Genomic DNA, 72,089 nt, shown 5'->3' with positions numbered 1-72,089 from the left:
TAGAACATTAACATTGTTTAAATTGCTAAACTTGTTATATATGCTTGGAATTATATTTATACTTTTGCTTGAAAAACTAACGCATATTTTCAGGGGGAGTTTAAGTATTAATGCAGGTTTCAAGTTCTATCAAGTATTTGTCATCATCAAAAAGGGGGAGATTGTTGAACCCAAGGTTTCAAGTTTCATGTGATTATAAATCTACACATGGATTTTGATGATAACAAATGAATTCAAAGAATAAAGAAGTCTCAAGCTCAAGTTGTCTACACAATAAAGTCAAACACATTAAGGAAACAAGTATGAGAAAGAAGGGAACAAGTTCACATTAAAATTATAGAGTAATGTTGTAAATCTCTTCAAAATTCGAAATTAGGATTAATGCTCAAAATTAATATTTTATCATAAAGTATTAAAATACATTTTCCACATGTGCATGAATATTTTTGAAAATTAAATTTGAAAATTTTGAATGATGATTGATTGTCATCTTTTGCATGTGCATGCCTTGATTAAAAGGTTGAACTTTGAAAATATTAAACATGATTGATTGTCATCTTTCACATGTGCATGTTTTATTTGAATATTTTCAAAAGTGATTGATATTTTTTTTTGGATTTATACAAAAGGTAGATGATTTTATTTGAAAATTTTGAAAAGTAAAGTGTGATCATTTTGTCATATGCAAAAAGTAAAAGATTAGGTTTGAAATATTTGAAAAGTAAAGTGTGCTCCTTTTGTCATATGTCAAAAGTAAAAGATTAGGTTTGAAGATTTTGAAAAAAATAAATGATGTTGTCTTTGACAATTGAAAAAGAAGAACCTTTTATTTGAATTTTTTGAAAAAGTGAATGATATTATCTTTGACATGTGAATCTTTTTAAATTTGAATATGAAGTCTCATATGCCTATAAATAGATCATTTGAGAGATTCATATTCACGACACCAAGAGCATACAACATTCATTCAAAGCTTTCATTCTCTCTTCTCTAAGCATTGAGCCTTAATCCTTGTTCATTGTGAGAGATATAGTTTGCGCTGTATTGTTCTTATTTCACTCATTGAGGAGTGTTTTCTGATAACCTACTCACTATTATCAGAAAAAGGGTGTGTATAACCCTTGTGTGTGTAGAAAGTATTCTACACGGGAACTAGTTGAATCACCACGTGTAAGGTGATTGCAAGTGTAAAGGGTGTTCTACACGGATCCTTTGTAGCGGTGTTGTTCAAAGGTGTAATAGGTTTCTATCTCCACCTGAAGGAGGTTGAATAGTGAATTTGGGAATCCTCAAGGGGTAGCTTGAGGCGAGGACGTAGGCAATGGGGCCGAACCTCGTTAACATACTGAGTTTGCCTCTCTCTTACCCTTACTCTTTATATTTATTGTTATTTAATATTTTGTTTATATTTTATATTATATATTTGATTTATAATTGTTATTTTTTTAATACAACTCAATTCACCCCCCTCCTGTGTTAGTCATCTGGGCAACACCACTTATGCCAGATCAAGATGTTGGAGGAGGGGTGTTCTGACTTGTCTACCATTGTGGATGATTGCGGGGTTTAGTTGCGGCTCAGGTTTGCGAGGAAGAGACGCTGGCCGACCTAGCTGCCGCCCGTGAGAGGATTGCTGGTCCAAAGATGTTTATCTGGAATCTGCATAGCGACCTGTCATAGGTTCAAGAGATGGCCACGCGATCAATTAAATAGCTGGGAAAGGCTCTTTCTATCTGCGACAAGGTGTGGTCTCACAGGTACCTAGAGGTCTTGGACAGGATGCGTGACTACGTCATTCTCAACCCTCAATGTAGTTCCAAGGTGTTGGAGGTGCATCTACGGGCTCTAGACTTCAGGACCCTCAAGCCTAATGCCCCCGCCCTTAATCATGCTGGTGAGCTGGGACGGGAGGCGATCCCTGATGCATTCTAGCAGGAAGATGATGACCCCAGCGACTTCCTCCCAACGAGCACTTCTGTGGCTGGCACAGGGGAGGAGACTGTGAAGATCCCCCTGTTAGCTCCAGACGAGAGTAGAACCTTGCCGAGATGGATCTTCTGATCGCGGAAAGGCTTAGAGCTTCCCAGTCTTGATCCTCCTCGACGGTCATAGTTCTTCTTTCCTCGTGTACTTTCTTGGGCTGTGTCAGTAGTAAATGCCATGTGATCCCTTTGTAAATTGTAGATTGATTAATCAATAAAGATGTATATTTCTTTCCTAACTTTCTTTCCATGCTCTGACTTATCCTCTCGCACTATTTGGCTGTCATTTACCTGTAGCGTTTTTCTTTCCGAGATAATGCTTTGAATTCCGCTCTCCTGTCATTAATGTTGGACCTGCCCTTTAGCCTTCCCTGGGGAGTGAGTTAATGGCTGGCATTTCTCATGCGGATTTTAAGGGATTTTGAATAGTCAGTCATTCATTGCTCATCCATTGGTTGTCCTGCCTTTATGGCGTGGATGTTGTTTTCCCATGAGTGCCACGAAATTTGCATTGGCAGTTTCTGTGAGATTCGCGTCTGATCTGATGGAGCCCTTCAATGTGCATATACCTTGAATCTCGAGATGTGAAACGTCATTCCCAGCCTATATATAGGTCCTCTCCCTTCCTTGCTTCCCACCAAATCTTCCTTCCTGCTTCGTCAAGCGTTCTAAAATTTTGCCTTCTCTCTTCCCCCCTTGCATTAATCCTGGTTGCTCTTAACTTCGATGGGTACCCTAGTTTAGGGTTGGCTTTACGACGCCAAATCCTGTGATGAATTCTTTTGGAGACATGCGCATGACGACCTCTTTGAGGCTCCCACGGATGCCATTCCAAAAGTTACGCTGTTCTTCATTATTGGGAGATGTTTTGAAAAGATGGCATGTCCCCAGCTTTGCAGGACAACCATTCAATGGATTTTCCTGCCTCAGAGCTCCTATTGTAGTTCATGGTTCTTCCTTACATCTCTGGTTGCCCCCGCATCTGGGATGAGTAGGGCTTCCTTCCCTAGCCGGATCAGCGAAGGGGATTTCTAGTGTCCTGGGCTTGATCAGGCCTAAAGCCTTCCTCTCCAGCCTAGGGAGGAGTAGGAGTAGGGGAAGGTCCGCGACGGTGGAGAATCTCTCCTTTAACTCGAGCTCTTTGGGGAGTCCACAGAGCTCGAGTTGACAACACCCCCTTCCCTCTTGAGGTGATTCGTCTCCTACTTTCCCTCCTTGCCTTGGTACATGTTGGATGGTGCCTCTCTAACGTTGCTATTTGAATACTGAGAGCCGACGTTCCCTTTTCTTTCTTTCTTTCTTCTTTTTTATTTTTTTATTTTTTTTATTTTCCCGGTGGTACTGTATCCCACCGGGACCGACTCAGGCTTTCGAGTTGTTCTTTCTTTTTCGTATCTCTTTGCATAGTTTCTCATTGTTGTATTGCATTCCCCTAGTTGTAATTGTCTTGGCAGTTGATGAATAAAATTTTCTTCTTTATGTCTTCTTGTTCAGTTACCTTTACTTTCGATGCTTTTACTTGCAACGCCTCCTGTTGCGTACATCTTTCATAGGTAGCTATGTACCATCCATTTTCTCGCGTCGCAGTGAGTGGATGATTATCCTACCGCTACCCCGCTAGGCATTACTGAGCTTCTGCTCTTGTTGACCCCTAAAGCTTTTTGTAGCATAATCGGCTTGCGATCCGTGAGCTTTCTCGCACCCGGGAGCATTCCTTGTAGTAGAGAATTGTCATCCTCTTAGGGGAGCATTCCTTTGGAGGAGCTTTCTCGTGCCTGGGAGCTTTACCTCGTGAGGAATATTTCCTCGGGGGAGGTTCATTTCTTCTCTCAAGGGAGCATTCCAGCAAGGTGCATGGCCTTGGGAGAGGTTCGACATTTCCTTAGGGGAGCCTTGTTTCATTGACTAAGAATTGTTGTCATCTGTAGTTTTGCGAGTTTTCTGAAAGAGATCCAGCATTTTCATTAATCTACCTCAAGTTTATATTTACAAAGTATGCAGATAAAAAGTAAAATATAAAAACAAAAATGTGAGAAAACGGGGAGGGCCCCAGTTGTCCTTTCTTCTTGGCATGCGCCCCTCCTTCTCCCTCCTAGTTGGGATAGCTTGCATCTTGATAGGAGCTTGTCACGACTTCAAGATTGGTGCATGCCCACGTGTCGCCTCCCCCGTGGTGTACTTTACCTCCTGCATATAGCATTCCCATGTCGAGATTTGCTCTCCCCAGATTTCATCAATTCCTTGAACCATAGGAAACTTGATTTTTAGGTGGTAGGTGGAGGTGATGGCTCGTAGCTGGTTGAGTGTCGGATGACCGTTGATGGCATTGTAAGAGGAATGAGCCTTTCCTACCATAAAGTTTACCATAACTGAGGCAACGTTGGGCAGATTGCCTACCAAGACTGATAGGGCGATGGTCCCCACCGGCTGGACTGTTTCTCTTAAAAAGCCTTTGAGTGGCATTGGGGTTGATTGGAGCTGAGTTACGTCTATCCCAATGAGGGTAAATACATATCAAAATAAGATGTCCGCCGATCTGCCGTTGTCGATGAGGATTCTTCTGGTAGTGAAGTTGGTGACCCGCATGGTGATCACCAATGCATCATCGTGTTGATAAAATACCCCTTGCTCGTCAGCTTCCCCGAAGAAGATTACAGGAGCAGGCTTGGTTCGGGGGAGCTTCGCAGGTTGGTAGGCGGCTGAGTAAACTTCTTAGTATCGGGCCTCTCTGGCATTAGCCTTTATTTCGAACGAGGTTGCCCCTCCACTGATGAAGCCTCCCGTGACGGTACTAATCTCCCCTACATGGGGAATCATCTAGTATGCCTGTTGAGAGAGTGGGGGCAGTTGGCATTGTGTGTCTCCTCTTCTTAGGCTCTTCTACCTCCTCTGTTGGTATTCTCCAGTGGGACTCCTTTCCCTGGAACGGTCCCTCTGCAGTTGCTCTCTCAGTTGGAAGGGTGGATACCGCGGTGGAAGGTAGCATGTTGGAGGTGATTGGCACTCCCCAGTGTGGTGAGAAGTGGTTCAATGATGGGTGCAGTAGCGACGTTCCCCCAAGGTGTGCCGCTTCTCCTCCTGTGCGACAATGAAAATCGAACGGTTGAGCCTGTGTTGAATGCCTCTTATAGCGAGCTTCTTCTTTCTTGACTCCCGTTGTTTACGTTCAATCTTCTCCCAGGTGGGGCCTTTGGTCAAGGCCTTTTCCTTCCTGTGCATTCCTTCCAACTCCTTTTACCGTGGCTCAGTTAGGGCGAGGAGGGTATCCTCTACATTGATGAAGTTATTGGCCTGGTACATGAACTCTCAAAGGGTGGTAGGGGTCTTTTTGGCTAGCTTAACCATGAACATCTTGATCTTCTGTGGTCATCCACTCCTTGTTGAACCTGGCTAGGTAAGCCTTCAGGCTCTCATCTTCCATCTGCTTTATGGTAAGGAGGTAAGCGGTCGAGCATTTCATCTTCGGCTGGGCATAAAGTGAATGAGGAACAGGTCGGCCAGCTCATCAAAGTTCTCGATGGATCCAGACACCAAGGATCCAAACCACGCTCTCGTGGGTCCCTTCAGGATCAGTGGGAAGACCCTGCATGCCACTTCTCCGAGGTACCCATGCAGCATCATGTGGGCTGTGAAGGTCTCAAAGTGCTCCACCGGGTCTCAAGTCCCGTCATATGTTTCCATGGGTGGGACTCAAAACTTTGGTGGTAGTGGGACCGCCATCACCCGCTTGCTATACGGTAGGCCTGTGCTAACCAGTAGTTGGTCTATTGAGGACAAGCTGCCCATCTTTCTCCATACTTCCTCATACTTTCCCTAGAGGTAATGCAGGTCCTATTGCATGCGTTTCCTTTCATCCTAAGCATTGTCACCCTCCTCCTCTTTTCTTGAATGGTGTTCGCTTACACTGGGCTCGTTGTGGTGTACCGAGTCACGGAAGATATCCTTAAAAGCCTAGTTTTCCTCCCTAAGGTCCTTCACCTCATTATTGAGTCTTTCAATGAGTTGCTCCATGGCGGCCAACCTTGCTTCCGTGCTGCTTGCCATACCTTCGTCTTGCTCCCGTGCCAACTGAGAACGAGTCCTTGCAGGCATATGAAGGACACGTTTGACCGTAGAATTAGTCAGATCCCATGGATGGCACCAACTGTTAACGTTGTGTTTCATACGCTCTTGGGCTGGGTTGCTCAGCCAGACCGGGTCTGCACTCGAGCCAGATTCTGAGGCAAGAGAGGGATGGCCCTGTAGTGGCACAATGAACCTTTGATGCCAAAGTTAGTATTGAGATCAAAATACTTTAAAGAAGAAGACAACAATGGAGTATATTCACAACATACTTAAGTTCAACCTCCTTATCTTGCAATTCTAGGCAACCTTTATACTTGGTTTTTTAGGTCAGGTGGGGCCATGCCCTATGTTATGGGGCAGAGGGATACCTCCCCCCGGAGTCTCCACTGCCATGCTACATTTAATGCGGCTTAGTTTTCTTGGTGTCAGTCATTTAATGTGGCATGGGTCTCTAACAAAGTTGCCTAGTGCTGTCTCTCCCCCTTTTCCCCGATCATGGTTTCCCACATTCTTCTGCAATGTCTCATCTCAATGTTGATGATTACCTCCAACTTGTACAGGGTTGGAGCCTACCTGACCCACATGGGTCTAGGACCCTCCCTAGGCTACCAAGGGGGGCGGGGGCCTTCCAGGCTCTGGCTGGCATTCCTGGAGCTCATGAGGCCTAGTGAAGTAATGGGCCTAGGGCAGTATCATGGGCTTTAGGCACTAAAGAAAATACCCCATAACAAGTGGAGTATGCAAGAATGACTGTATGTAATAGAACTCTTTTATATGTAATAACTTTCTTTCTTTATAGTGTTAGCTTTTTTTGTTTTTTTTTTTTTTTGCTTTTCCATTTTCTGATATTTATAATGGCTTTATACTCTTTTTTGTACAAACTTTAATAAGATGTTATTAAAACGTGTACATATTTTCTTTTGCCTTTACATGAGGACTCTCAAATCTTTGAATTATAAATTTTACTATGGATGTATTTTGTGGACATCAGATGCCAATGGTATCGTCGAATGACTCGAGGTGCATGACCCACTATAGTAATTAGTCAGTTATGCAATGTTGGGAGTGCACGTCCATGGCTTCAATAGTAAATAAAGTGCGAGAAATGTAAAAGAGAGATAGAGAACATATAAATTTACATAATTTGATTTCCACGGATCTTGAGAGAAAATCTATTATAATTGGGGTTTACAAGCTTTCATAGTTTATTAAGCTCAATGATACAATGAGACTGAAGGTAAGGAAGAAAAATCACTAAAACTTCTACGCTTATGCCAAATTTTTTTAGCCTCAAGGTCCACACAAAGTTGGTGCTCGATTACCGTATTATCTATAATGAGCATGTCTTCATGGTTCTAGGCAAACACATTCCAATGTTTGGTCAGGAGCTGCATCATTGCCCATCTCATGTCTAGCTCAATCTTGGTCCCTAGCCTCATGGTGTTCTTGGGGCTGTTCGGGTTCAAGGAAACTAGTTCCAATGGCTTGTTCAGCTTTGGCCACTAGAGCGTTTGCTAGTCCTTGATTTCTTCTTCACCACCAATGAAGTCTAGGGGTGGCTATGGGTTTCTACTAGAGGAAAGACCTTCAATCATTCAAACATCAGCCCCTCTAGTCTTAAGTTCTTGTAGGTAGCACTCTTGTGCCAATACTTGTTTGCCTCCAACTTCCCCTACTCTTGCCTCCGTCAGAAACTTCTTCTTCAAGGGATAGGTCAAAGTCACTGTCCTTAGGTTGTTTAGCATTAGCCACCCCAAAATGACATTGTAGGAAGATAGGGCCTTTACCACTAGGAAGTCGGTCATGGTCGTGGTGGTATCAGGGGCTTCACAAACCAGGACCGAAAAAGTTATGATGTACACTGGCTGGATTACATCCCTTGAGAACCCCCTTTAGAGGTGTTGGGGCTGGGCGTAGGCAATTTGGGTCAATCCCCATTTTTGTGAAGACATCCTAAAAGAGGATGTTGGTAGAGCTACCATTGTCTATCAAGATTCGTCGGGTTGTGTAATTGGCCATGAGCATGGTCACCACTAGCATGTCATCGAGGGGGAGAGTACCCCCTATAGTCATCCTCGTTGAATGAGATAACAGGGCATGTCGATCACCTTATCCGCTTTAACAAGTGTTTCTCCGTGGAGAACACTTCCTCGTACCTATCTTTTAAGGCATACGCCTTCCTGCTTGAGGAGGTAGGGCTGCCACCTGGCTATGCTATAGGTTTCTCCAAAAGGGCTATTGCCACATGTTAGTGTTCGATGGGGCACATCCCGATCAATTCCTTGGTTCATTCTGCAATAAACTATCCTCGGGGCTATCCTATTTGTTGTTCGAATGACTTTCCTTAGTTTGCCAAGTGCTGTGCAACCAGCCATTCCTACTCTCCACTCCTCTTTATTTCCTTGATCTTCTTGTTAAGAGTGTAGCAATCTTTGGCCTTGTGACTTTATGACTGGTGATAAGTGCAAAAGTAGCGTCCTCTCCGAGTGTAGCAGTCACATGCAGCTAGCTTGCTCTCCTCAGGGCTATTAAGGCCAGAAGAGTGTCTTTCGCATTGATGTAAATGTCCTCTTAGTCCATAAACTCTTGCAATGTCAATGTTGTTTTCTAGCCAGCTCGGTCATGAATGGGTCTTGAGGCCATATGCCTTCTAAGAGTGCTGCTAGCATGATCTTGTCATTTTAGTCATTGGTTGTCATGCGCTTTTTATTTAACTATGCTACGTACGCCTTGAGGGACTCGTCATCTCGCTGCTTGACGGTGACGGGGTATGATACGAGCCTCCTTCTTCTCCTACTATGCATAAATTTTGTCGAGAACAACCGAGCAAGTTTCCCAATTTTGTCATTCGAACCCGATGGCAAAAACCCAAACCATGCTCTTGATGCCTCCTTGAGTGTCAGTGGGAAGGCTCGACATGCCACTTCCCCACTGAATCCATGAAGGGTGATGTGCGCCTTGAAGCTTTCCAGGTGCTCGATGTTATCTTTGAACCCATCATACATCTCTATCTGCGGGACTTTAAACTTTAGTGGGAGTGGTGATGCCATCACGTCCACGTTGTAGGGCAAGTTCTTACTATTGAGCAACTAGTCAACCAATGATGATGCTCCCATTATCCTAGCCATCTCCTTGTACTTGTCCATAAGGCTATTTAGCTCGTGGTGCATCTTCAATTTATGCAAATCTTCCCTCCATATTTCTTGAAGTTGCTTCCTAGTCACAGGTAGTTTGAGAGCATGTTGCAGCCATCATGCAAAGGATATGTTAATTTATAAAGGATCCTACAAACAGTGTAACTGTTAAAGACATGTTTCATAGACCAGTAACCAAGTTCAATCACTTGCAACACAAGGAAAGTGGGGGTTTAGGGTTGATGAAACACCTTCAATGCCTAAGTTAGTCTTGTGCTCATTTGACAGAATTATACTATATGAGAGAACATATAGAGTAATTTTGACCTCGTACTTGTCCTTTATACTGACTGCTAAGGTGGTCCTCTATCTCTCGTGTCAGAGGTGCCTGTCTTTCATGCGGAACTTCATGCTATCACCTTTGATGCAGAGTGGCCTTCCTGGGTCAAATCCTTATGACAGGTTGGTGAGTGCACCCACCCTTTGCATGTTTTGTCACACACTGTTAGGGATAGAGTGCCTCATGATCGTGATCACTATCTACACTTCATGTCAATTCTCAAGGGCGGTGTGGGCCTATCATTACACTCGTGTGCAGGGAGATGCAAAAAAATGTCGGCGTCCCATCATTCCAAGTCTACTTGCTTCCCGCGTGGGCCTTAGGCCAAATTCCCCTTTCTCTCACTTGTGGGCCGACTACATTTTGGTCGCTGGGCCCCCTGAGTAAGTTACGCCCAACCTGGTAAGGGATATAAATTAGCACCATGTTCCCAATAAAGTCATTTCTTTAAATCTTGGGGAACTGGTGTGCTACTAAACTTGACTTAATAAGTTTTTTTTCTTAACAAAGCACCAGCTACAAAAGATTCCATAAATAAATAAGCCAAACTTTATTATTAAATACTTAAAATTTGAAAGAGAGTCTGCGAAAGCACTTATTTAAAATCAATAAAATCTCATGTGCTTATCAAAATAACTTATTTAACTAAAATCATAAAACTAAGCAAAACATAAACTGTCTAGGTCTTTGTCTCGCCTCCCTTGGCCTAGTTCTATCTTGCAGTCTCATCCTTATAAAGATCATCACTTTGGATGGTTAAAACATAAAAATATATAGAAATGATTCGAATACTCAATAAGCAACACATCATATAATAAACATAATAAACATAAGGTTTCTTGAAAAATATGCAGACTCATAAATACATATATTAATAACATGAATATGAACTTATCTTTCACTTGTCATAGGCTGGTACCCCTTGTTGACCACCGTGAGTTAGGATTAGCGAATCTAAGTAGATCCTAATTCTATCTGTGGTTGCAGATTGTGGAATCCATACACAAGGAAGACATACTAGGTGCAGTACTAGCATGTACAACCTAGCAATGCAATATGTCATAACATATGGTACCGTTTTCATTTTATAATATAAGTCGTTACATATTTTATCATTTATACTTCATCATAATCATACTTGCATACTTGTCATATCATAGATTTTAAATGAAATCATATTCTTTCATAAAATGTCATTATACATATTTCCTCTCATAAAATCATGATTTTTTATAAATATTTTAAAGCATAAATCTTCACATAAAACAATGACTTTTCATAAATATTTTGATGCATAATTCTTCACATAAAATCATAGATTTTCATAATTTTATCATGACTTGGGTATGTAAAAAAAAGGCTTCCAATGGAGGGCGTACATGCATAATACTTGTATAAAAGACATGTCGTTTACCTAACATACGTATAAGGGTATGATCATGTTACTTATCTCGTATCGCTAATCCAATATTTCTAAGACGCGACTAATTACCAATAAAATATGCTAACTTATGGAAATCTCTACTTTATCATGTACTTTGTAATTAAAGTCTAAAATATTAAGAAAAATCTATATTTTCTTGAAACCTAAAATTCTCGAAACTCTAAAATACTGCCACTCTCCAATTATTATGATTTTTGCATAATTTCTCCAATTATCATGTGATTGAATTAAAAAAAAATACTATCAGGCCCAAACATATGATTTATCCGATTCTCATCATCAACATGTCACTAAAAAATAATACCCCTCTCAAATAATTTATTGTCATCCAACATCCATTTTCTCTTGGTTTCTACTATAGGAACTCATCATACTAATAAATAGATCCTTTTGTCAATATTAATTGAGCAGGAGTACTCTTGTAATTTACCTCAACACACTTCATATTCCATGGTACAGGGTTTTTAGATTCTACACGAGAGGGAATAAGCTTACTCGAGGGACAGTGGCAGTGAGGCTAGGGCCGTGATATTCTAGTGTGGATGAGCAGCGACTAAAAGTGGGGGGTCGTGGTGGTGCTTTATGACGGCTCAAGACTGGGCACTAGGCACTGGTTAGAGAGAGAGAATTAGAGGAGAGAGAGAGAGAGAGAGAGAGAGAGAGAGAGAGAGAGAGAGAGAGAGAGATTTATCGTTGGGAGGAGCAGAGATAAAGATTACGAAGTGCATTGGTAACTTACAGTGTCGTTGATGGTGCTAGAGATGGAACTGGGTTGTCTCTGAAGTATGGTGGTAGTCCGAAGTGGAAAAGCCTGGGTTACGTGGTCTCCGAGTGCTTTGTTTTAGGGTGTGAAGAATAGGGCCTGTTCATATATCCATGGGTTGGGTCATAGTTGGGCTTCATCTTGGTAGTTCTCGGTGTAGCTATGCGGCAGTGGAGTGGAAAGGAGGTGGCTAAAATAGAGGCTCTCTGTGGTGGTGATGTGGGTGCGTGGATATGGTTTCCATGGTGGTTCTGTAATGAACCCATTTGTAGTGGGTGATGTGATGTAGCATTGTAATAAGGAAACTGATGAAATGTACATGAAGGATTCTATAATGAAGGAAAATAATGCACAAAATGTGTTTGATAAAATTTCTCAAGTGTCATATGTATATTGAAAAGGAAGGCTTTGAGGGCTTCCAACCTCCATTACATTAGACCAAGCTTTTATAGATTTTTCAGAATGATCTTTTCCCCTTTTGTGATTCCCCTTTTATAATGCTCATTGCCTTCCCGTAACAACCCATAACAAAATAGTGTGAAATATAAAATGACCCTGAAGGTTCCATATGAAAATAACAGACAACTAAAATGTAAAATACGAGTAAACTGTAAAACACTAATAAAACGATAGCTTTGACACTTTACAAAAACGCACAACTTTGGCTCCTCATAAAACACAGTGTCCTTGCTCCATCAAACGAAACCATCCCTCTTAAGTCTCTACGACACCGTTTCATCTTCAGCAGTTCACTTCAAACTCCTCATTTCAGCCTTTGCATATCTCCAAACTCCACCCAATTAGGTTCCTAACATTCTCCACCCCTTAGAGCACCTTGCCCACAAGGTGCTGTTATACTTCAATTCTTGCAAAGGTGAACCTGTCATCCCACATTTGCACAATTTCTTTTCCCTTTACTTTATCAAAGGCCCACAAGATTTGTTCCCCTATCAAATGGTATTCCCAAGTTTTAGCAAATATATTCCATACCATTGCAACACCAAGAACATGATCTTTTGAATCCTGATGAAGACGTAATGGGCTATCAACACTCCAGACCAATGTTCTTTAATATTGAGTTTCTTATAGCTATTATGGAAAGCCCATCTCCTGATTTTCTTTATAGACTGAGATGAAATGTATTCACCCATGCTGGCTCAAGAATCTGCAGCTACCATAATCCTTTCCTTAAAAATAAAAGCAAGTGTAGCCTTATTTTGGAATTCATAAAAGTTGAATGTGCCTGGAAGTTCAAACAATTGGGATGTGGAAAGTTCATTCCTAGCGTTGAAAAATGTAGAAGATGATTAGAGACCTCTTGTATCAAGCTTCAATGTTATTTCTTCAACTGCATAGTAGTTGTAGATATATGTCCAGTCAATAGTAACTGTTTTTGTTCGAATCGCATCTTCTAGAAGATTAGCTCCACTAAAACCTTTAAAAACAACCCAAAAAACTTTTGGATTATCCTCACAACAATAGGCCTCTCTCATTGCTATAAGAAAATTCCATAATAAAGCAAATAGGTTACTACTTCCTAGGATATCAGCTAAGATCTGAAAGATCCCAAAATTATGCTAAAAAACCTGAATAGTTTTAGCCCAGAGAAAGAACCTGTGAGTAGAGAAACCAAGATTCTTGCTCCTCTTCAAGACCTGCTCCACCCAATTTGTAGACATTTGAGTTCAAAATGTGTTGAGGGAGAATTCTAAGTTGTCATGAAGGTTCCGAGGGTAACTGAGTATTCGAGAGATCTCGTTGGCAAGGTGTGGTAATGGTTGGTCTGAGAGTTATGGATTGTGCGAAGAGAAAGGCCAGAGACATTGGTGTTGGGGTTTGTAAGGAAAGTGGAGGATAGGATACAGGGCTTTTGGTTTACAGGAGACATACCTTGTGGCCCTTTTAGATGCCTCTGTTCCGAGGTGACCATCTCGAATCCACTTCTCACACTTCACCTGACCATCAACGGTTTCTTCATCAGCCTTAGACCTCCGCCCCTCACACCTTAACACTGACAGCCACTGCCTCATGAATTTATCAGAAAGAAAGATCTTATTGTGGGAGCTCGATCTGAGACTTATGAAAAAATACCAAGTGTGAATACCAGGGTCAAAATTCCACAAACCATGGTAGGAAACATAAGTAGTTTCGGTAAAAATTCCCATATGAAGTATTCGAAGGTAACCGCCATCTCAATGAACATTACCCCTTGATTTGTAAATGCCAGTTTTGAGACGAAACTGGACAATGTTGGCTTCCCATTTAATAATTTCTTTATTAGCAATCCGTCGCGATACTCATTTTTCTGAGAGGTTAGGAATTAATTTTGGAGTTGGATTTCTAGGAACAGATGAATGAGGGATTTCCTTGGGAGTAACTTCCCTGGACACTGCCACACTCTCCTCCACCACTACTGCCTTTTCTACGCCTTCTACAGTGACTTTATCTTCATCCTTTGCTCCATTTTCTGCATGCATTACCGATTTTTGTGTCTCCACGGTTGAATCCATAGTTGCCAAATCTTCTTCGTCCTCCTAGTATTCAACAACTACTGGCTTCCATTTCCTAACCTTTAATCTCACTAATTTTTCCATAGCATCATACCGATTAGGAATATTGTTCTGGTTTACCACCCATGAAGCAGCATATCTATCAAGTCTTCAAGCTATTATTAAGGCGTTGAAGACTCTTTTCATTAGCGTCTACCCACTGCCGCAAGGCCTCTTATTACTGCTCGAAAAATAGTTCATCCTCTATGGATCGTTGGCTCTGGATACCAATTGTAATGAACCCATTTGTAATGAGTGATGTGATGTAGAGTGGTAATAAGGAAACTGATGAAATGTAAATGAAGGATTCTGTAATGAAGGAAAATAATGCACAAAATGTGTTGGATAAAATTTCTCAAGTGTTATACGTATATTGAAAAGGAAGGCTTCGAGGGCTTCCAACCTCCATTACTTCAAACCAAGCTTTTATAGATTTTTCAGAATGATCTCTTCCCCTTCTGTGATTTCCCTCTTATAATGCTCATTGCCTTCCCGTAACAACCCATAACAGAATAGTGTCAAATATAAAATGACCCAGAAGGTTCCATATGAAAATAACAGAGAACTAAAATGTAAAGTACAAGTAAACTATAAAACACTAATAAAAGGCATAGCTTTGACACTTTACAAAAAATGCACAGATTTAGCTCCTCATAAAGCGCAGTGTCCTTGCTCCATCAAATGACATCATCCCTCTTAAGTCTCTACGGCACCGTTTTGTTATGGGTTGGGAACATGCAAGGATGGACGAGATCATGGATCGAAGCCAACATGAACAAGCTAAAGTAATTAGTATTGCAAAGGAAATGATCAATGCGCAGTGATCTGTTTAAGTTTTGGTTGTTTTGAGTATAACTAATTGTGATGGTGTCGTTTAGTATAAGTAAATGTAAATAAAATGGTACCGTTTCATGGCTGTCGTTCAAGTCATTAAATGGGTGAATTGTTGATCAGTTGGTTGTAGTTTTCGTATACAATTTTTCTATAAGAGGCAACCATGAGTTGGGAAAGAGCCAACTTCGGTATTCAGTATCATTCATTTCCCTCTCTCTCTCTTTATCTCTTCTTCTCTCTCTTATTTCTCTCTCTAGTTCTTGGAGACTTCTTGGACGGTGATGTCCTCGTATTACATCCATTCTTTGTTATTGTGAAGGGGCTCATTATATTTTTGGTATCAGTAGTCAGTAATGGTAAAAGGAACAAGGTCATATGCATAGGTTCTTGATTCTGTGAATCATTTGCATGTACAGCAGGAGTGTCAGCAGAAGGATATTGAAGATACCATTTTCATTCTGGTTCAATAATAAGAAACAGCTAGGGTGGAAAGGGAGAGTTAGGATAGGAGGTTTGCGGAATTATTATAGCACATTTCGAAGATTTCTTGTAACAATTAGTCCGAGGTTAATGCACAAAATGTGAGAAATGTGCAGAATCATCTTGGTGGTGATGACGATGGCCAAGAAGGTATGAGAGAGGTTTATTGAAGAAATATAGGTGAAAGGCCCAATATGAAGGGAATAAAGTTAGATTTTCCAAGATTTGGTGAGAAAGAGCATTTGGCATGGATTTATAGAGTTAATCAGTATTTTTTGTATCATCAAGTGCCTCCTAGTCAAAGAATTTTTTTGGCTTCTTTTCATATGGATGATGTGGCTTTGGTATGGTTCCAGGATGCCAGTGAATCTGGAAATTTTCATTCGTGGGAGGAATTTACTCAGGTGTTGCAGATTAGATTTGGTTCAACTGCTTATGATGATCCTATGGAAGCATTGACATGTCTTAAACAGGTTCATTATCTTGCTTCATATAAGACTGAGTTTGAATTGCTTTCCAACCGCATTAAAGGTGTTTCTGAAAAGAATAAATTGAGCTAGTTTTTGAGTGGCTTAAAAGATGAGGTTAGGCTCCCAATAAAAATGTTGAATCCCTCTACTTTGAATTAGGCTTTTGGATTGGTAAAAATTCAAGAGGAATATGTTTGGAGTACAAAGAAGTTGTCGAGGAATAATTTTGCTAATTCACACCAGTCAAATGGTGGTGGATGTATCTTAGGGACTCCTAAGGTCCCTGCTGTTAAGATGCCTTACCAGAAAATTAATGAAACACAGATGCAAGATAGAAGGAAGAAGGGCTTGTGTTACTTCTGTGATGGGAAGTGGCAACCAGGCCATAACTGCACTAAACCTAGAGTTTATGTGATGGAAGGAATGGATATGGGATCCACTAGTGAGCCTACAAAGGAGAGAGAATTGATTCTAGAGGAGATACATGAAGAGCCTGAGTCTGTACACATAGCCTCTATCTTATTGCAAGCTATGGTGGGAACACCAAGCACAAAAACTATGAGAGTAGTAGGGCAAATTAATAAAAGGAAGGTACTCATCTTGATTGATTCTGGTAGCACCCACAATTTTATGGATACTGCAGTAGTTGGAAGGTGTGGATTCGTGGTTCAATAAGGGCAATCTATGCAGGTTAAGGTTGCTAATGGGGACATTTTGAGTAGTGGTGGCAGGACTATTACAGTGGGCATACAAATACAAGGCAAGGGATTTGTTGCTGAATTTTTTACTTTGACTTTAGGAGGGTGTGATATGGTGTTGGGGGTTAGTTGGCTTTCATCACTTGGGCCTATACTTTGGGACTTTGCAGACCTACAAATGCAGTTTGATTATAAAGGGAAGAAGGTTTCTCTCAAAGGCCTTACATCACCTGCTTCTACCTTGATAGATGACAAAGAAATTTCCATGATTTCTAAAGTGGGTTCCAAAGATGTATGGTTACAGCTTATGTCGATGGAGCCTGTGAAGAATCAGGACAATTCTCCTCCATAAATTATTCAATTTTTGCAGAAGTTTGGGAAGGTTTTTGATGAACCTACCACCTTGCCTCCTCATAGAGCTCTAGATCACCAGATACTTCTTAAGAAGGATTCTGTACCTATGAGTGTCAGACCATATAGGTACCCTTATTTTCAGAAAATAGAAATAGAAAAGATTGTTGCTAAATTGCTTAAGTCTAGTGTAATTAGAACCAGTCAATCCCCATTTTCGTCTCCTATTTGTTAGTGAGAAAATCTGATGGGTATTGGAGAATCTGTATCGACTATGGTGCTTAATGAGGCCACTATTAAAGACAAATATCCAGTACTAGTTGTTGATGAGCTATTGGATGAGCTTTTTGGCTCAACAGTTTTTTCAAAGTTGGATTTAAGATCTGGGTATCACCAGATTAGAATGAGAGATGAAGATGTGCCCAAAACTAATTAAGAACTCATGCGGGACATTATGAGTTCCTTGTCATGCCATTTGGCCTTACGAAAGCTCCCTCAACATTTCAAGCACTTATGAATGAGATTTTTAAACCTTTTCTTAGATAGTTTGCCATAGTATTTTTTTTATGACATCCTCGTCTATAGTAAGGATCTGTCATCCCACCTGATTCATTTGGCCACTATGTTGAATACACTTGAGAAGAATCAATTGTTTGCAAAGAGATCAAAGTGTCACTTTGCATGGCCAAAAATTGAGTATCTTGGTCATTTAATTTCGAAAGATGGTGTAAGGGCTGACCCAAGGAAGTTGGATGCAATGATGTCTTGGCCAATTCCAAAAACTCTTAAGTCATTGAGGGGTTTCTTGGGATTGACAGGATACTAAAGGAAGTTTATTCAAGGATATGGTCAAGTATCAGCTCATTTGACTGTTTTGTTGAAAAAAGATGCATTTCAATGGTCTGAGACAGCAGCTAAGGCTTTTGAGGAACTGAGAAAAGCAATAACCAGCCCTCCATTTTTATGTTTGCCTAACTTTAATAAGCAATCTGTGGTGGAATGTGATGCAAGTGGAGTGGGTGTAGGAGTTATCTTGATGCAAGATCATAGGCCATTAGCATTTTTGAGTCAAGCTCTCAAGGGTAAGAATTTGATGCTTTCTACCTATGAGAAGGAGCTATTGGCACTTGTTATTGCTATCAAGAAATAGAGGCCTTATCTGTTAGGGGTTGCTTTTGTGGTAAAAACTGATCATCACAACCTCAAGTACTTGTTAGAACAAGAAGTGGGGACAGCTTCTCAACAGAGGTGGATTTCCAAGTTGCTAGGTTATGAATTTACTATTGAATACAAAAAAGGTGTTGAAAACAAAGCAGTAGATGCTTTGTCAAGGAATGAAGTCTCGGATGCTAACACCTTGATGACTGCTATTTCATTTCCTACACCAATTTGGTTGGAGGAGTTGTAGCAAGCTTATGCTTCAGATCCAAAGGCACAAGAACAGTTGGCAATTTTGCAAGGAGGTTCTTCTTCTACTTCTGCATTTTCTATTAAACATGGTCTATTGTTTAGAAAAGGTAGAATTTACATTCCTGCTAATCCTGAGTTGAAATTGAAAATCTTGAATTTTGTCCATGCTAGTCCATTTGCTGGACACTCTGGTTTTCACAAGTCTTTGCATAGAGCTCGACAAAATTTTTATTGGCCTGGTCTTAAATGTGAAGTGAAGCAACACATTAGAGAGTGTGATTTGTGTCAAAGAAATAAGGTAGAACATGTCTACCCTAGTGGTCTTTTACAGACCTTACCTGTGCCTACACATATATGGGCAGATTTGTCCATGGATTTTTCATCGAAGGCTTGCCAATCTCGAAAGGATTTTCTATAATCATGGTTGTTGTTGATAGATTATCAAAATATTCACATTTTAGTGCCTTAAAGCATCCATTTACAGCACCCAAAGTGGCAACATTATTTTTTGACAATGTTTTTAAGTTGCATGGTATGCCTCAGAATATTGTTTCAGATAAAGGTGCAACTTTTACTAGTTCTTTTTGGAAAGAACTCTTTAAGCTGCAAGGTGTGACACTTTCTTATTCATCATCTGACCATCCTCAAAGTGATGGTCAAACTGAGGCAGTTAACAAGTGTATTGAGCATTTCTTGAGAAGTTTTATTGGGGATAGGCCAAAGTTGTGGTTTGATTGGTTGACTCTAGCCAAATGGTGGTATAATTCCACTCCTTACACTTCAACTAAGATGACTCCATATGAGGTAGTATATGGTAGACGTCCAACTTAGCTGCTGTCTTATATACCTGATAAGATTTTGAAGATTCAAGAACAGATTCTTTCTACTCTTAAGCTTAACTTGGTTGCTACCCAGGAAAGAATGAAGTTTCAAGCAGACAATAAGAGAACTGAGAGGGAGCTAACTGTTGGAGATTGGGTTTATTCAAGGTTGCAGCCTTACAGGCAACACTCATTGGTGGCCAAAAGAAATTTCAAGCTATCTCCTCATTTCTTTGGACCTTTTCAAGTTGTTCAAAGAGTGGGACATGTTGCTTATAAGTTAGAGTTACCACCAAACAACTCCATTCACCCAGTTTTCCACATTTCTTGTCTCAAGAAGAAATTGGATCAGCATCATTCTCCATTGTCTTCTTTACCTCCAGTGGATTTGCAAGGTGAATTGACACCTAAGCCTGAAGCCATTTTGCAGTGTCAAAGTATACAGGTTCACAATAGGGCAGTAGTCGATGTGTTGATTCATTGGAAGGGGGCTAGTGTTGATGATGCGACTTAGGAACCTTATTGGTCTTTGTGTGTTAGATTTCTTCACATTGTGGGCAAGGTGCTTTGATGGGGGAGAGTATGTTACGGGTTGGGAACATGCAAGGATGGATGAGATCATGGATCAAGGCCAACATGAACAAGCTGAAGTAATTAGTATTGCAGAGGAAATGATCAATACGTAGCGTTCTGTTTAAGTGTTTGTTGTTTTGAGTATAATTGATTGTGATGGTGTCATTTAGTATAAGTAAATGTAAATAAAACGGTACCATTTCATGGTTGTCATTTGAGTCATTAAATGGGTGAACTGTTGATAAGTTGGTTGTAGTTTTCATACACAATTCGTCTATAAGAGGCAACCATGAGTTGGGAAAGAGGCCAACTTTGGTATTCAATGTCATTCATTTCCCTGTCTCTCTTTATCTCTTCTTCTCTCTCTTATTTCTCTCTCTAGTTCTTGCAAACTTCTTGGAGGGTGATGTCCTCAAATTACATCCATTCTTTGTTACTGTGAAGGGGCACCTTACATGTTTCATCTTCAGTAGTTCACTTCAAACTCCTCATTTCAGCCTCTACATATCTCCGAACTCCACCCAATTAGGTTCTTAACAGGTTCACGGCAGAGGAAGCATCTTGGACATGAGTTGGTTTAAAGGGAGGAGGTGGCAGCAACTGAGTGGAGGTTGTGAGCTATGAGGAAGGAAGGGATGGTGGGCAGTTTTCGTTGTGCTTGGTGTTCTAGTCTTGGTTGTAACATGAGGTATTTGAGGTACTGTGCCTGCTTTAGGTCTCATAGTGGTTTTCCTAAACAATAGAGGGACTTGATATTGTTAGGTTTAAGAATTTTAAACTGAAGACAACTGTGGAATTATAATCCTATTGGGAGAGCTCTATTGAGTGGATTCTAGTGGAAGTTTGAGTTGTGTATGGTTGGAGTTTATAGAAAGAAATCGGTTAGGAATTTTATTATAAAGAGGAATGTAGACTGGTAAATCTATTTGGAGTTGAACACTTTGACAGGCTTGGAGTTTATAATAAACCAACCCTTAATTCTCAAAGTCCAAAATTAACATAACTCGTCCAATAAAATTTTTATGGGATTTTAGAAAAGTTCTCGAGCTAATACTAATTAATTACGTCCCACTTGGTCTATAAATTGGGCTTTAACTCATTTATTAAGCCCAATAAAAATTTCACACTTCGTTTGAATAAATTATAGGACCATGGCCTAATTAAAATAATCCAATAAACTTTAATTGGGCTTCTATAATTTTTCACATATTAACCTAATTTAGGCCCAAATGAAATTATCCATAATTCATCTCTAATAATATTGGATTGGGTTGTTATAGGAAACATGTCAAAGCTGTAGTTTAATTTATTAAACTTTCAAGGTCCTCGATGTGGGGCTCCATGAGAGAGACAGTGGCTGAAGCATTTTACTGAAAAGTGGGTTTTTTTTTTTTTTTTTTTTTTTTGGAGAGGATGACTATTTGGCAAAGATATATGCATGGTTTTGAAAATTTTAAGAGTTTGTGACTTTCAAGATTTTGTGAAGGAGACCCTGGAGAGAAGTAGGGCTGGGCTCTGACTCCAACGGATCAGTTGAATTGGTCAACTCTGACTCTGACTCGGGTCAAAGGTTAGTTTGGACTCCAACTCTTGTCAGCAGCCAATTTCGACTCTTACTGGAGTCGTCAAAGGTAAAGATGGAGTCAAAGCCCAATTCGGAGTAGAGCTGGTTCATTGTGATGGGCTGGGCCTTTTCATAACCTGTTTTTGGGCCTAATACAATTTTTATGCCCCACCTGTTTTATATTTCTACATTATTATTTTTGTAACCCATTAAGCTACAAAAGTCTTAATACCAAAGATCTAAATCCATAATGTAAATTAAAAGACAACATCATCAATAAAATTATAAATTATATCCTTATCATCTCCACAATGATGGCACCTTGCTTGTGGGTTATCATGATCATTGTCAATTTTTATGAAATAATTCCATGTCCATGACCTTCTCTAATTAGGTCATAGTAGTCGACCACGCTGGTGGATGTCCTTGTTGTTGGGGCAGGTGTAGGTAGTAAAGCATCCACGTTAGCTCGATCGTCCAGAGTAGTTGTAGCATCCATATCCATATCTAATTGAAAAATAAAAGCCAAAAGAATAATTATGCACACCAAAACTTAGAAATCAGTAGATTTCAATCAAGCATAAGACTTTCAAGATATCTCCATGCCCTATTTATACTGAATAGAGCCAGCATCAAGTATTGTGTCGCAGGGTAGGCTTTGGCTTGATAGGGATCACATCTCAAAGTTCAAACCATAAAAAATTGCAAGTTCAAAAAAAAATATATATATATATACCAAGTTCAAACCACAACAAATTAGACCACACCCTAGGCTATTTTAATTATACACACCCAAGTTTCTAAATTGACAAATCATACACACCCAACTCTAATCAATCAAACCTCAATGGATAACAAATAACTCAAGAAATCTCAGCAAAGTACTCAACTTACAAATGTCATTACAATGATGATCTTTCTCTCTCAATCATCAAATGCATAAAAAACAATCATTGACCCAACACCCACACTAAAGATGAAAAGCTAGCACTACTCCTTCCATTTAAATCTTTCCATGCCACTATAGCTAACCCTAACCCCTTAATTAATCCATAATTGAAAAGTTAATAATGATCTTTAAAGGAGCACAACAAAAAATGGGCAGAAAAGCTCCAAGACTACAGGCTACACACCAACAATTCAAAATCACATATTCATAAATTAGTAAATTTAATAACACCCAAGTTTGTACATGTGGATGCCACAAGCAAAACAAACATCAAAAAATTCAAATTGAATCCCTAACCATTATTTATCAATAGATAAGAGCTTACAAAAGTCTAAAACATTAAAAAAGCCCAAGTTCGAATCCTTTTAATTAAAAATAAACCATAGGCTATTTTAATTAAAATATTTTTAATTAATAAAATTTAGTGAGTGAGTCTCAAGGGCCTCATGGGTGTACGATGAAGCCTTACTGCAGTCATTATTTCATTGTGGAGAATATTGATTCAGCACCACACTAAAAGGTGGGGTTAGGCAGGCAGCAAGATGACAACACAAGTGAGGCTGTGAGGGGGGAGGGAAAAGGGTTTTGATTATGAGATGGGACTTGGGAGGTAAGGGAAACTTGGAAAGTGAGGGGAGAGAAGAACAACTCATCATTTTGGACCACTCTTTCCAATTGAAATGGCGTTGTTCCACTTTAAATGAAACGATACCGTTTCATTCAATCAAACTTGGTTATGTGTAGCAAAGAGGATGTAAAATGTTTACAACCTCACTTTACACTTCTTTTAAAAAAAAATAGTCAGATTTGGAACCTCAAAATCTAGGTGAACTTCGACTCCGACTTTGATTCCGAACTCCAATTTTTCCAATTCCAGCGGAGTCTGAATTGGATTGAGCATTAGATAGAGACGAAATTACAATGTTTTAACCCAACCCTAGAGAGATGAGAGGAAGTGGGCCCATAGCTACTAATCCTAGTAAGATTATGCTTGATTAGAGAAGAGAAAAATGTTCGAAGAATAAATTTTGAAGATTTTAATACCTCATTTAACCCGAATCAATTATAATGTTGTATTATGTTTAGTTTGTACTAAAGAAAGTCTTCTCTCATTTTTTTTTCTCTCTAGAAGAAAGCTGAGGTGAAGTGGGGTCCATCGAGATTCTAACAAAATTAGAGGTGGTTAGGAGTGGAGGGGCAGAATAACGGATACTTCTGTCATCTGTGTGGGACTGAAATAGGTGGTTTATGGGTGGATTTTGGTGGTGAGAGTTGGATTTCGATGGTGAGCGATGAATGAAATTGAGGATAGATGGGAGAAGCTTAAGCTAACAGAGGAGGAAGCCCATAATATTGAATTTGGTGATGATCAGTCGGAAGAGCTGAAATATAAAGAAGATGTTAGTCTATTTGGGAAAGTGTGGATGGAGAGGAAAGGAAAATTAGTAAAGGTGTGATCAAAGCAACGATGGCAAAAATTTGAAGAATCAGTAGAAGAGCAAAATTCCTTGAAGTGGGATTGAATGTATTCGTGATGGAGTCTGCTAACCAAGTTGATAAGCAGAGAATAATGTAGGGGAGACCATGGTTATTCGACAATCAACTATTTGTGCTTTTGAACTTCGATGGCTTCACACCCCCATAGAAATTGAACTTCAATAATGAAAGATTTTGGGTTCAATTGCATGACCTGCCATTAAAATGCATGAATAAGAAGAGGGGGGGAGATCTTAGGTGGAACGATTGGTAGAGTATTGGAGGTAGCCATAGAGGAAGATGGGAGTGGAAGGATATTGGAGCTCGAAGAGGGGTGTTAAGAAATATATAGAGGAGAAGAGTAGTGGTGATGGAAAAGGAAAAACAGATGATGAAAGGATAGAGGAAGTGAAGGAAGCAGTAACGAGGGAAGAGATAGAAGAGGTTCCCGTTTCTCAAGAATGTGAGTTAAGTAGAGGGGAGACAAGTGAGGACAAAAGGGAGGAGGTAGTGAGTGAGGAGAAAAGTAGATTAAAAGAAAAAGAAGGGCAAGAAAGTTCTGAAGTAGAGAGGGAAGAAAAGGAATGGATGATGCTGGCTAAGAAAAATTTAGAGAGGGAGAAGGGGTTGGAAGGGAGTAGTTGGTTGAATAAAAGTAGTAAAGAGCAAAGGTGAAAGTGGTATGGAAGAGGAGAGCTAGGGAGCGAGGCAAGAAGGTTGATATAATTATTGACTTATCTCCTACCAAAAGATTGTTGAGATTTGGGGTTGATAGAGAGGAGGAGAGAGTTGGTAAAAAAAACAAGAGGGGTGGAGGGAAGTATGATTGACATGGTGGAGGGAAGCATGACTAATTTGGTGGAGGCTATCAAGCAACCCCACCAATTATTATGAAAATACTAATTTGGAACTGCCAAGGGCTTGGGAACCCTAAGACAGTTCAAGATCTTTGCCATTTGGTAAAGGAGAAGTTACCCAATGTAGTATTATTGATGGAGACTAAGATGAGGAGAGGTAAAGGTGAAAAGATCATAAAAAGGTTGAAGTATGAAGGCTGTTTGGTGATTGAACCAGTAGGAATGAAGGGAGGGTTGATGCTGTTGTGGAACTAATCTATGGAAGTAGAAGTGGTGAACTACTCTTAGTGGCATGTCAGTGCTTGGATTGAAGATGTTGAAAGAAATGCTAAATGGCTATTAAAAGGCCTTTATGGACAGCTTGAAATCAACCTAGGGGAAGAAACATGGAGATTATTAAGCTCTTTAAAACCATAAGATGATCATGGGTGGTGTGTAGTAGGTGATTTCAATGAGATATTGGTACATGATGAGAAAAAAGGGGGGAGGTAGAAATCATAAGACAGATGGCTCGTTTTAGAGAGATGTTAGAGATAGGGGGTATGTTTGATTTAGGGTGGAGAGGGGACAAATATACATAGAGTAACAAGCACAAAGATGAGTTATTTACAAAACAAAGACTTGACAGGGCTGTAGCGAATGTAAAATGGAAGGAGTTTTATGCGGAAGGATGGGTGGAAGTTTTGGTTGCCAGGAGCTCAGATCACAAACCTATCTTAGTGTGCATGAACCAGAAAATAGAGAAAGCATGGAGACAAAAGAGATTATTTAGGTTTGAAGCCTGTTGGTCTCTAGAAGAGAATTGTGAATAAGTTTTAAAAGAAGTATGGCAGAAGGGGTTAATATGTGGGGAATCATTAGAGGGGCTACTGAATAAGCTAGATGACAATAGGGGAGCTCTACTTAGATAGAGTAAACATATGGCCTATGATCAGAAGAAAGTCTTAAAAGAAAAAACAGATTTGCTAAGAGAGCTACAAGAAAATAAAGGGCGCCACAATACTGCAATTATCAAAACTTTACAAAGAGAGACTGGGGCCTTATAGGAGAAGGAGGACTTGAGGTGGAAGCAAAGAGCTAAGGTGAACTGGCATCAAATAGGAAACAAAAATGCTAAGTTCTTTCATAGTTGTGCTAACCAGAGGAGAAGGCACAATAGAAGATGATAGTTGATGAGCAGAATAGAAGGTACACGAGTCCAGAAGGTTTGGAAGGGGGCATTCAAATGTGTTTTTGAGAAGCTGTTCCCCTCCTCAGATCCTGATTGTGGAGATATTGAAGACTGCTTGAAGAACTTAATACCATGTGTTACAAGGGGGATGAATGACCACCTTTCAAAAACTTTCATCAAAGAGCAAGTAGAAGAAGCAATAAGACAAATGGCTCCTCTAAAGTCCCCTGGACCTAACTGCTTTGGAGTTTGTTTTTACTAGAAGCATTGGCATCTAATTGGTGAGGAAGTCAGTAACTCAGTGTTGACTTGGTTAAAAGGTAATTCCTTAACTTCTCATACAAACTTCACTTATATAGTACTTATCCCAAAGTTTAAAGAACCAAAGATGGCTAGTGGTTTCAGGCTCATTAGTTTGTGTAATGTAGCTTATAAGATAATGGCAAAAGTTATTTTCCCTAATCAAAGTGCTTTCATATCTTGAAGGTTAATTACTAACAATATTATGGTAGCATATGAGGTTTTGTACACAATGCAAGTGATGAAAAAAGGAAAAGTGGGGAGTATGGCTATCAAGCTTGATATATCCAAAGCTTATGATAGGATTGAATGACCATACTTGCAAGCTGTTATAAAGAAGATGGGTTTCTGTAATGAGTGGATAGAATTGACTATTAAGTGTGTGTCAATTGTTTCCTATTATGTCCTTGTAAATGGCAAACCAGGTGGGAGAATAAAACCCTCAAGAGGTTTGAAGTAAGGAGACCCATTGTCTCCCTATTTGTTTATACTATGTGCTGAGGGTATTAGTTCTTTATTAAACAACTCAAACCTGAGGGAAGTGACAATTGCAAGGGGTGGGACTCGAGTTAATCACTTACTTTTTACTGATAATTGTATACTGTTTGGCAGAGCTAAGATAGAGGAATGGGTAAAAATTCAAGGTTTGCTATGGAAGTATGAAAAAACATCAAGTCGATTCTTGAACAAGGACAAAACAGCTGTCTTTTTCAATTTCAATTCAAAAAAGGAAGACAAAAGGAGGATAATGGAGAGAGGTGGAGCAGTGATGAAAGGCAGCTATGAGATGTAATTGGGGCTACCTACAGTACTAGGGAAATCAAAATACAATGCTTTTAGGAGTATAAAGGAGAGAGTATGAAAGAAGATCAATAACTGGAGAAAATCTTTTTAGTTAGCTGTAGGAAAAGAAGTCTTAATTAAAGTTGTCCTTCAAGCAGTGCTCACTTACACAATGAGTGAGTTTCAACTACCAAAGAAGTTGTGCAAGGAGCTTAATATTATGCTTGCTAAGTTTTGGTAGGGTAATCAACATAAAGGGAGTGGTGTTCATTAGTGCTGCTGGAAGAGGATGGGGAAACATAAAGGGATGGGGGGTCTAGGCTATAGGGACATAGAGAGCTTCAATACGGCTCTTTGGCCAAGCAAGGTTGGACGTTACTGCAGAACATGACTACTATGGCTGCTAAGATCCTTACATAAAAGTATTTTAAAGACAAGTCTCTATCGGAGGCAAAATTGGGTCACAGTCCATCTTATATGTGGAGAAGTGTGTGGAATGCAGTGAGTCTTTTGAAGGAGGGAATGAGATGGAATGGTGGTAATAGTGACATAATCAAAATATGAGGTCAGATAGGGGTGTGCAGATTTCTAAAATTTTCGATTCCGACTGACTTTCGCTACGACTCCGACTATATCGGAGTCGGAGTTTCAGAAATCGAAGTGGATTCAAGAAGTTGATCGGAACTTGGAGTCGGAGTCGGAGTCAATCATGGCTCCAAACTCTGAACTTCAAATAATTTTTAATAATTTACACAGATACAAAACGATGTCGTTTTGCATCTGTGTTTAATGTTTATTTTACTTCTTTACTATCTTAAACAACGTCATTCCATTTAAATAGGAACAACGTCATTTTGCTCTGTGAGGGCCAAACTGCTTGAGCCCTTTCTTCTTCTCTTGGTCTCGGACCACTCACAAACCACAGTCAGTCACAGTCTCACGACTCTCACCTCACTCAATCGCTCGACTCACTCTCTTCATCTCTCGCACACACCGTCGTAGACTCACACGGCTCACGGCGCACCGTTGTATACTCACACGCCTCACGGCCCAACCAGCCACCAAGTTGCCGTCGTCACATCGTTGTGTTCACAATTCACGCCGCCATCAACCAATAATTTTTGGGATTTAATTTTATGCCTTTTAGTAGAGAGTGTGGAATTATATTCTATATAACTATATGGCTATTGATTTTGGATTGTGTAGATTATAGGAAATTAGGAATATGTTTGTATTTAGCAACTGGTTGTGAATATGTGATAAATTTTATCATGGTGTTTGTGGTTGGATAGTGAATAGAATGTGTTTGTGGAAATGTCCTTGAGAAAAAACCAATGATTCTTCCGTATGGAATCACTTTGAACAAGGCTTAAATCTATATTAAATCTATATTATTTCTAAAGACCAATTAAATCACTTATTGGCCCTTATACTTCAAACTAAAGAACTAATCAAAATCATAATTAGAGCTTATTCAAATCATATTTATAAACCACACGACTTTCTTCTCACAACTACTAACACGAACACAAACCATTTGATACCTTTAATTTCTAAATTTAATCCAGGGTCATTTAGCTTTTGTTTCAAAACTAGTTTCTTAAACAAAAACCAATTTTGAAAGCTAGCCTTCTGCATATTTCACATATATTAAAGTGGGAGTTCATTTGCATATTTTTTCAAACCATCACAATCAGAGCTAAAAAGAAACTATCACTACTAATACTATTGCATATATTAATTTAGAGCCATGGCATGGATCATAAAATGGAGAATGCATGGCCACTAGTTAATTAAATATTAGATTTGTTTAGAGTTGGGATAGACACGTAGTACTGTAAGCGTTAGAATCTAAATGTGTTTGTGAAAATTAAATAAAGTTTGGCTTCTCCAACACGCTCTAACTGTTATAATGAATACAAACATCAATTTCTAAATATTGTACATTCACTTGCCAAAACTTCCTATATATATTTTCCCTTAACTCATTTCTTTTCGAAGTTTTGGCTACCTAGCACTTTGTTTGCATTATATTAGATGACTGGAAGGACCTCACAGCCCAACTTTTGGACCATATATAATTATTCAATATTAGTTATTTGCTTAAAGAAACCAACAACTTACATTTAATTAAGAGCATATACTTACTTGCTCTAATTTTATTTTATTTACAGTATTTACATTTTTTATTTTAGCAACTAACTTCCTACTTTTAATTTAATTTTTCAGGTTCTTTGATTTCAAATAGTATGAATTCTACTACTAGTGGAAGTAGAGATTGTGGAGACAAGACCAGTGCTCCTACACCGGCGGGGGCTTCCACCTCAACGACAGCATGTACTTCCACCCCTAGAGCCCCATCTAGGGCCGCATCTAGACTAGCATTTAGAGCAGCTACTTCCTATGCATCCAGTCGACTCCCAATAGATATAGAAGGAGAAGATGAATATATGTTCAATGAAAAGAAGGAGATGGCAGATGTGCCCATTGAGCATGATCGACCACCATGGCCTTCTAAAAACCGGTCGTGGTGGATGTGAGAATATTTCACTAAAATTCTTGGTGATCGTGTGAACCCTCAAGTAAGATTTAACCATTGTGGGCAACTTTGTGGTTGCCATTCGAAGAAGTAAGGCACCAGTGTATTAATAGCACATCTTACTGGTTGTCAGCGGTATAAGATCGCAAAGGGATTGGCGGCCATTGGCACTGATCAAACCAAGCTAAGTTACGAAACTCAAATGGAAACTGATGCTGGTGGATCACATGTTAAGAAGTTTATAACCCCTCAATATAGTGAGAAGATGTTGCGGGAATTACTATAGAGATGATCATTACTGATGAGATGCCGTTTACCACATTTGACAAGAAAGGCTTCAACAAATTTGTGCGCTGTCTTGAGCCACATTTTCCCATACCTTCACAGTATACAATTATGCGAGATTGTTTGAAGAGGCATTTGAAGGAGAAGACAGAAATGAAGGAGATGTTTTCTCGGACTGGCCAGAGAGTGTTATTCACCACTAATACATGGATGTGCATTCAAAATGTGGGCTACGTGTGTATCACAACCCACTTTATTGACAATGAGTGGACACTGCATAAACGGATAATTGGATTTAAAGAGATTGTTGATCACAAAGGTGCATCTATTGGTGCAATGATGGATGATTGTATTCAGGACTGGGGTATTAAAAAAGTCCTTTGTATCACAGTTGATAATGCCAATGCCAATGATACTGCAATTGAGTGGTTCAAGAGGAATACAACGGTAAAAGAAGATATCATTCGTGGACACGAGTTTATACATATTCGATGTTGTGCTCATATCATCAACCTCGTTGTTTCAAAGGGGTTGAAGGAGGTTAATGATTCAATTACCAAAGTCCGCAACATTGTGAGATATGTGAGGGCTTCCCCCCAAAGGCTTGGCAAGTTTAAGGCGATAGCATAACAGCTTTAGATTTCATGTTTCGCCATGTTGTGCTTGGACGTTCCAACTCGATGGAACTCGACATATATGATGTTGGCGGTGGTGTAGAAGTATGAAAGAGCATTCCAGCGAATGGAGGTCAAGGATGGGGGTATGAGGTATGCTTTGATGGAGTCTACTGGGGGGAGAAGGGGACTCGGTGCGCCGAATGCAGTAGATTGAGATCGTGTGAAGTCTTTTGTTAATTTTTTGAAGTTGTTTTATGATACAACTATGCGGATATCTGGATCCAAATATTGTATTGCAAACTTGTACTTCGACGAGCTTTCGAGGATTCATGAACACTTGCAACAAAGTTATGTTAATAGTAAGGGATTGTTATTTGCTACGGCTATAAGGATGAAATCAAAATATGATAAACATTGGGGAGATATTGTGAAGATAAATAGATTGTTACTTGTGTCTGCAATCCTTGACCCCCAATATAAGTTAGAAATTATACAATTTTTCTTTATTGACATCCTTGGGGAAGAGAAGGCTGAAGAGTTTATTAGAGAGCTGAGAAAGGATATTGATGCCTTACATGGCCACTGCAACAATAATAGTCATCCTACTTCAGCAAGTGGTAGCCATAACTCCTCACACCCGACCAGTTCAACATCTTCTGGTGATTACACTGCTTATGTTGCAGCTCTTTCATCACCATTGGTGCAGGGATATCATCAAAGGCGTGCATCAAGGAATATTATGCAGTGTAGGTTTGAGGTTGAACGCTATTTGATGGAAGAGGTCGAGGCACCTAGTGATGCATTTCGGTTATTAACTTGGTGGAAGGTTCATTCCACCAAGTTTCCTATTCTTTCCCAAATAGCCTGAGATCTGTTGGCTATTCCTATCACTACTGTTGCCTCTGAGTCGGCGTTTAGCACTAGAGGTTGTGTGTTGGATGCTTATCGGAGTTCATTGTCAACTTCAACTGTGGAGGTCCTCATCTGCACACAAAACTGACTATGTGAAATGCCCATTGGAGTAGATATCATTGATCCTGAGAGCTATAGGCTTGAATCAAGTAAATTTATAGTTTATATGCTTTTAAATGATCATTTAAATATTTGTAATGTTTTAATTATTCAACTTTTAATTTTTATGATTTTGTAGACCTACTTGTGAACTCTAGCATAGTTGCAGATGAGTGATAATTGCGGATGAGTTACAAGTTACATGGATGAGGAGTTGTGTTCTTGTGTTGTAGTGATACTATTCAGGTACTATATTAGTATTTTTAAATCATTTAAAAAATTATTGATCATTTCATAATTCATACTATATTTTTTAAAAATATTTTCATATGTATTATTTTGCAAATAAAACATTATGAGAACGAATGCCGAATGGTAGTGGCTACTGGCTTCAACTTCAAGAATCAATACTTTTTTCCCTTCTTGATGTTCAAGAATCAAGACTTTGTCAATGTTCAATTACTAATTTACTACTCTTTGGTTGTGTAATGTATGACTATTTAATTAATGTCATTTGTATTTATGTTATCTAGGTAGTTGGGCCTTGGATTGCGCATGGACCTTCGGAGGTGGGCCTTCGAAGTTGGAGGTGGGCCAAAGCCCAAACATACTCCGATTGAAATTCCAAACTCCAATTGGAGTTGGAGTTGGAAAAAAATTTTCCTCCGACTCCGACAGAGTCGGAGCCCACCCCTGAGGTCAGAGATGGCTAACAACACCTTCAACTTTCACTATGCAATCTCTAGTTTCAATTCTACATAATGAAGCAAGAGTGTGTGAGTTGATGTAATGCAAAGGGGAATGAAATGAGATATTGATTAGAAGAATTTTTAGTAAAGAGGAAGTTGATTGAATATGTAGCATGCCGTTACGTAGCATGTATAAGGAAGTGTAATAACCCGTTTCTTCTTTCTTTTAGAATTACAAGTCTCCTTCTATGTGCAGAGCCTCGATGGCATATTTTTAAAGAGCGGATTTTTAAAGCAAACTCAGTATTTTAAAGCTTAAGAATATTTTAAATATCCTGAAAATACTTATATGTAATATTTCCAATGTTATCGGACTAAACTTGTTTTTAAATAACACAATTATAATATTTTGAAGAGCTCCAAAAATATTATAATTATGAAAAATTATTTAAATTAAATCATTTTTGTTATTTAAAAATATTACGAGATTTAAAATATGTTAAAAACTCTAAAATAATTTAAATGGTTTTATTCTCTTCAAATAATTAACAAGACTTCATCATTTTAATTAATGATGAATGAATATTATTTTATGAACTTTAGTTTATAAAATAATATTCTATTTTATTTCCTCTCGGTGTTTTAAATAAAAAAAATACTTACACATTTTCAAATTAGTATTTAAACTCATTGTTAGGTCGTTTTGAAGATCCCAAGACGAAGGGCCTGAATTAAATACCCAAGCTCCCAGCTTTTTTGTAACAGCCCGCTATAAATTCAATGGTGAAATTTCTATAGACTTTAGGAACCTCGTGGAGTTTTCACGAATTGACTAGTTGCAAAGGTTTTAGTCTGTCAACATAGTCAGTATTATCACTCACTTTGGTGCCAGAAATGCGATTTTATTTGTTTGAGGTAGTTAGAAGTGTCAGAATACGTTATATTCTATGCCACTAGACTCAGTTAAATATTTAGGATTTTATGGTACAATAACTCATTTTCATAATTTCGAACGAAATGCCTGCTCGAAATTGTGAAATCTTTTTTAGGGGCACGTCGGGGTTGAGTTTTGGTAAATGATTTTCACTGTAGGTTAATATAAATATTTAGGACTTTTCAGTACTAAGTTTATTATGCTTTTTTTAGAGTAAATAGTAACCTCGATAAGCATACTAAGTGCAATATTTTTAAAATCATAGTATGAAATGTCCAAATTAGGTTAGAGAAGTTTTATTTAGACACTTGACAAGATCTTAACCACACATAGTGAATAGTATTAGACACTTGGCACAAAGAGGAACAGTTAGATGGATTTGTGAAAGAAATCAAGGTATGAGGTTATGCCATCTAAGGAAAATCTTTTTTCATCTGATCAACCAGATTGAGCCAGATCAAAGAGGGTTTCAACCCTAGTGAAATACTAAATGGTTGGAATTCAATTGAAAAACTCCAAAAGCTTGGTTGAAACCGAAACCCCAAACGGTTCCGCAAACCCTAAAGTTGGCCTTCAAACCTTCTTTGATTCAATTTATAGCATTATGTTTAATCACTTGATTAAATCACTTCCACATGCTATTAATTTCTAAAATTCTTGTTATGACATCATTATCCAACTTTTTAAACCTTGAAAATTTGATTGGACCAAGAAAAATTGAATTTGGGCTTGATAGCATCTCAAACCCTAACCAAACCCTCTTTAAACCCCAAATTGAAGCCCACTTGGTTGAGACCCACCAAGACCCACGAATTTGGCCACCTTGGCAAGGTTTCTTGAAGAAGTTTTCTCTCCCACATGGCAGACCATTCACTGCCCTTGGCTGCACCCAATAATGCCTTGATGAGATGGAGAAACCCACCCCATCAACTTCCATACCTCATAACTTCTGCTGGTTGTCTTTTGCCCCTCACTATTCTCTACTTTATGTCACATAACCACCTCCAATCAAGGTCATTCATAAGCCTTGAGTCTTGCAAGACACACTTCCTTCCCTTTCATCACTTCTTCACCCCGTTCTTAAAGAGAAACCCAAAAGAGCTTTCTTAGGCAGATTTCTGGGTCTTTTTTCATGGAGCTTTTTGACCATTTGTAAGTATTTTCACACGATTCCTCTTTCATAAAAGTTATTCTTCTTGGATTCTAGTTTCCATAGATATATTATTTGTATCATTCCATGGTCATTTGGTTGGTCGAAAGTATTTTTAACCACGAAAAGGTCATTCTGGGCGTGAAACTGGAGAGTATGTTATGTTTTGGAGTTTTTGACCATGCTAATGGACATATCTTGGTCCGAAAATTTTATGGAGTGTTTTTAGCATGTGTTTAAGATTTTTCATTGAGTTTTTGTTGCATGAATAAAGCTTTTGACAGTAGATTTTCTTAGATCTAGAAACTTGAAAACTGGAATTGGCAAAATCGTTTTTATTTGAAGAAAGTTTGAATATTTTGTGGTTTAATCTTACTCTAAAGGCTTTGATATTTTTATATGATGATACCTAGTCTCTTATTTTCATGTTAGGATGTTATTTTGAAGATATTTAGTATTATTTTTAAAGATATGATTTTTTTGTGTAAGAGAATTTTGGTTAGGCCTAAGATTTGATGTTTTTGGGTTAGATCCATGTTTTATTAAGTTTTAGCCATGTGATTTTAAGTTTGATGGTTGGATCTTCTTTAGGACACACTTTAAAACCATGTGATGCTTTATTTCGAAGATCTCACCTTCTTAAGCCATTGATCAAGAGATTTATCAAAGCTAGTTGAGGAAAAAGTTTCTATTTCTAGACTAAGTGTAAAACCAAAAACTCCAAGTGTTATTTTGTGATTTTGGTGACTTTTGTTTGATGATTTAAAGCATGGTTGATCTTATGATGATGTTATGAATATGTTAGAAGTAAGATTTATTTTTTTTGGAATTTTTGGAGATATTTTGATTTAGGGTCAAAACTTGTGATTTAAGAATCTTTTTACAAAAAAATTTGGTATTGATTATTAGCTTTTTCTAAATGGATATTTTAATTATAGTTTTAAACTTAGGACATGAAGATGTTTGTTGCAAAATTTTGGTTTAAGCATGAGTTTTGAAGTTGGAAGGAATTGCAACAAAAATCAAGAGAAATGACCTATGGATGTTTTGACCATAGCATGTTTTCCATAGTTGTGATTTGTTTTAAATTTTTTTGAGTTGATATTTGAGTTGAGGACAAAATTTACATGAGGAATGTAAATTTTAAAAATTTTTGGAGTTAGGATGTGAAATCCATAAGTTATGAGTAAAATGGTCATTTTCCTACATGTAGAGGGTAAAATGATAATTTTATTCTAAGTTATCTCTTTTACACATTTCTAATTGTTAGTAATTAAATTTCTAACTTTTAGAATACCTTCTTACAGTTCCTCGTGTGTCGCGCTTTAATCTCGTAGAATGCAAAGATCGAAGTAAGTTAGCTTCTAACTTACTATCAGTTTACTGTGTATGTATGATGGGTAAGGGAACTACAATTTATGTATGTATGTTATCATATATGCCATACCATGCTACTTCATTACATTTTATCTATTATGCATGATTTATTTGTCACGAATATTTATCTGTTACACAATCTATTCTGTCACATATTGCTATATGTTATAAGTATGCCATATGTTACATGTATGTCATATCATGTAATATTCACCATTGCAAGTATGTCATGCTAAGTAAAGAAGTCAAATCAAGTTTATGTTAAGTCAAGTTTCAGATCACATTCATGTTAAGTTATTCATGTCAATCACGACCCTAAGTTAGGATAGGGTAATATCCTAGTGGAACTCCTTTGCTCACGCTGAAGTGTCTAAATAGGTGTGAAATTCCTTGGGTTGATGAAGTACAATCAATAGGTTGCGAATGGGGCCTAATTAAATGGTCACTAGAGCACGGCTGGCACTAACGCCGATGGTGTCATATCTTATTTTACATGTGTTCACAGCAAGTGTGGTACAAACAATTCATGGGGACACAATAACTATGAAGCATGAAGTATGGTGCATAGTATTGCTAAAAAAAATTATCTGCTGTGAATATTATATGATGCTATAAGCATGTTAGGAACATTGCATCTTATTTGTCATGAACGGGGGCAGATAACCTTGTATTGCATGTCTCGATGCTTCGAATGTCTGTCCGATCCCAAACGGAAATTTGGAGGTGTCACATTTTTCCCCTCACTTTTTTTCTTTCCCTCTCTCCCCGCCCGACACAGGTCTTCTTCCTCCTCACCATTGCTCCTCCCCCCAGCCCAACTCCACCGCTGGCCACCATTAGTCACGGCCACCACCGGATCTTCCCTTCCTTGTAGGCCAGTTCCTATCCACAGTTGGTAGCCCCCATGTGCCCTCTCTCTCCTCCCACAGCAACTCCACCTGAAATGGGTGAAAACCAATTTCTTTTATCCCACGCCGCCGTACACAACAACCCAGCCTCACCGTTAGTCACTAGCCACTCCCTCCCCTCTAGTGACCTCCCCCATCTCGGCCTCCCTTCCTCTAGTGCTCTCTCTTCCCCTAGAGCAGCTTAACCAAAATGGGTTTCAAACCCATTTCTCCTCCTTGTGCCACCATGTTTGGCCAGCTGGGCCACCAAGCACCTCCACCGGCACCACCACTTCATAGGCTTCACCTCCATGACCTTCTTTCCCTGTAACTCTCACTCTCTCTGTTGCATCATGCATGCACATAGCCCATGTGCAATGCATAGCTTCCTTCACTTGCATCACGGTGCATGGCTTCTTAGGCCACCACAACAGCAACCCACGGCCTTCCCTGACCACCATGGCTCCTCCTTGAGCTTCTTCTTGCCAACCAAGCCTCCCTTTCCATTTCCCATGCTTTGAGACCCACAACCCAAACTCCTCTAGGATCACCATGAGGCCACCATTCTAGGACCATGACCAAACCGTTCCTAGGTCAGATCCACACTTGTAGTCCCTTCAGTAGCCCAAACAGCAACTATATGCAGTTTAACCACCACGTACAATTCTTTCGACGCCTTTGATCGTGAAGGGCAGCGAGTACGCATGGGTTACCCCGTCAATGGTATAACCCTCTATCCTTGTTATTTATGATAAATGCTAGTTGATAGGTTATGGACTGTGCTGTTAGTATTATGGAGTTTGTTGTGAAGTGTGGCTATGTAGTGAAGTATTGGGCATAATTTTGTACTGTTGTGGACTGTGTTGTAAAGTATAGATGTAAGTATGCTGTAGTTGTGATGTAGCGTGGTGTGTAAAGGGAGTACATATGGAGTGTATTCCATGTAGTGCGGCAATGCACCGTGTGACATGCGTCGTAGTGATGTGTGGCGTAAAATGAAGAGAGTAGATGCGCACTGTGTGGTGTGCATCGTGATAAGACGTGATGTAGCAAAAGGAGTACACATGATGCGTACTCCATGTGGTATAGCGATGCACCATATGGCATGTCATGAATGTTTGGATGGTGTAGTTGAAGAACGTAAAGTGTGTTGTGTAGTGTTAGGAACTGTGTAACGGTGTCCCAAAATAGTGGTGATGTGGCCTATAGTTCGAGATGACAGGTGTCGCCTTATAGTTGACTTATGGCTTAAAGTATGTACGAAGTGATGGAATAGTGTAAGAGTAGTGCAGCAGAAGCATGACGGATATTAGGACGTAACTCGAGATTTGTCTCGAGCTACGTGACGTGACGGAGATGTAGTGGTGAATGGAGCCCTGTCGTGTTCAATGTTGGATGAACTTGTAAAGGGGCAAGGAAGTAGGAAGGTCATGCTGATCAGGTTTGAGTAGAAGTTGGTATCAGAGTATGGAACTTGTTTATACAAGCGGGCGTTCATTGAACTATAAGTTGATTTTAGGTGAAAAAGGGTAAGGTACATGTGCATTTGATGAGACATGCGTACAGGACAGATTTACCATATATAATGGGTAATCTATCCTAAGCATGGTTACACAATGTTTAAGTCTTGAAATTGGTTTAGAGTCATGTGGCATGTATGGTTGGGAATGAGGATTGAGTATGAGTAAGGAAGCATGAAGGTAGTATCGGGTATGTTGTCTAGGATCGGGATGTGTAACTTAGTTGGTCTAAGTCATGCATCAGAATGGGGTTAATAAAAGAGTAAGACGAAGGTTTTAACTTCTTAACCCCAAGGTAAAATACGGAGGTAGTGACGGTAAATGAACCCTGAAGGTTTTAGTATAGTAAATAGCACGTAAGAACCCAGAGATGGACGGAGAGTGTTCCAAGTGAAGCGTAGTTTTATTTCTATGAAGTTGCTTATGTATTAGATAGAGAATGCCTTGAGGTTATGTGTATGCATGTAGGTTACCGTCTGACACACATATGAATGGACTGCATGGAATGAATATGGCATGGAGTCCAGGTAAGTATTACGTTCATACTCTTCTAGAGTTTTCTAAATAAACAAAAATGAAAATGAAATGCTTTTCCTTTACGAAATGACATGAAACACGCTTTACAAAAAGTTGCTAAGTATAAATTTTCAAGTGTAAGTATGTAATGGCTCTCCTTGGCAACCCCTTTTTACGCACCCAAAGTATTAAGTGTATGCATATGAATGGATGCTATACGTGGTAAATATTGTATGTATTTTTACGAAATGAAACATAAGGCTTATGACTTATGCTTTAAACGATGCAAAGAATATGTTTTAAAATGCCTCTACGAAAGATGATTCTTTAAATGATGCCATGCACTGATATTTTAAATGATGCCATGAAAGATTATGTTTAAGCCCATGCTTTTAAATAACTTTTAAAAATGAATGGAATAAAGGACTGGAAGAATTGAAATGAATGAAAGGACTAAATGTTTTAATGTATGAAAAGACATAACGGCCATAAACGAACGGATAAGGGTACCGAATGACTAAATTGGGCAGATTGCAATGTTTGGTAATTGGTACTGGTAGTGCACCCAGTGCTATACCTTAACAGAATGGATTTCTAACCTGTGGCCACGGGCAAAATCATGTTCAAAAGACCACTAACCCTCACACACAAGGCGCAGCAGTATGTAATGGCCAATGAAAGCGATAAGAAAGAATATATGCATGTTAAGAAAAGATGTATACATGATAAGACTCTTTAAGAAATAAAGGCAGCGAGACGTGAGGAACTGTTTCACGAAAGAAAACCCTTTTAAAAGAAAAACCCCACCTCGCAATGTCTTAAAATGAATTGAATGTCTATGTATGATATGTATGGAGTGATGAATGCATGACTGAACACCTACGAGTCATCCACTTATTTTAGTTTTTATGTGTGCCCTCCTAGTGACAAGATGAGGATGATGTGTCAGGATGGATGCAACCCAAGGAGAAGAGCACGAAAACCTAGGCACAACGTTTTGTACGAGAGACTTTAATTATTAAATTTAATATTTTTTTACTGTAACTCCTTTAAATTAATAAACATGTTTTATTTATAAACATGGAGTTTTTTGTATTCTAGTATGAAAGGAAAAGAAATTTGAAAAGGAACCGTAATTCCCATCTATTTTTTTAAAATCATTTTTTTAAAGGACCCACCATAAGGACAAGCATTACAGGAAAACAATTGGGATACAATAATAGATAAAAAGGAAAGAAAGGTGGGTATATGGGTTATAGTTAGAGATGAGGAAGGAGAAATGTTAGTAGCTATAGAGGGACAGAAGCATAAAGTAGATCAACCTGCCATTACTGAAAGTCATGCTTTATGGAAGGCAATATTGGACGTGTGCAGAGAACTCAGATTTGATAAGGTGATTTTCGAGTGAGATGCACAAGTAGTTGTTAATGTTGTTAACAATGAAAATGAAGATCTATCATACTATGGAAGTCTTATAGAAGGTATGAAGCAGTTACTGAAGTTTAGAAATGATTGGAAAGTACAGTTTACTTAGAGAATTTACAATGAGGCAGCTCATATTTTGGCGAAGGAAAGTTTATTTTTACAATCTGAATTGGTTTGGATAGAAGATACACTTAATTGTATTTGAAGCCTTATAGAGAGAGATGTTGTAATGACTAATACAAAGTGATTAATGAATACAAGTTTATTCTAAAAAAAAAAAAAAGCAAATTATAACGTTGTTGTGAGTGAGAGTAGTATCTATTGAAAATGAAAAATTCTAAACATAAGCCTATAGGGGTGTTCATACGGGCCGGGTTTTACCCTGCCCAGTTTGAAACTCGGATAACCGGATTTCCGGTTACGGGTTCCGGCCTGGATTAAATCTGGATTAAAACCCATATTATGAAAATTGGGTATATGCAGTCCGGATCCGATATGAAAAGCGGGTTTCATTTTAAAACACCAGGTACTCTCTCTCTCTCTCTCTCTCTCTCTCTCTCTCTCTCTCTCTCTCTCCGAAGAAACCCTAGCCTCCCTCCCTCACTGCTGTCGGTCGATCGAAGAAAAGATAGCCCTCCTTTCCTCCCTTAGTGCCGATCGAAGAAATCCTATCATCCTGTGACCCATCACCGACTCGCTATCATCCTCGACCTCAAGGTTTGTTCTCTGTGATTTGGGTATGTTTTAGATTTGGGTCTGTTTTATTACGATAAGAAAAAGGTATGAATTGAACTCTTTGAACCAAGAAAAGAAAAAAGAAATATTTATTCGTAACATTTTTGTGTAGAAAATGAAAAGGGGAAGAATCTTTGGTAGATCTGGGTTTCTTTTATTATTTTGTTAAACATGTATAAAGTATATGCCGTTATTTTGATTGATCTGGATTTTTTTTTTTGTTGAACATGGGTATAAAGTATATCATCTTTAGAGATCTGTGATGATTTTGTAATAGAGGGGCCGAATGTTGTGTTTTTGTATATGATTTAAATCCTCCTCTATCAAATGTATTTAGGAATGCTACCTGCTTTGTGGCATCTAAAAGGGTGTAGGATATGAAATCCCTCGAGCCAAAGGCTGAAATTTGCCGGCTTGATAGTGATTTCTGAGACACTTGAGTTATAATTTTATCAGCTCATTGTTTGGATTCTATTTTCCTTTTTTTTTTTGTCATGCATGTTATTAACTCGATTGAATAAATATCGTGACTGTAATTTTTGGTAGTTAAAGTATTTCCAAATTTCCTTCTGCATGCATTCACCTCCTTTTGCCCATTATAGTATTAGGTTTGTTTTTTATTTTCTTTGTCATGTGGAAATCTCTCTCATTTTTTCTGCGAGGAGTTGGAGGATAAAACTGATATTACAGTGTATATAAAATCAGATGAATTTGAGAATTTTCTACTGAAAGAGGTACTTTATTATATATTGCTTTCATTATTATAAATTCCATTAGATAGATATATGATCAAGGGACGGATGTATAAGGCGCTTAGAATATATATAAGATGCATGCTTAATTAAGAAATAGTTATGTATACCAGATAAAACATATGTCAAATTGTAACTCTTTTTTATTGGGTTGGGTTTTGGACCAGACTTTTTAGATGCTTCTACACTGTATTTTATTACAGACTCTATTTTAAAAGCTTGTTAGCAAAGGTATATGTTTCTCCACTGTAGCAGTTTGGGCTTTCTTGGCTCCTGCCTTCTTGGAGATCCTTCTCTTACTCTTTCCTACCAGCATATACTTGATTAGGAAATACACTAATCCTCACCTGCAAGATACTTGAAAAGGTAAAAATGGCAGCCTACAGGAGCTGGATTTGCTACCTTTAAGATTCATTTCTGATAGAAAAAGATCTAATCCCACCAATAATATTGTTCAATATGATTATAGAATCAGTTCAATTATACCTTTGTGGTAGTAAATGATCTCTCTTTGCATTTTTACATTATGTGGTTATAACTTTTTAAACATTTCTACTAGTCATATAAAAAATGGTGGTTTGTTTATGTTTTTCTTTTGATGAACTGCAGGTGGATAGCAACAAAATGAGACTATTTTCCCGATAATAGAAAATCAAAGTCCTTCCACGATGTAGTAAATTAGTTCATGTTCATTGTTGTGTATTGGTGTTTAATTAAAACAATGTATGAATTTTGTATTGATCTAAGCAGATTAGTTCAGACAATGTAATATGTAGTGAATTTTTTTTTTTACATGCATTTAGTTATAAAGTTCATTAGTTATTTATAGCCTTAGCTATTATTAACATAAATCTAGTTTTTCATTTTGATATTTTTTATCATTATGGAAAATGATAAATATATAGAGTTTCATATAATAAATATTTTTTTGCTTTTCAACATTATTTCTTCAAAAAGTTGTAATAAATATAAGATTTTTTATAAACATATTTTCGGAAAAGTAAATAATAATATACAGACTCGTTAAAAAAAAAAAAAACCGGGTTCAAACCTAGAACCCGGATTCATCCGGTTTTTGGCCCATGTATGATTCGGATTAATCCGGTTTGGATTCTGGGCCAGATTTTAGATTCGGGTTACGGTCCGGATATACCCGAATTTTCGGGTTAGAATCCGGATGAACAGTCTTATAAATCTATATATTATACACCACATATTTTTTTAAATTATTTTAATTTTTTTATTTTATCAAATATTTAGTATATGAATAATAAATAAAAAAATTTAATTAGTTAAAAAGAATAAATCTATAAAAAATTTAGAAAAATGTAGCGTGGGAGGCTCATGAGTAACAAATCTCGTTGAAAATAACCGGTTCAAAGCAGCGGTTGACAAGAAGATCATTCCGAAAATGAAAACCTTCTCCTTTTATTGCCTTCGTTATGGGTCGGTCTGAAAAGCGGGTTTTCTGATCGATCGATCGGCATTAGCAAGAATGGGTTGGAAAGGGTGTCAGGAAGTGGCGAATACGAAGCCTCTCCTCACGGCGATCTACGCCACTGTTATAGTTGGTGTAATCTTCTCGTCGTTTTATGTCTTCTCCGCTATATACTCCGCCAACTCTGCAGCTAACTCAAAAATCTCCTGGCTCTCAGCTCCTTCCGTTTCTTTTTCCAGTATGTTCCTATGGATTTCTCATTCTCTTCTTTCACTTTATTCTAGTGTATTCGTTTCTATTAATCTATGTTTACTTCTTCTTGCTTTCTGCTGTCACATATATTTGGTGTTACACGCGCTCATTTGAATCTCTGAGCTGCTTATACGGATTTCCTTGTCAGATATGAATCCCATTTTCTCGAGCGGATATGGGTTCAGAGATTCAATTGGAGATATACTCGAGTGAAACCCTTTCAATTGTGCACATTAACATTTGCTAATCTATTCCTTTTAGAGCTTCAGCGCTCTTTTGGGTGGCATTGGAATTGTTTGTGTTTAATGAACTAATGTCTCGAGCTTTCGAGGAGGAACAAAAATAATCAAAGATGGGACCTTTCCGTTTTCTTCCACCAATACTTTTCCAATTTATTTGAATAAAAGCGGAGATCATAGGGGATTAATTTCTTAAATTGGGACCTGTTTTGGATGGAACTAATAATGAAGGACTTTTTAGAGAAACGTTTCCTTGATAGTTTCAAGAGGCACAATAATGGGGGCCAGTGACGGAAGAAAGTTTCCTTATAATTTCAAGAGGGACAATACTTAAGACTTGCTCGCTAGGTTTTGTTTTTCAAAAACTTTTTAGCTTATTTTCAGCATGGTTCAGCAAGCTCAACCTCTACTTTTCTCAATGCTGATGATCTTCCTCCAGCTCCAACACGACAAGAACTTAATTTTTCTCGATCAGCAACTGTGGATACAGTACTTGGGTCTACACCTGGGCCTCAAACCCTGTGGGTGCCACCTATTTGGGCAATTCCCCCACGGACTGAAAAAATGCCACCTTTGAAGACTTTTCGGCTGTCCAAAGAACTGGTTCAGAAAAGGGTGAAAGATAATATCATTGTAGTGACCTTTGGTAACTATGCATTCATGGATTTTATCCTGACTTGGGTTAAGCACTTGACAGATTTGGGGCTCTCTAATCTTCTCGTTGGTAAGCTACATCTTTTCAGCATTGTATTGTTCTGACATGTTTCAGTCCATTTAATATCTCATACTTCTTGAGTAAATATTGTGCTTCTATTTTTGTTAAAGTGTACACCTCTTACAGGTGTTTGACATTGTTGTTTTAGGTGCTATGGATACCAAATTGTTGGAGGCTTTGTATTGGAAAGGTGTTCCCGTTTTTGATATGGGCAGCCATATGAGCACAATAGATGTTGGTTGGGGCTCTCCAACATTTCATAAGATGGGGAGAGAAAAAGTTATTCTGATAGATTCCATCCTCCCTTTTGGTTATGAGCTGTTGATGTGTGATACGGACATGGTCTGGTTGAAGGTACTATTTCTTCATCTCTTTTTTGTTTGTTCCTTTTGGCTCAAGCACCTCTTTGATTTATCCGCATAATTCCAGCATTTCTTTTGTTGAGTAATCATTTTATGCTCCTTTTTGCTAAAAAAGGAATTCAACTTATATGTTAACTCCACAGTGGGAAGCCTACGTTCTGTTGGATCATAGGACAGAAAAAATCTGTTCTTTATGCAAAAGCAGTTATTTTGTTTTTTTGCTAAGTATATGAACACGAATTTATCACGAAACAATTGGAGTAGGTTCACTCCCCTGATGAAGCTGACGAGCTATGATTTCAAGTTTTGTGTTTTCAACGTTTTATTCTTTTTTCAAGTATGATATCCTGATATTTTCCCTTTTCCTTTTTTTCTCCCAAATTCTTCTCTGTATGTCTTTCTTAGTGCTCTTGTTTGTGTTCTTGTGCAGTCATTTACATTTAAATAATCACACCTTATAATCAGCATGCACTTGTTATAAGGATTCTCTTTATGGTCACTTCCTTCAGAAAATTAGTCTTGGTCAAAGTTTTCTTACACGATCTGCTATGCTCTTGAAACAGAATCCGCTTCCATATCTTGCTCGTTATCCTGGAGCAGATGTCCTAACTTCTAGTGATCAAGTTATACCAACGGTTGTTGATGACAGCCTAGACATTTGGCAACAAGGTGAAATTTTTGTTAAATTGAGCTTCTGTTGATGTATGTTTTTCTTGTTTTTACCTTAGGGTTCATAATAATCTTATTTACCTCAATGCAAACATGGTTGTTTTCATCTGTCATACGTGGGAATTCTCTGCTGATGATTGGCATGCCAAACACTCTTAACACCCAGTCTCCAGATATGGAAGTGTCCTCTAACAAATGAAATCTTTTTGGACACTTGGAAAGAGGTCCACTTATTTATTCGTACTGTCATTCAACTCTAATCTAGTCATTCTTTCATCTCATATGCTCACGTGCAAATAAACTCCATTTAAGTTTCCAGCTTGGGTGTTTTTACTTTCACCTTTTTTAACTCCACACTTTAGCATCCACCACATTTACAATATTATTTCTGCATCTTCAACAGTTAGTGGAGCCTACAATATTGGAGTATTCCACTGGAGGCCAACACATTCTGCAAAAAAATTGGCAAGAGAATGGAAAGATATGCTTTTAGCCAATGAAAAAATATGGGATCAAAATGGGTTTAACGATATTGTCCGCAGGCAATTAGGACCATCTGTGGATGAGGACAGTGGACTTGTTTATGCTTTTGATGGACAACTTAAGCTGGGAATCTTGCCCGCAAGTATATTTTGTAGCGGACATACATATTTTGTACAGGTAGGATCTTGGATCGCTCTGTAAAATGAACAGTCCTTTGTGCTCTACATAAAGACTATAACCTTCATTTTCTTTCCTACATTTCTTTTGGTAGTCATTGCCATCAATGCTTTTAAGAGTCTTGGTTGACCCGATTGATGTAGTTGGATAAAATGTTATCAAACATGTCCTAAGTACTAATGCTATAATGACAGACCATGTATCAGCAACTTCGATTGGAGCCATATGCAGTGCATACCACATTTCAGTATGCAGGTACTGAAGGAAAGCGCCACAGGCTGCGGGAAGCAATGTTTTTCTATGATCCACCAGATTACTATGATTCTCCAGGTAATTCTCCAAATGTTGCATGTCTCGCCAATTTTCTGCTTTCCCCCATTGGTTGCAGGGGTTCAATTAGTAATCTTGGTGACTGTCCTGGGTCTTGCCCCAACGGGTACCAAACTTAAGAGGTTTGGTACCCTCTTAAGTTAAGCTTGGCATATGAGTTAATTTTAAGGGCTGATCCATGTTGGATTTGGGAAATTGAAAGGATTTTTCTGTTCTATTTAGACATCTTAATTCCATCATTCCAAGACCATTCGAGGAATATTTGATATGCTAATTTTTTTTTTTTTTGATAAGTAAGAGAAAAATATTATTGATAAGAAAATAGGCATAGCCCGCGTACACATGAAGTATACATAAGACACCTAAGTATGTTCTATGAACGATGAATTAAAGATAGGAAATCATGAACATTGTCCCCGTTTAGTACAATAGTGGAAAACCGAAGCAACAAAGTGTGTAGGAAAAAGTTCTTCTGTGTAGGAAAAAGTTCTTCAACTCTGCCATAGAGCGTTCCTTGTCTTCAAAGTAGCACGCATTTCTTTCCAACCAAATACACCACATGATACATAACGGGATCATCTTCCACGCTGTTGCCACTTGATGACATCCTTGCATCTTCCTCTAACAACCCAACAAATCCACCACCCTTGAGGGCATAACCCACGCAACATCAACCCTTTGAAAAATCTCATCCCACAAGTCCCTTGTAACCTCACAGTGTAGTAGGAGGTGATGCCCAGATTCTCCATTCTTTTTATATATATAACACCAATCCATCACTACACACCCCATTTTTCTCAAGTTATCTATGGTCAAGATTTTCCCAAGAGCGGCATTACATACAAAAAAGGCTACTTTAGAATGGACACGAGACCTCCAAATGTTCTTCCAAGGAAATGGAGGATGGTCTTGTGATGATAAGAGTTTATATTACACCTTTACAGTTAATTTCTTATGATTATTAGACCTCCACTTTAAGTGATCACATTGTGCCATAGGAGTCCCTGTAACGACCGTCCTTATGGTGGGTCCTTTTCAAATGATTTTGATAAAATAGATGAGAATTATGATCCCTTTTTGATTTATTTTCCATTCATGCTAGGATACAAAAGATTCTATGTTATAAATAAAATTCATTTTCTTAATTTAAAAGATTACAGTGGAAAACATTAAATCTCGTAATTTAAGTTTCTTGTATAAAACATCTTGTCTAGGCTTTCGTGCTCTTCCCCTTGGCTTGTGCCCATCCTGACTTGTCATGCTTATCTTGTCGCTTGGAGGGCACACATAAAAATTAAAATGAGTCAATGACTCGTAAGCATTACTTCATACCGTTAAAATATAATAACATTGATTTTCAATCATGCATTTATCATTCCATACGTACATATCGTACTTAGCATGCTTACGTCTTTCTTTTTGTTTTAAAAACATTGCGAGGTGGGGTTTTTCTTTTAAAACATGCTTTCTTCTTTAAAACAGTTCGCCGCGCATCGTTGCCTTAATTTCTTAAAGAGCCTTTTCACGCATTTATCTTTACATACATTCATGCATGCATACATACATTCATGCATTCATTTTTTCTTACTTACATAAATTCATGCATTCCGTTCATCCATCCATACAGGCATTCTTTCTTAACATGCATCCATTCTCTCTTTTCACTTTCATTGGCCATAGCACACTGTTACACCCCGTGTGCTGGGGTTAGCGGTCTTTTGGACCTGATTCCGCCCGTGGCCACGGATTGGGAATCCATTCGGTCAGGGTGCACTACCAGTATTACTTACCCGACATTGCAATCTGCCCCGTCCAGTCCATTCATTTGGTACCATTTCCATTCCAGTCCATGTTGCCCTTACGTATGTTTCATATATCATACATTTAATCCGTTCATTTCTTTACAGTCATTTCCTTTCCTTCCTTTCCTTTACAGTCCATTCTTTTGTTTCAGTCCTTACAGTTTTTACGTTTCTTACAGTTCTTATGGGTCTTCAGTTCTTACGATTCATAAAAGTTTTAATTAAGAAAAAATGGTTTTCTTTCTTTTATTTTGTAAAAGTCGTTTTAAAAGAAGTTTCTTTAAGAGAGAGAGAATAGTTTCCTTTCCTTTTATTTTAAGAAAAGTTGTTTAGAAAGAATCTGAAAGAGTTGTTTTAGAGAGAATCATTTTTACGAGAGAGTTATTTAAAAATTTAGTTTTCTTTCTTTTCTTTCTTTTCATTTTAGTTTCAGTCCTTACAGTCCTTAACAGTTCTTACTTGTCTTTTAAAGCTTCTTTTCGTTCCTTCTCGTGAACATAGATACAATACGTAATACTTATAGCATCCATTCACATGCATACACGTACATACTTTGGGTGCGTAAAAAGGGACTGCCAAGGAAGGCCGCTACGTACAATATACTTGAAAACTTAAGTTTCGTTTCTTCTTTCGTAAAACGGGTCTTTGGGAAGAAAAGTTTCATTTTCCTTTTAGAGAAAAAGTTTTTGTTTTCATCTTCGTTTATATAAAGAAAAACTCTAGAAAAGTATGAACCTAATACTTACCTGGACTTCATGCCATACTCATTCCATGCAGTCCATTCGTGTGCGTGTTAGATGGCAATCTACATGCATACACATAACCTTACATCATCATCTATCTAATGCATAAGTAATTATTCTAAAAATAGAACTATGCCTCACTTGGAACACTTTTCGTCCATCCCTGGGCTCTTATGTGCTGTTTATTATGCTAAAACCTTCGGGATCTTATTCCTTAAAGTGAATCCCTGTGTTTCACCTTAGGGTTAAGACACTACGACCTCTGTCTTGTTCTTCTATTTCCACAATCCGACGCATGATTCCGACCAACATAGTCATGCGTCCCATCCTTAGACAACTTGCCCATTACTACCTTCATGTATCCTAGCCTATACTAAATCCTCATTCCCAACCAATTAGGCTACATGAATTCAAGCCAACTCTGGGGCTAAAACACCATGTAACTATAATAAGGATAGATTACCCATTAGATATGGTAAACCTATTCGGCACACGTGTCTCGCCAGAGACGTGTATTTCATCCCCTTTTATCACCTAAGAGTAATTTATAATTTCAATGAACGCCTGCTTGTACAAACAAGATCCATACTCCAATACCAACTTGTTTAGACCCGATTGATAGGACTGTTCCTACTTCCCGGCTTTGTACAAGTTTATCCCAATGCTTGATAGGAGAGGACTGTATCCACAAATACATCTTTGTCACGTCACGTAGCTCGAGACTAATCCCAAGTCACGTCACGATGCCCATCATGCTTCCGCTGCACTCTCTGATACTTTTCCACCACTTCCATATACTCTTAGCCATAGTCAACCACAAGGTGACACCCGTCACCCCAGACTACAAGCCATATCACCACTGTTTTAAGACACTGTTATACAGTTCCCACCACTTAACAAGAGGATTGCATCCAGAATGCGCCTCTGTCACATTATGCAGCTCGAGACAAATTCTCGAGTTACAGCATGATGCCCATCATGCTTCCGCTGCAGTCTCTGATACCTTTTCACCACTTCACAGTTACTATCAGCCACAAGTCAACCTCACCTGTCACCTTGGACTACAACCACATCACCACTACTTCGGGACACTATTACACAGTTTCCTAACACTATACCATACACTCCACGCTTCTCTGCTACGCCATCCAACTCTTGTGACACACCATCCGGTGTATCACGACATAGCATAGAGTACACTCATGTGAACTCTCTTCCATCTATACTACAACACACATCGCTATGATGCACACCTCACGGTGCATCGCTACACAACATGGAGTACATAGTATGCGTACTCCCTTCGTTCTACGCCACACGTCACATGGTGCGTCACTGCGGTACACGGAGTACGCTCCAAGTGTACTACCTTCACATTTCACGCCTTATCACTACTACGGCATCCATCTCATGCCCATACTCACAGCATAGTCTACAATACTATACAGTCAAACTCAACACTTCACAACTACGCAGCGAACTCTACAAATACTAACTACATAGTCTATAGTCCAACCAATCAACTACTTTAAATGTAAATGACTAGAGGTAGAGGGTTATACCATCGACGGGATAACCCGTGCGTCGCTCGTTGCTCACCATTATCAAAGCATCGGAGGAGTCGTACGTGGCGGTAACACCGTGTACGGTGGCTATTCACCACATAAAGTGGTGGTTTGGGCTTAAGAGTAGCTAGGCGTAGTCTTGGAAAGGCTCAAGGTGGCCTCGTGGTGGTCAAAGGTGGTGGAGCACAGTGGCATCACACCGTGAACAGTGAATCCGAAATGGTGGGAGGTTGCTTGAGGTGGAGGAAGGCCATGGAACTTCATGGGAAGGTAGGGAGAGGTAGAGGAAGATGTGGTGGAGCTATGGTGGCGAGGTGGTGGCCAGGCGGTGGCTCATGGCGGCAGATCGGCCACTAGAAGTGTAATTCGTGCCTTGCAGAGTGAGAGTTATACACAGCTCCTTTGGACATAAAATTTATTGGGGAAGGTTGTGGTGATGAGAGGAAAAAGGTGGTGGTGGTGAAACACCGTGGGTAGCCATGTACGGTGGTGCACGGCGGTGCAACCATACGTGTGTGAGTGGAGACCCATCGGAGAAAGAGAGAGAGTTAGGGAGAAAGGAGGACATGGGGAGGAAGCCCATGATGTGGTGAAACCGTTGGCGGTGCTTAGTGGTCTTTTTGGCCTTATATGGTGGCTCTAGGTGGAGGAAATGGGTGCAAAACCCATTTTGAGGGTGGTGCCATGAAGGGAGGAGGAGGGCACGTGGGGGCTCACCGGTGGGGGTGAATGATGGCCGGAGGGTGGTCATTTGGTAACCGGAGGTGAGATCATAACTACCGTGTACGGCAGCGTGGAGGATGAAAGTGTGTTCTTACCCATTTCGGCTAGTGAAGCCGTGGGAGGAGAGAGAGAGAGAGAGAGAGAGAGAGAGAGAGAGAGAGAGAGAGCGTGCGGCTTGGCCGACGAGAGAAAGTGTTGGTCGGCATGTGGGGAGTGATCGGCAACCGGTGATGAGGCCTATGGTGGCTGGGCTGGAGGTGCAACCCGCACGGTAAAGGAGAAGAACACGGGCTGGACATGCATGGGAGAGAGGAAAGAGGAGAGAGAAAAGGAAGAAAGGAAAAAGTGAGGTGGAAAAGAGAGGGGCCTATGTATTTAATCTTAGTCCTACGCTTCGGGATCCTCAAAACGATCTAACAATGAGTTTAAATACTGATTTAAAAATGCGTAAACACTTAAATAAAACACTGAGAGGAATTAAGATAAAATATTATTTTATAAACTAAAGTTTATAAAATAATATTTCTTCATCATTATTTAAAATAATAAAGTATTGTTAATTATTCAAAGAGAATAAAATCATTTAAATTAAATAAGAGTTTTCAACGTAAAGTTAAACCTTACTATTTTAAAACAACTAAAATATTTCATTTAAGTAATTATCCACAATTATAATATTTTTAGAGCTCATTAAAATATTATAATTGTGTTACTTTAAAAACAAGCTTATCTAATAATATTGGAAATATCTCCTATATATATTTTCATAATATTTAAAATATCCGTAAGTTTTAAAATATCTATTTTACTTTGAAATTCGCTGGATAGCTTTCGGAACACGCTATCAAGGTACAACACTTAGGATAAGGCTCAGCATGTAGATCAAAGCTCAGCACGTAGAACGAGGCTAGGCACATTGACCAAAATTCGACACGTGGATCAAGGCTCATAAATAAAGAAGAAAGGAGCAGATATTACAGTCCCCATGGAGTATAGTAGGCTGAGAAAATCTGATATAATAGATAATTCCTAATCATGAAAGTCCCTGATAGAAAGAACATTCCACTGATGAGCATCATGAAAGAATAACCACACATCCGCCACTGAAGCCTCCCTATTAGCAGCAATACAATAAAGAGTTGGAAAAACTCTTTCCAATGCATGATCTCCACACCACACATCTCGCCAGAAGCTGATACGATTGCCATCTCCAACTACAAAACGAACATGTCTCTCAAAACAAGACCACTCACTCCTTACAAATTTCCATAAACCCACACCATGCCCCCCTCACTTCGTTGGAGCACCAACCAACCCAAGCAGCTCCATGTCTTGCATCAATAATTTCTTTCCATAATGACCCCCCTCCGAGTGATATCTCCATAACCATTTCCCCAATAAAGTTTTATTAAAAGTCCTCTAGTCGCACACTCCCAACCCCCCTGTATAAGTGGAGCACAAACTGTCTTCCATCTAATTAGATGGAATTTCTTCTCCTCCCCCAAGCCCCCCATAAGAATGCCCTAATGATTTTCTCAATCTTGTTCCCCACCCCTACCGGCAAAGGAAACAATGATAAAAAATACGTGGGAAGATTTGAGAGAGTGCTCTTAATAAGAGTAAGACAACCCCCTTCTGATAAATAAACTTGTCTCCAGCCAGCCAACCTTTTTTCTATCTTCTCCGCCACTCCATCCCATATAGTTATAGCCTTAAAAGTTGCACCTAGCGAAAGCCCCAGATATTTCAAAGGCAAGGAGGACACATGACAATCCAATAAGCTTGCTAATCTGCGTATATTTGAAACCACGCACACTGGAACCATCTCAGACTTACCAAGATTCACTTTGAGCCCCGACACTGCTTCAAAGCAAAGTAACAGTGCACATAGAGTTTGAATCTGGCTTTTATATGCTTCATAGAAAAGTAAAGTATCATCTGCAAATAAAAGATGAGAGATAGTAATCAAGCCACCAATGCCATTACCCACCTGGAAACCATATAAGAAACCTCCACCAACTGTGGCCTGCACCATCCGGCTAAGAGCCTCCATAACTATAACAAACGAAAGGGGAAATAGGGGATCTCCTTGCTGCAAACCCCGAGAACTATCGAAAAATCCAACAGGTGTACCATTAACTAGAACTGAGAACTGGGCAATTGAAATTTAATGACTCATCCAAGCAATCCACCTATCACCAAATCCACACCTCCTGAGCAGGAGTAAGAGAAATTCCCAATTCACATGATCATACGCCTTCTCCATGTCAAGCTTGCACAAAATGCCTGAGCCTCCCTCCCTCAATCTCCACGAATAAATGCATTCTGAGGCTTGGAAATAATATGTTCCAACACCGGGCTTAGCCAGTTAGCAAGAACATTCGAGATAATCTTATAAACTCGAAAGTCCTCAATAATCGAAGCCCCGTGTCTATTAGGAATGAGAGCAATGAAAGTCGCATTAAGGGATTTTTCAAACTTTTGAAAAGAATGAAATTCGCTAAAGACTTGCAAAACATCCCCTTTGACAATGTCCTAATAAGTTTGAAAGAACCCCATAGAAAAACCATCCCACCCTGGTGCTTTATCCTTAGTCATACCAACGATGACCTTGTAGATCTCGTCTTCATCAAAGAGTCTCTCCAGAACACTTGAGTTTTGAGAGTCAATAGCATCAAATGATAAAACATCAAGCTTTGGCCTCCACTTATCACCTTCTTTCAACCAAAGGGCCTTGGATTTTTGACGCCAAGAGGTCTCCTATGACAAAAAAACCCTCTCCAAACTTGCCAAGACTGTACCCTTCCTCACAGGCACCTCCTCTGAGGCATCTCTCGATAATTCCCTCTCCTCTAACTCTTGCAGTTCTTCCAAAAGGGTAGATTTCTAGTTGTCAATGTGGCCAAAAAATTCCACGTTCCACTTCTTCAAGTCTTGTTTTAGAGCCTTCAGCTTACGTGCAAGAGTAAAACTTGGGGTACCAGTGAACCAATACGCAGACCACCAATTACGCACCATCTCCACAAACCCATCCACAGCAAGCCACATGTTTTCAAACTTGAAATACCGGCAACCACTATGAATGCACTCACAATCTAATATAATAGAAAAATGATCTAAACAGACTCGCAGTAACCGTTTCTGGCATACCTCCGGATGGTGGGCTTCCCACGAAGGAGAGATAAGGAATTTGTCCAATTTCGACCGCTAGACCAAGTGTATTCGCCCCCTACCAAGGGGAGGTCCATAAGATCCAGCTCAAAAATGAACTCAGAGAACTCTTCGATGGCCACAGGGTTCCAATAATGTCCTGACCTCTTGCTAGGAAGCGATTAATGTCGAAATCTCCTCCCATGCACCACGGTACATCCAGAGAGTATAGACCCGCCAACCCTCCCCATATCCTCCTCCTATCCTTGTCCACATTAGGCCCATATGTTCCTACAAATGCCCATTCCCATCCGTCAACAACGTTCTTGAATTGCGTCGCTACTGAGTAATCCCCGATACACTTCTCAATCACCTCAACCACTCTTTTATCCCAGATTAATAACACTCCATCTGAAGCTCCTAAAGAGGCCAAGTAGGACCAACCCACATATGCGCACCCCCATAAATTTCGCACTATTCTTCTATCGATAAATTGTAGCTTAGTTTCTTGAAAACAAACCACATCACCCTTCCACATCCGCAATAATGATTTGATACGAAGGCGTTTATTGTGATCATTAAGCCCCCACACGTTCCAAGAGATAATCTTAGGCTGCATGTAAACATAGATTGCCCCTTCCTTTCACTCTATCCCTACCGCCACTTCCTTCCTTTGTATCATAGTTAATGGAACAAGTTAGCCTTTTCAATTCCCTTTCCCACTTTGTGGCTGACTTCATACGCCTATCTTCAATTGCCATAAGAAGAGCCCTAAATTTTTCTTTGTCGCCTCCATACGAAATCCCAATCACAGCTTGTATCTCCTCCATCTTTTTGAAAACCTAGTTAGATGGAACTCTCTCATTATTGAAACTGGGTGGGAGTGTGCATAGAGGGGTTGGCATGGCCCCCTCCCCACCAATACAGTCTTTATCAACCAAAACCAACTGCAAATTCGAACCTGAGTCTGAATCTTCCCCACCAATTAAGGCTTCCACACCTCTTGAATCCTCCACGGCTTTAGAAAGCCTTCCAACACCAAGAGTATTGCATTCCCCCAACCTATTCCCATCAAATCCATCATTCTCCCAAGAAAAACTACCTATCGAAGGTCCCGATAACAGAGAGCCACACACTAGTGTTTTGGACGGCGCCGATGAGATGGCGAGACCTCCAGCCACCTCAGGCGACCTTATCTGTGCAATCTCTTGCGACAGCAAAGGCCTCTTGACGCTACGCATGCACAAATCTTGATCGTATATAGCTTCCGGCACGCAATCTTTCACCCCAGACCTCGCCGACGAAGCCACCTGCGTCAACCCCTGACCCATCACCGACAGTGGAGGTTGAGGCCCACATGACGACGATGGTACATCGGTGAGCGTAGGCTGCATATGGAGCTCATAGTCAGTCGCCTGGGTCTGAAGGACAGGTTGGGCCTGGGCTTGAATACTAGGTTGAGTCTGCTCTTCAAAGCTCGGGCTTGAGAGACAGACTAGACCAGGGCCTTCGGCTTGTATGATAGGCCTGCACTGTTGAACCACAAAGTGCAAGTTCTTGGGCCTGTTAGGATGCCAGACCCTTCCCCTTAGCATGAAAACCAATGTCCCCTGAATCCTTGGGCCCAAACAGAATCTCTTTATCAAAACCCAGCTCAACCTGAGCACCCATTTCTTGATCCAGCCCCACATCCTCAACGCAACGTTTCAGTAATCCCATATTCATCTGCAAGGTAGCCACTTGCTTCTCCATTTTAGCCAACACTCAAGTTTTCCATATTTAGTCCCGACACCTTCTTGCCATTCCCTTCACAGGGTTGAGGTTTCACCAAAGAAGAAATCTCATTTGCCCTCTTTGCATGTTGTGGGGCTCGAACAAGAGCCTCCTTGTACAAAAGGGAAAGCTGGTGACCCTGCGACGACAGAGAAGGCCACCATTGCGGGTTGCCTCTATTTCCCCCCCCCCCCCCCCCCCCCCCCCCCCCCCAAAAAAAAAAACAGAGGAAATTTCCGCGATTTCATTCAGCATATCAACAAAGTTCCTCCACCCTACCCCCTTTCTCCATTCCGGCATCACTATCAGACCACGACGCTTCCCTTTGCTAAACTCCGAAGCAGAGATAAATCTCCCATAAGAGTTATGCTCAGTGTTTTAAATTTTGTACCATACTGGCAGGTATTGTGGTTTGGTATAGAAATTTCACCTGTTTTGTACCGGTCCAAATACCGGCCGTACCGGCTGATATTTCGGCTTGTACCGTCCGGTATTTCGGCCTTTACTTTTTTTTTTTTTTTCATTTTTTTTCAAACTACAAGCTCATTTGTTTATCTCCAATTTAGATCAGACTATTTATAATTTTAATATATATGTATTTATGTATAATTTATTCATATATAGACCATTATTTTGAAATATAATTAATATATATATTTATATATATAATTTATTCATATATCGACTATCCTGAAACTGTACACGAAATGGTACTGATACCAAAATATTTCGTTCCAGTGCTTTAACCGGTATGGCGTCCGGTACAGTATTCAAAACATTGGTTACGCTACCGCTGCACCACCAATACCTGGGACCCACTTCTTCGCGATTTGATAAATTCTGCAGAACCCCCTAGCCTAGAGCTGCCATGGTAAAGAATCTTGAGCAATGGAAATGAAGTTAGCTGCACAACAATTGCTCTTTGTGCATCTCCACTATCGCTCATTTAATTTTTCAAACTCAAAACACTTCTGGTCAACAATAACATTTCTCGACAACCCCATCACAATACTTACAACATATTACTCTCAATCCCATCCCATCGAATCTCAACAGGCCTGTTACCTCCTTTGGGGACTCATTCATAGATCCTAGTTGTAGGTTTTTCCAGATATATTTAACCTAAACCTAATTACATTACCGTGAGAGTTAACAAAAAGCCAGTATATAGAGACGATCTGGTCAATAGGACATATCCTGGACAACCAACATCATGCAACCTGCCTCTTAAGAATCTACTGCAACCAGGTCTTCCGTATAAATCACCCTTTAACACACCTTTATACTAAGGTTTTCCAGTATGATGCAACAGAAGTAAGGATTTCTTGACATAAGATGGAAACTTCATCATTATAGTAGTGCTTATCAGGTTCTTTTTTCCCGTAAAAGAAAAGAACTGAAAATTGGCTAACTGGCACAAACTTGCGAGGAGCTAATATAGGAGGGAAAATACCGAATGGTTGCTTCACTTAGTAACACCGGATAGTATGAGAGTATTTTGTTCTGGTAAGTATCCATAGAATCATCATGATTGTAACATCCCAATGGAGGCCTAAGCTACATCTAGACCTTACTCCAAAAGGACTAGTCAATATTACCATTAGAGCCCCAATGGAGTCATTATAGAGGGCAAGAACTTCTCATTCCCAAGTAATATGGGATCCCATACATCACCTACACTCGTGAGTCAGAATGGGGTGTTACAATCTCCCCCCTTAAATTCCCCAAGGCACACTTGTTAACCAGGGGTATTATTCTTCTGTATATCTCATAATCGGTTTGAATCCTGCTAACCATCTCTGGATTGGAATTTAAAATTTCATGAAAACTTTCCTTGCTTTACGAAGTTTGCCAATGTATTTTCTAAGCTCAGTTTTCATGATTTTACTTCAATTGCTTCTTCTGTTTCTTTTTTGTTAGACCATAATAGGTAATTATTATAATTACATTCATGCTCCCAGCATCCTTTTGAATGCTTATGCTGTCCCTGTGTTTATATGATGCGTCACTTTTGTGTTTACTAGTGGCTGATTTTGCGAGGAGACTGTTAGAGTCCAAAAAGTGACGATTGTTTATGGTTTGTTATAAATGGCTTTTGAAATTTTCTCATCAGATGCAAAATTGTCTAGACAATTTCCTTAGGACATTTTTCAATTTTTGTTATTTTTGTCATCTGAAGAAAACAAAGCTCATTTCCATTACATGTATCTGCCTCATAGTGATCGAGTTTGAACCAACTGAAGACTTGAAAGCTCATCTAAATAAATGGACAGATGTTCTAGCATCTAAATATAGTTAATGTGATGTATGCATCTGTCATCTTGTGAAAAATCGTATGATCACTGCATCGTAATTTTTTTGTGGAAATTAATGCAGGGGGTTTCTTGTCGTTTAGGCCATCTATTCCAAAGAGCTTGTTGCTAGATGGGGAACATAATATTGAGTCACACTTTTCTCTCGTGAATTACCAAGTATGTATATATGTACTTACCTAATCCTACAAAAACCCTCCATGTGTTTTCATATTTCCATATTGCATCTCCTGAATTATATTATGAATGATTCTTTCAGATAAAACAGATAAGGACGGCACTTGCTATTGCATTGTTGTTGAATCGGACACTGGTGAGAACTAGGACAGCTTTGAGACACATGTTTCTATGCTTTGTGGCAGTTTTCACCACATTGATAGATTAGTTGAATTAGTCATTTTGGACATAATGTTTCCCTCATAACCAGTACCTTAGTGTATCATTATGTATTTATTTTTCATGTATTTGTGCTATGAATTGTCACATTTGCAAAACTAATACATTAGAGAGGAAGGCATGGTGAATACCACACTGTTAAATCTGCTGATATGGAAATTCTTAACTTTGATGAAGTCAAGATTCAATATTTGGAGAGGTATATATCCTTTAATGAGTTCTCATTTGACACTCTAATTCGAAACATAAATTGTGACATGCTCCTTCATTTAAGATCTGTCTGTTAAGATTGTGCCACTCCACTTGTTTTCATCTATTTTAATGACTATATATTAATGAGGGTGCATATTGTAATATACATTTTGAATACAAAGTGACAATGGTGCTAATTTGGAGGTCACATTGCAAAAGGGTGGTCATTTTGGGGATAAATTTAATTTTCCCTTTCAATTAAGAAATCCGGAGGCCTTACTTCTGCTCAAAACTTCTTTATTTTGTAGAAGTTCTACAATTTAGTGTATGCTAGCAGAAATCTTAGTTTTTCACTTCTATGTTGTATCACTCACTTTATGCTTTTAGAATGGCGTAGTGAATTGATGCAAACCATGTTGAAGTGGCTTTCTATGCATAAGCTGAGATCCAAATAGGAACACTAAAAGAAGCCTAAACTTCCATAGTTAGCTTGTGTGAACATTCTTGACTTCTTTGAAATGAGCCTCATGACCGCTGAGTCAAGGAGCCTAAACGTCCGTAAGTTAGCATGTGTGAATGATCTTGGCTTCTTTAAATGAGCCATGTCTGATAACTCGTGAGCTTTTAGTTACTTATGTGCACTTCTAGACAGACATAGAACCATTAGATTAGATCTGAACTAATTGTGCGATGGCATCTTTGGTAGGGAAATGTTCTGTTATTTGATACTATTGTCATTCGATGCCATATATTTAGCTTTCACACTAGATTGAGCTACTATTGCTTGTTGCTTACTCTCCCATGCAACTAAATTACTGCCTAAAAATGGTAAAATATCATAATGTCCCATGTAGCATTATAATTAAGGGAATCCATTTTAGCCCATGTTTGGATGCAGAAGTAAATCATCTACAGTATGGTAATTTTCCATCTACGTGTAAAAAACTTCTTTCAAAGCATGTAAAACTTCTTATCTCAATATATTTCATCTATTCAATAAAATATATTAATTTAATACAATTAAACATTTATTTAAATAATAAATATCGTTAAGATATTATAAAAATTCATTAATTATTTATATATTTTTAAAGCAGACCTATATTTACACAAAAACCTATAAAACTTTCATCTCGTCTTCATTTCTCCACTTTTCATAAAAAGCTTCCCAACATTTTACATCCAAACATCCCCTTACCATTTCAGGATTAGTGATCATGTGAAGATGAGAGGTAAAAGAAGTAAAGGAAGAAGGTAAGAAATGGCAAGAAACCGATGGACTAAAAGGATCTTGAGTGATGCAAGAATATGTGCTTTTTTTTAGATCATTGGACAGCGAGCCTCAATTAGTAGGTGAACCTGAATGCAAATAGAGGCGAAGGTGGTGGCACATGAGCTGGTGCCCTTGGACGAATGGAATCAACCTACCAGGGGAGTGTAGGAGGTGGTGGTTCTGAATCTCTTTTTAGACAATCTCATCAGTTCTCTTTCGATATACAATCTTATAATAAATATATATTTACTAGGTATATGTAATTGTATATTTCTTCCCTTCATAAAATTCAAGTATCTTGCTTTCCTTTTGGTATGTTTCAAAAGATCTGTTTTACTTATGAAAAAAAGACTTAGAAATCTGTTTACTTCGTAAGAATGAAAATTCACACTTGTTCGATTTCCCATATTTCCCCCACCTTTTATTGAAAAGAAAACAAGATTCATATAAAATGTTATGTCATTTCTAAAATTAAGGAAATTTTAGGAAGATCATTATAGTTTTTACCTTTAAATAATATTATGGTTTTTAAAACCAAGAGATAAATAAGATAGAGGGGGTGTCCAGAGTTATGTATATTTCTTGGCTGTATCCATGTGTCTATAATGGCATGCACTCAAAAGCGCATATGTGCACACAAATGCACGGATATTAGAAGAGTCTATGGTGCACAGAATCATGTGGCTGGCCACAAATAGCAGTGTTTTTATTTTTTCATAGATTGAGTTTTTTGAATTTGGTTTACTTAAATGTGAAGGAAGTAAATCAAAAACCGTATGGAATCTGAAACATAGGTGGTCAGCCAGCTCATTTAAGTGAGTTGCTGGGGATTTACCAGATTAACTGCTCTGTGGATGGTAATGGTAATGGCTGAGAAGAAAAATATCTTTGATTTACAGATCGTTTTGAGAGTGAACAAATGTCCTCAAAATTGACCTACCCACATTGGTTAGAATGATGTACTTCGTTTAAATATGCTCTCAGGTTGAAAAGCAAAGTGGAAGTAAAGAGAGATGTCTATCGGTTGAGTTTATTGCACATAAAAATCTGGTTCACCAAAATACAAAATTGCATTTGTTGGTAATTGGAGTTTATATTTTAATTTATTTGTTGTGCATGTGTTGTGTGACTTTTAGGTCATGCCTCCACTATGGTGCAGGTTGGATAGGCTGTGGTTTCCACACCCTGGAGTTCTGGAAGGTTCTATGACTAGGCAACCTTTTCTTTGCCCTCTGGACCATGTATTTGAGGTATTTTCATTATGTTTTAGCTTATCTTTACAGTTGTGTTCTATTGGATAATTCTGTTGGCATTTTTTTATTTGATGCAGGTTTTGTTGTTAAATCAACCAGAGTTTATCCTTATAAAAGTAATCAATAAATGTTATTTCATTAGACATAAGTAGTGAACATATTTTAGGTTTTACATTCTTGCAGCGAGTTATGGCATTCTCTGCCTTTGAGCTCAAGCTCAAAGGACACTTCTTCCTCCCACAATAATGGGACGACATAAGTTCATGAGTTCAAAACTCAATTGGATATCTAGGTGCCTTTCATTTTCTCTCTAATCCTCATTTGAGGCTAGGAAATATCAGAAGTTGGAACGCAAGAATAAGTTTGCTTATTTACTCACAAATTTTCTGCAGATAGTTTCAATCATTGATGGGAATAATAAGGGACATCAATGTCAATGTCAACTTTTTTGTATTTCCCATCCGCGTTCTGATACTGAGGAATATGCATTGCCTGCAGGTAAATATCATGTTGAAAGAACTGCCAGAGGAGGAATTTGGCCCCGGAATTGATATTAGGGAGTACTCTTTTCTTGACAATCCATCAGTCCCAGAAAAGGTACATGGTATCTGTAACACTAAAATCATCATCACTTTTCCTTGACATCAACCTTGTGCAGATCTCTTTTGCTTCTTGTTACAGGTGAGAGAATCATGGCTTGACGTTCAGCTTTGTCAAGGAACCCAAGATTGTCATGCATTTAATGATACCGGTCCACCGGGCCTAATCAGATTTCCAAAACGCAGCAATGAAGAAACGGTATTCTGGATTTAACCAACTCATAACTCTAATCAATAACCGTGCATAGCTTGGGCTGGAGTTATCATCATGACTGTGTCAGTCTGCTATTTCTATTCTTTTAGTGAGGGTTTAATTTAGGGTGAATTGGTCATCACTAAACTGAAAGACAATGTTAAATTGAATTTCTAGATCACTCAAAAACATATTTTCTTAAAAAATTAAAATTAAAAACCCTGCGTTAGGTACTTTGGTATCATTTATATTTGAAAACAGTGGGTGTGGTGATGAATTAATTGTGCATATTTCACATATATATTTGTATGGAAGTGATTGAGTATTAGCTCTAATTTCAGTTGTGTCCATATCAGACAGGGTAAAGTTCTGGGTTCAATTACTTGTTAAAAAAAACAAAAGAAAAAATCTGGGTTTAAGACCACCTATAAAAGGAAAAAAAAAAAAAAAAAAAAATTCTGTTCAAGACCTATTGTGTAAAACTTCCTAATAAATATATGTTTATGTAGTGAATACGTGCATGATATTTTTGTAGTTTTCTAGAATACCTTCCTAAAATAAGTTGTAGGTTCTTAGGCAAGTTCTATTGGATCAGCAGTTGTGTCCTCAAAACACTATCAGTTGTATCTTCTGCGATGCTGATATCCCCATCAAACGTAACATTTCAAATTTTACTTGTATTATACAGTTCAAGTCGGTATTCTCGTCATTCAAGGATGTCAAAGTTATTCAGTTCTCTTCAATGCAAGATGCATTCCTAGGTTTCGATGACAAGGCAAGTTTTTTTTCTTTGGTCTTGTAATCCTTTTTTTGTCAGAAGTAGTGTTAACAGAACAATAATTCTTATTCAGACAAGGGAACAGAGATTCAGGAATCGCGTGAAGAGGTATGTTGGTTTATGGTGTTGTGTGGATAATCACACCCCGGGACACATATATTATGACATGCACTGGGATGAGAAACCTGGCTGGAAACCGATTCCGCCCCAAACTCCAGAAGATGATCACCCACCTTTGTGAGGCCCAACCCAACCTTGCGGTGAAGGTCCTGCAAGAGCAAGGGAGTCACAAGAAAAAGCATCCAGAGCTGCTGGTTTAGTTACTAACCGTTCAGACTTAGGACGCTATTCACGTTTGTAAAAGCCAAGAGGTTTTACCCAAGTAGAGACTCTAATTTAATACATTGAGATGAGATTGGCATGTACATTTTCTAAGAGAATTAAATAGTAATAATAATGATTTGTAGCTTTTCAACAGTGCAGAAAGTAATGAAAGCTAATAATGATTCAGAGTAATACTTCAAATGCTTGTTCAGATCAATGTCACGTAGGACAAATCCAAAACATCTTTATTGTGTGCTCGCGCTCTATTCCTATGCTTTGAAGCAATCGGACTAAAGGTTAATTTTGGGCAAATCCAAGCTGGTTGCAATGGATCAAGTCGCCAATATGGATTTGCCAGGCATTCTGTGGTGTAAGGTCCCACATTTGCCTATGAAATATTTGGTTCATCCCTTGCGTGCCACTTCCAAGGTTAAGGCAGTTTGGAATGGGGTTGTTGAGAAGACTGAACGAAGACTAGCTAGGTGAAAGAGGATGGACGGATGTATCTGTCATGGGGTGGTAGGATTACATTTTCAGGAGTACCCTTCCATCCTTGAAATCGTTCACGCTGTAACATGGACCTTTTGCAAACAAAATAGTGAACTCCAATTGTGGAATGTTAGTTTCATGGCTCATGATTGGGAGATTGAGGTCTTTATTTCATTTGTCTTTATTTTTTTGTACTCCACAAGTTTGAGAACAACAGGTCGTTGGGCTCCATCCAAGAAAGTGAGGTTTTGTTGTGCGTTTCCTCACTATATAATGTCTAAGGCTCCGTTTGGTTTCTTGATTGCATTGAATACAATTTATGTTTAAGCATCTTCTACCATCCAAACACCAAGTTAGATTGCATCGTAAATATGGTCTATACTGTACATAGATGTAACGGGTTCTGACCAATGACAGCTTTTCTGCAGTGACATCATTATACCAACAGTTCATTTTTGGTATACTAGATGAATAGTTGAATTTAATAAGGAAAATCATTTATTTTACAAATTCCTATAAATATATCTAAACTAATATTAATATTCAAACACACTTAAACCCATCTCAAATGGACCTCACAAAACCCACTTAACTATCTCAATTTACTACTATTCTTAAAAAACTTAACTTAATTCGACTCGATTCAACTCAACTCAACGTCCAACCTAATACTAACTCATTTCCAAGAATATGAAAAACTAAAACTACTTCTAAGAGGTGTTTTTGCTTTGACAGCATCTCTCGTAAAAATTCTTATCACGGACAATTTAGAAAAATAGATATTAGTGTGATTGAGTGAATGTGTAACAGTGGGGAGTTCCCATCTTTGACTACATTGCCAAGTGGCAACTGTTCTTTATTTAGTTGGGTTGATTTGACTTGGGTTATGCCAAGTGGGAACTGCTCTTTCAACTTTTAGCTTCTTGACTTTTTTGTACCCTTTTTGTATGTGGAAATGTTTAGTCCTATGGTTTTGATTAATTACTACTTCTCATATTTCTTGAACTTACTAGATATTCTGTCGCATAAAATTCTTTAAATTTGATACTTAAGATAATTTTTAAAAGTTGTGAAATATTGAAAATATTGATATGATAGGCATTGCAAAGTAAAATATGTGGTTTTCAATTCTCATTTGAAAATTGCAATTAAAGTAGTTGTAGATTCGTATAATATATAGGAACAATTATAAAGAATAAAGATGAGATTTTGATCGTGTAATCAGAATTGTATGTAAAATGGTGTGCTGATTTTTTTATTTATTTTTTCCTCTCTCTCAATAATTGAAGTCGAGTGTCGGGTATGTATAAAGCCCACTAGATTAAAATTTAATTGCGAAGTCTAGCCCATTGTGTATTGGAAGCCTAATATGCAAGTAAAGAAAGAATAAGGCAAGAAGCCGGCCGTCCATGTTAAATTTCTAGATATAACATCCCTCTTCTTCTTCCTTCTCACCTCCATATATTTTCTCTCTCTTTTACATTTCCTGCACTTTATTTAGTGTTCAAGCCATGGACTAGCAATCCAAGCACTGTATAATCGCCTAATCACCATCTTGGATCAGCATTGCCATTCGGTTTCCAAAAGAATGCATCAACCATTTCGCGTTGTCTAGGAGAGTCAAAGTCACTATATTAAAAGCAAATTGTAAAACCCATCCCGTTGTTAAGGTATAAAACCCAAAAGGTTAACATTATGGCATCATGCTCATACCCAACATCACCTCCACACTGTGAAGTGTATACAAACAAAATCTCATTTCTCTCTTTCTCTCTCTCAAAGAACAATGAACAGTTAACAGTCTGCATGTAAATCAAGCAATTGGTATATATATAAAAAAAATAAAAAAATAAAAATATGTGAAAACAAGGTAAACCCACAAAGGAAGGCCACCTTTATAACCTGTCAATAATGACAAAACATTCGAGAGACCAAACAAAAATCCATGTCACTTCAAACCAATCATGCAAGAAAACGTAAAATAGAGAAGTGAAAATTACATAGAGAAGCAAAGAAGTATACATAGTAACAACAAAGAGTTTGTTGTTGTAAAATGCCAGGAGGGAACTCAAGACATGTCGGAAATGGAGCTCTATTGCTCAGTTTTTGCTAGAAATGGAAGTGGAACTTTGAGATTGCTTCAGAGAGAGATGTTTGAAATCAGAGGGAGAAAAAAATGATTGATTCATTTTTCTTTACTAGCCAGGTAGTAGGCGCCACATCAATCGGTGGTATTTCTCGGTATGTACTCTTGGTAGGAGTAACATTTTTCTTTCACTTTTGAGCATCTTAAAGAGATTTATGAAACAATTATGGTAAATTTTGAGATGAAATGCAATGTTATTTTCTAAACATGTCCTTGTTCTTCAGTCTTAGTGGGAGAGAAGTCTGTCGCCATAGCCGATGAAGTCGACTGCCAACTAGTAGTAGGGTTCATCTGAGAAGCACACTATTTGGAGTGGCTATCCAACGTGGTGCTATAAAGAAGTCAAATGAGAAGCAGATGTGTGTCGACTTCACTAACCTGAACAAAACTTGCCTGAAGGACAATTTCCTACTACCACCCACCGACTTAATAATGGACTCCACAGCGGCCCACTGCATGTTGAGCTTCATGAATGCCTATTCAACGTACAACTAGATTTGAATGAACGGGACGATGAAGAAAAAATGACATTCATCTCGGATCAAGGGCTTTATTGTTTTCAAGCCATGCCCTTCAGTCTCAAGAGTGCGGGGGTGACTTACCAGCGGTTGGTCAACCGCATGTTTAAAGACCAAATGGGCCACAACATAGAGGACTACATGGATGACTTGCTCATTAAAAGCAAAGAGCCTGAGCACCATTTGGAGGACCTACGGGAAGCCTTTACCATCTTATGCCGATATAAAATGAAGTTGAATCCAATGAAGTGAGCTCTCGAAGTGGAGTCAGGTAAGTTCCTAGCTTTCATGGTCTTAGAGAGAGGAACAAAAGCCAACTCGGAGAAGATGCAAGCCATAATGGACATGTTGCCTCCCCGCAGCATAAACGATGTACAGAAGCTAACTGGACAAATCGCTTCCTCAATCGGTTTGTCGGACAAATGCTTACCGTTCTTCAAAGTATTACAGAAGTCATAGGCCTGAAATGATGAACGTGACCATGTGTTTGAGAAGCTCAAGGAGTATTTGGTCAACCTACCACCCCTCAGCCAAGCAAAACTGGGAGAAGCCTTGAATGTGCACTTGTCACTCTCAATGGAGGCGAGATACCCTAGGATGGTCATGCTGGCCTTCACGCTAGTATAGCTCAATCAAATTACTGATGGAGGTGCCTCTAAAGAAGGTCTTATAGTGGCCAAATCCTTAGGCCACTTGATGAATTGGGTGTTCGAACTGAGCGAATTCGACATTAACTACCTTTCTCAGAACACTATAAAGAAACAAGTACTAGTTGACTTGACAGCCAAGTTCACCGACTTCCCTAAGGAAATCAAAGTTGCACTCATAGGAGAGCCCTAACATGTTTTCATTAATGACTAATCCTACCCACTGGAGGGAGTACAGGTGCACATCATCACAGACTCTAGAGAAGAGTACAACTACGTGGTGAAACTCACTTTCAAAACTTCCAACAACGAGGTGGAGTACAAAGCAATTTTGGTCGGACTGTCAATCGTTGAATCATTAGGGGCCACTGAAGTGGAAGTAACAATAGACTCCAAATTAGTCATCAACCATGTTCTGGGGAAATTCGCCTTGAAAGATGAAAAGCTGAAAAAGTATTTGCAGCTAGTATGGGAAAGGCATGACCATTTCTGGTACTTCCACATACAACAAGTGCTGAGTGAGAGAATCAGAAGTGTTGTCCAGATGACTAACACAAGAAGGAGAGTGAATTGGGTTATATTTAAAAAATTAACACTTATAAATCGAATACACAATATAAAATATAAACAAAATACAAAGTATCAATAAATATAAAGAGTAAGGGTAAGAGAGAAGCAAACTCAATATATTAACGAGGTTCGGCCCCACTACCTACATCTTCACCTCAAGTTACTCCTTGAGAATCCTCAAATTTATTATTCAATCTCATTCAAGTAGAGATAAAAAACCTATTATACCTTTGAACAACATTGCTACAAAGGATCTGTGTAGAACACTTTCTACATTTGTAATCACCTTATATGTGGTGATTTAACTATTTCCTATGTAGAATACTTTCTACATACACAAGGATTATACATACCTTTTTACTGATATAAGAGCTGATAGTGGATAAGTTATCAAATAACACTCTTCAATGAGTGAAATAAGAACAATACAATGCAAGTTATATATCTCTCAAAATAAACAAGGGTTAAGGCTCAATATTTAGAGAAGAGAGATTGAAAGTTTTTAATGAATGTTGCAAAACTTGTAATGATATGTGTATGCTCTTAGTGTTATAAATTTGAAGCTCTCAAATGATCTATTTATAAGCCTAAGAAACTTCATATTCAAATTTCACATGTCAAAGACAACATCATTCATTTTTCAAAAAATTCAAATAAAAGTTTCTTCTTTTTTAATTGTCAAAGACAACATTATTCATTTTTCAAAAAATTTAAATAAAAGTTTCATCTTTTTCAATTATCAAAGATAATATCATTCACTTTTACAAAAATTACAAACAAAATATTTTTACTTTTCGCATATGACAAAAGGAGTATCATTTACTTTCTAAAATTTTTAAACAAAATCATCTACCTTTTGCATAAGTCAAAAAGAGCATCAATCACTTTTGAAAATATTCAAATAAAGCATGCACATGTGAAAAATGACAATCAATCATTTTTAATATTTTCAAAATTCAAACTTTTAGTTATGTCATGCACATGTGAAAGATGACAATCAATCATCTTTCAAATTTTTAAATTTAATTTTTAAAATATTCATGCACATGTAAAAAATGTATTTTAATACTCTATGATAAAATATTAATTTTAAGCCTTAATCCTAATTTTAAATTTTTCAAGAGATGTACAACATTATTCTATGAGTTTTAATATGAGATTATTCTCTTCTTGCTCATGCTTGGTTCCTTAATGTACTTGACTCTATTGTGTAGACAACTTGAGTTTGAGACTCTTTTATTCTTTGAATTCATTTGTTATTATCAAAATCCATGTGTAAATATATAATTACACGAAACTTGAAACCTTGGGTTCAATAAAAAGGTTGACAAGTTCGCTTGAACTGCCTCAGGTTAGGAGGCTCTCCCTTAGTAGAAAAAACAGTCATCATAATATTCAATGTGCCCTCCGTGAGAGTCAAAGTCTCAAAGATAAGGTCGAGAGCACCATAATGGTAGAAGTAATCAAATACTTGGATACTAGTGACCTTCTTGAAAAAAAAAAGGGGGGGAGGCATGGAAGGTCAAAAATCAGGCAACATGCTTTGCACTAATAGACGAGGTCCTATATAAGCGAGACTTCTTCGTGCCCCTCTTGAGACACATCTTGCTAGAGAAGGCACATTACATATTGGCCACAAGCCTTCAAGGAATATGTGGGAGTCATTCTGGAAGAAAAGCACCAGCCGAAAAGGTGGTAAGAGAAAGGTATTATTGGCCACACTCTCTCAAGGATGCAGAAGAATTTGTCAGTACGTGCTCAAAATGCCAACTGTATGCTCCCATACCACATTGCCCATAGGAAGAATTAACATCAATCATAACGTCTTGGTCATTCGCCTAGTGAGGAATCGACCTAGTTGAACCATTACCCCCAGGCAAAATGGTGTTAGGTTAGTAGTCATCAATGTGGATTACTCCACCAAATGAGTAGAAGAAGAGGTCCTGGCAACCATCATGGCCAATAACATTACCATGTTCCTATGGAAGACTGTGTTGTTCAAGTTTGGTATCCCAATCTCCGTAATCTCGAACAATGAGTGGAAATTCGATTTGAGTCACTCTCGCAACTGGTGTGTAGAGTTGGGAATCAAATTCAAATATTCCTCCCCAGATCATATGTAGGCTAATGAATAGGTTGAAGCAACCAACAAGACATTGTTTGGGATACTGAAAAAGAAGCTAACCGATAACAAAGGAAATTGGGCCAATAAACTCTCTGGGGTGCTATAGGTGTAACGGACCATCGTCAGAATGCCAACGAGAGAAACCTCTTTCACCCTCACTTATGGAAGTGAAGTGGTGGTACCAGTGGAAGTAGGAATCCCAACCTACAGGGTCCAACACATCAACCAAGGCCGTAACAATGAGAGATTGGAGGAGCAATTGGACCTGTTAGAAGAAAGAAGACAGGCGGCTGAGATGCAAATGACGATCAACAAAGAAAGGCCAACACTATTTCAACAAGAGGGTCAGACCCAGATCCTTTAAAGTGAGTGATTTGGTCTTGAGATAGAAGAGGATAACCAAGCAAGAGGAACGGAAGTTAGGGTCATGATGGGAATGACCATATGTCATCACCGCCAACAATAAGTCGGGCTCTTTTTGGCTTAAGGACTCCCAAGGAAATGAACTGATGCACCCACGGAATGCGGAGCACCTATGGAAATATTTTTCTTGAAATATGAAATTGTAAACGTTGGAAGACATGAAAAAAGTCACTCTTTTCTCCAAGCTTTAAGTTTCTTCTTATAGGATGCCAACAACAAGTGGTTGAGTCCCTCGACTGCTTGACCCTAGCTTATAAGCTGGGTCCCTAGACTCTCCGCGAATACGGATGAAGCAAGTCCCTTGACTACCTAGCCTTCATGTACAAGTTGGGTCCCTAGACTCAATGCAAACATGGGTGGTTCAAGTCCCTTGACAAACCGACCCTCGCATAAAACTATCACTAGACTCGTCGCGAGCCAACAGGCGGTGACAGTCAATTTGACTGCTAGATCTTTGAGCATGCAAAAGGTGAGTCATTAGAATCACTACAACATGATAGTTCTAGACAATCACTTGACTACCTGACCTTTGTGCACATGAAAACAAAAGAAAGGAAGTAACCGGAAGAGAAGAAACAAATAAGATGTGTAAGAACACCTTTATACATTAACGAAAACTATGTTTCATTTACAAATAATGAAGTAAAAGTATACATCCAAGAGCCATTGTCTTCATTTACATTCAAAGGAAATAAAAAAGGAGTAAAAAAAAAAAACATATATACATATACACTCAAGAACCTGGGGTTGTATCTAGGAAATTGTCGACCATCAGGTCCTTGCCTAGGGAGTTAGCGAATCGTAGCATCTCATGGTTTGGCTAGAGAGACATCAAATTAAGCATCCTTAGGTCGGTCTTGGGGTTCTCCAGTAAGTTTTCCCTTAGGCTATCCAGGCCATCTTTGTAGCCCCAAGTGCAAGCCTAGTTGTGGACTCCCTTTGTTGTTGACAACTGTGTCGAAAGACAAGCAATGACCTCCTGGACTTCAACTAGCTCAAACCGTAGGGCCTTGACCTCTAGGTCTCGATAAAATAACACTTCTTGAAAAGTAGCTAACCCAGACTCTAGAGCCTCTAGCTGCAGTTGCGATCCACCTGCTGATCTCATGACTGCAGCTCACCTCTGAAGCCAATTCAGACTCCATGGTCTGCACCTACATGACCCGAGAGTCAAAGAGGGATGAGGTCCATGTAAATCTTGTGCAGCCAGTTGTGTGACCTCACATAAGGGTTATCCTGGTTGACCAGCTTGTCCTTCTTTCCCTAGAGGTCGTGACACGATTCCCTAAGTTGCTCAAACTCCTCCTCCTAGTGGTCCAATGAGGCATGCAGCTTGTCCTGTTCTTCCTCTAGGTGCCTGAGCTCAAAAAGGTATTGGCCAACCCCCTCCAAGACTTAGCTAGATCTTTCCAAAGAAAGGCCTTTTCTCGACAGAGCCTAGTGGACTTTTTCTTTTTTTGCTTCTTCCAACTAGACGAAGGCCTCCTCAACTACCTCCTTTTCTCTATTCGTATTATAAGCCTCTTTGCAGGTGAGGATGGCAAGGGACCGCAATGCCCATACCTCCTCTTCAAGCTCCCCCCCCTTTCATCCACGATAAGGGCGGCCAACTAGTCTACTCCCTGGTAGGTCAAACAAGTTAAAATAAACTAAAATATGAGCTAGGGAAAGGACACAAGGAAAGACATAGCGGACAAAGATGAAAATGCCTTACCAAGGAGAAGAAATTCTTAAGCTTGTCGACTTCCCAAATAATGGCCTTAGCCCAAGCTCTATCAAAGCCCAAGCTGGCCCTAGCAACCCTCCTCATGCTGGCTCTAGAGGTTTGCCCAATGCGCCCCAATTGCCAGAGGAGCGAAGGAGGAATGCGGAAAGAAGGTCTTTTACCCCTGGTAGACACCAACTTAAGCAGAACATTGGTGCCACCCACTACACTATCTCCCGGCGCTTGCTTGATGTCCATGAGGCATTTTCATCAC

General features: G+C 38.8%; 1 protein-coding gene across 3 annotated transcripts; it reads left to right on the top strand.

The window, feature by feature from the left end:
- The first annotated feature begins 42,825 nt into the window (after positions 1-42,825).
- On the top strand, positions 42,826-63,384 carry LOC122281617 (arabinosyltransferase XEG113-like). 3 transcript variants are annotated; one of them, XM_043093278.1, is made up of 14 exons: positions 42,827-43,127; positions 43,820-44,104; positions 44,244-44,449; positions 45,021-45,126; positions 45,530-45,786; positions 45,981-46,116; positions 58,249-58,343; positions 58,444-58,497; positions 58,691-58,779; positions 61,205-61,295; positions 61,797-61,895; positions 61,980-62,096; positions 62,779-62,865; positions 62,942-63,384. In XM_043093278.1, the coding sequence occupies exons 1-14, from the start codon at positions 42,947-42,949 to the stop codon at positions 63,107-63,109; spliced, it is 1,971 nt and encodes a 656-aa protein (XP_042949212.1). In that variant the 5' UTR covers positions 42,827-42,946; the 3' UTR covers positions 63,110-63,384. The 3 variants fall into 3 exon arrangements, 2 of the variants coding, with proteins under 2 accessions (XP_042949212.1, XP_042949213.1); XR_006230267.1 differs by lacking the exon at positions 62,942-63,384 and having other exon boundaries at positions 42,826-43,127; positions 61,980-62,173; positions 62,779-62,870; XM_043093279.1 differs by lacking the exon at positions 58,691-58,779 and having other exon boundaries at positions 42,828-43,127; positions 61,182-61,295.
- The last annotated feature ends 8,705 nt before the right edge of the window (positions 63,385-72,089 follow it).

This window comes from Carya illinoinensis, chromosome 11 (genome assembly GCF_018687715.1).
Source record: "Carya illinoinensis cultivar Pawnee chromosome 11, C.illinoinensisPawnee_v1, whole genome shotgun sequence".
Taxonomy (NCBI): domain Eukaryota; kingdom Viridiplantae; phylum Streptophyta; class Magnoliopsida; order Fagales; family Juglandaceae; genus Carya; species Carya illinoinensis.
The sequence above is the reverse complement of the archived record's forward strand: the minus strand, read 5'-3'. Positions and strand labels throughout refer to the sequence as shown.

Coding starts and splice junctions, on each gene's coding strand:
- LOC122281617 (XM_043093278.1), top strand. CDS start 42,947: ATGGGTTGGAAAGGGTGTCAGGAAGTGGCGAATACGAAGCCTCTCCTC. Junction 43,128..43,819: donor TCCTTCCGTTTCTTTTTCCA/GTATGTTCCTAT, acceptor ATCTTCCTCCAG/CTCCAACACGACAAGAACTT. Junction 46,117..58,248: donor AGATTACTATGATTCTCCAG/GTAATTCTCCAA, acceptor AAATTAATGCAG/GGGGTTTCTTGTCGTTTAGG.